At 42.4% G+C, this 72,089-nt stretch overlaps 1 protein-coding gene across 1 annotated transcript; it reads left to right on the top strand.

Moving 5' to 3' along the window:
* Positions 1 to 45,957: 45,957 nt before the first annotated feature.
* LOC308593618 (orofacial cleft 1 candidate gene 1 protein homolog) lies at positions 45,958 to 71,055 on the top strand (the record flags this gene model as incomplete). Its single annotated transcript, XM_081206068.1, has 6 exons — positions 45,958 to 45,969; positions 54,796 to 54,862; positions 55,179 to 55,355; positions 64,122 to 64,208; positions 68,430 to 68,513; positions 70,862 to 71,055. The coding sequence occupies 6 exons, from the start codon at positions 45,958 to 45,960 to the stop codon at positions 71,053 to 71,055; spliced, it is 621 nt and encodes a 206-aa protein (XP_081062194.1).
* Positions 71,056 to 72,089: the final 1,034 nt, after the last annotated feature.

The following is a 72,089-nucleotide window of genomic DNA, read 5'->3' as shown; positions in this document are numbered from 1 at the left end:
GTTGCTGCTAAGGGCAGCTGCAGACACTCAGTGCAGTGCAGCGTTTATTTATACTTAGACCTATTAAGCTCTGTATATAGTTTGTATAGTTGTAGATAGAATAAAGAAGATATTCTACAGAGCTGCTCTCCGAGTTGTTTATATACTCTGCTAGACTCTGCTGTGCGACGACTGTCTTTTGTTGGAGTGAATCCGGTGCTCGCAACTCTAAGCTGTGAGTCCACAGCACTTTGACCTGTTCCTGTGCAGAAGGTGGTCTCTGGAAGTGCTACCCAGCTCGCCTAGCCCAGTTGGGGCTGAAGTGGATGAGTCCAGTTGGTGGCACTGGCTCAAGGGCGATGCTGACAGAGGTCCCCTTACCTTTTTGTATGCCTACCAAGCATGGTGAAGGCAGATATCAGGCGATGGTAGCAATTCCTGAATGTATGCAATAGTAGTTCGCCATGGCAGGATACCTTGAACCCGCTCAGGGATTTTCAGGTTCATGCTGGTGCTGCTGGATCTTTGCCCTTTGGTTTTTATTTCAAGGGCTGCTGGTGTGCAAAGCTATGGCCTCAAGCCTGGTGTGGTGAGGCAATCATGTGACATAACTTTTCTTGAGTTTTCCCCATTGTAGTAGCAGTTCACGTGGCCCGAGGAGTTCAGTGACCATCGGATCTTCTTTTGGTCTGATAACCAGGTAGTGGTGAGCGTCTTGGCAAAACAGTCCTCATGCTGTAGCACAGTCTCTGCCCCTCCGCTCATGCTTTCGAGCTGCGCCACTTAAGGTTTAATATTGTGCTTTCTACTCTCCAAATTACGCTGACACTATCCGATTTTCAGATGAAGCGCTTCAGATCCTGGGCTCCAGACTCAGCTATTGCCAGACTTTTCCAGACCTGTGGCATTTTGACAACAATTAGTAATTTCAGAGAGCGGCAGCTTCCATTTCCCCTTCTGCTTTTACCTCTTATGGGAAGGCCTGGATGGATTTCTTAGCCTTAAGCTGGCAGTTCTCGGCCATTCAGAAGAATTGGCCCCCATCCTCTGAGCAGATCCTGCAGTATTTGGTCCACCTGCTGCAGATTGGGCATGCGGTTATAACTATCCGAATTCAGTCCGCTGCAATGTCTGTTACATTGAAGCTTTATTTTTCAGAGACCCTTGTATAAAGTTTGCAGTGCGCAGGGCCTTGGAAGGTTGGAATAGGCTCCAACCTCATAGGACAGTGGGCAGGAAGTCGGTCAATTTTTACCTATGCAGTATCTGCAACAAGTTAAAACTTGTCTGCGGGTTAAAGATCAAGGTGAGACTCCTTTCAGTAGTCCATTGCATTTTCGCACTGAGGGTTGGGGAAATGGTTGTTGGAGCCAGCACGGGGCTGAGAGTCTGGAGGCTTATTGCTTCAGGACTTTTCCTTATCCTTTGGAGCTTGTCATTAGAGTTGGTAACTCTAAAACAGACTTAGTGGGCAGGAGTGCCACAATCAGGCTTCCCACCACAGGTGAGGAGGGCCCTTGCCTTGTTATGGATAACAGAATATTTGGCTTTTTATTCCCTGGGGGCTGGCCCGCTCCTAGTGCATGAAAATGGGTTCCCGTTAGCCCGGCATCAATGTGCTTACATCGTGCACCAGTTATTACAGCCTGCGGCTTGCTTACCGCTGAACACTCCTCATTCCTTACGATTAGGTGCTGCTGCAAAGGCTGCACACTGGGGGCCTGTCAGTAGACAGGATTGTGAATATGGGTCATTGGAAGTCTGACGCTGACAAGGGTTATATCAGGAAGTGTCACAATGATGTCTGTGCTGATGCTTGTCTGTTATTTCCTTTTTTCATAGGAGCAGCTGTGCACATTTGAGCCACAGCATTGTACACTAGGCTGGCAAGCATGTTGACGAGTTTGGACTCGGGCGCCATCTCAGTCTTCCTGCCCATGTGAACATATACTGGATGTCCAGATGGGGAATGCTTTGGGAGGAGATCCTTCCTTTGGTGCGGTCGAGTGTGACCTGTGCAGGTCCTCCCGCAGTGCTGGTGGTACAGCTGGGCGAGAATGTTTGCTGTCTTCCTCCAGCATAAGTTTGCATTCCTGCATGCAAGAGGGCATGGATTAAGTTGATGGCAGCTCTCCCTGGACTCAAAATAATTTAAGGCATTGGTTCAAGGTGGTTTGGAGGGGGGGTTGGAGCACCTGTCCCCTCCAATGCGCAAAGATGTTCCATTAAGGGAATCCAAGGATTCGCCATGCTTTTGTCGACCCCTTTCGAGGGTTAGGGCCATGCCAGAGTCCCTGGGAGCATTTGGGGTGAGCTTGAGTCTGATCCTGGTTCATTGCTCCCCCATGCTGTTTACTGGAACTGGCGATATGGTGGGGCCCAGTCGTCAGTGCTGCCCTGCTGAGGTCAGGTGCAGCTAGTCGGGAACCAATGCCTAGACAAACTACCACCGAGCAGGCCAGAAAGCATGTTAATAAGGCGGTGGATAATAGAATAAAATAAATAAAGTAAATAAAGTAAATAAAGTAAATAAAATAACAAATAAAATAAAATAGGTCCTTGCTTTAGGTGGTTCTGTGATATTGCACCCTGCTATTTTCTTCAAGACTGTTCCCCTCTTTGGGGCAGATGGGGGGTGCATCTTTCCCCTATGGGGAACGACACCTGGCGGGATGCGATTGCCTTGGGATTCATTGCTCCCCCACAATGTTTGCTGGTACTGACGATATGGTGGGGCCCAGTCATCAGTGCTGCCCTGCTGAGGTCAGGTGCAGCTAGTTGGGAACCAATTCCTAGACAAACGTACCACCAAGAAGGCCGGAAAGCATGTTAATAAGGCAGTGGAAATAAAATACAGGTCGTTGGAAATCGAATGCATTCAAAGATTATGTTCGTTAACATTATTGGTGTCTTACAATTTTTGCTTGTTTTATCTTATTTATCAGGTTTAGCGGTGACCCGTGTTTGGATTGTGGGGCACAGTATCGTCCATTGGGCTGGCGTCGCAGCACGGCAATCTGGATTGGGTCCAGATTTCGGCTTTCCTCCACATATTCGCTTGTCTTGGCTGTCCAGACGTGGGATGCGCTGGTCGGAGTTCCTGCCAAGTATCCGGAGGCATTTGCTCTTGGAGGGGCCGCCAGCTGCTATTGTGGTGCAGCTTGGTGAGAACGACCTGGTGCCCATGGACTGTTTGTCACTACGTGCTGCAATTTTGGGTGACCTGGAGACGCTGCGTGCAATGGTGCCGACAGCGAAAAATTTTTGGTCAAAGCTTTTGCAACGCTGCGTTTGGAAGGGCAGTCGTTGCCCGGCTGCCACTGAAAGGGCCAGAAAACGCATCAATTCTGCTGTGGTCAGAAAAGTTTTGGAGCTGGGTGGCGATGCAATTTCCCACCCCGAGATTCTTTTTGAGAGGCCATCCTTTCAATGCTGCTGTTTCCAGAAGGATTGTGGAGTTGGGTGGAGAGGTGATTTTTCATCCCGAAATCACCTTTCAAGCGGCAGCCCTTTTTAGGGCTGATGGAGTGCACCTGTCGGCTTCTGGGAATGAGGCTTGGATAGGTGCGGTGGTGGCCAAGCGGAGGTCTTGGCTGGGGCTGTGAGTGGTTGGCGGGGAGCTGAGGGCTCCATGGCGGTTAGGCATTGGTTAAATGGTGCTTGGAGGGGTAAGTGCCTACCCCTCCAAATGATGCGAATGGGAATTCCGTTAAAGGAAATCCAGGGGCTTGCCATTCTTTCGTCCTTGTCCCCGGAGTCGGACTTGGGCCGGGCAAGCCCCACCGGAACATGAGGGTGAGAGGTGTTAGTCTGATTCCCAGCTTCATTCTCACCCAATACTTGTTTCCCACACTGGCTTCCGTTGGTGTCCGGAAGGCCAGCTCTGTCCCTGAGGGCAAGGACAGATAGTCATAACCAGTGCCTAAGCAACCACTCACGTATTTTGTATTTGAATAAAGTTGTGGCCAAAATTATGCCAAAAACCTTAAACAAAAATTGAAGTGTGAAGTGTGAGTTTTTTGGGGGGTGGCTTGTGGGACTCAACACGCAAAGCGTGTTCTCCCTAACAGAGAGCACGTGTTGCGGTTGGGGAAACAGGCCACCCTACAGTGACTCGGCAAATTGTTAGCAACCCAAGCACTAAAGGGTTAATTGGGTTGCTGGGGAGTTCTAATTTGGCAATTTGAAGGAGGGGCCAGAGGCTATAAATACAGGGGCCAGACGAGGGAACGTCCTCTTGGCCGTTTTGAACCGGATCACCCGCCCTCCCTCCCTTTTATCAGGGTGGTTTTGATTGCTTGACCTTGCTATGCCTGTCATGGGGTCGTTCGCCTTTGAGCGGGGGCCTGGTAGGAATTTTGCCATTTGGCTGATTGGCTGGTGCCATTTGGTTTTCGCCTACTGCGTAGCAAATCGTCACAACTTGTAAGGTTGGCGGTTAGGCATTGGTTAAATGGTGCTTGGAGGGGTAAGTGCCTACCCCTCCAAATGATGCGAATGGGAATTCCGTTAAAGGAAATCCAGGGGCTTGCCATTCTTTCGTCCTTGTCCCCGGAGTCGGACTTGGGCCGGGCAAGCCCCACCGGAACATGAGGGTGAGAGGTGTTAGTCTGATTCCCAGCTTCATTCTCACCCAATACTTGTTTCCCACACTGGCTTCCGTTGGTGTCCGGAAGGCCAGCTCTGTCCCTGAGGGCAAGGACAGATAGTCATAACCAGTGCCTAAGCAACCACTCACGTATTTTGTATTTGAATAAAGTTGTGGCCAAAATTATGCCAAAAACCTTAAACAAAAATTGAAGTGTGAAGTGTGAGTTTTTTGGGGGGTGGCTTGTGGGACTCAACACGCAATTCCCAGGATTCTTTGGGGGAAGTTGTTTAAGTGGTGGAGATGACCTGAAAGCTTTCTTGGACCCCTCATTATCTGGGGATAGACACAGCCAGTACAACCCTATTAATTCTCCTGGACATCCCAGTGGCTTTTCTTTTGATACTCTCAAACTATCCATCTAGCCTTCCTTGGCAGGATGAGAATCAGGGATGCTATTTAAAACAATGTTTCCTATTTACAGTGTGTATATTATCAAACAGATCCTTGCAAGCATGCCCCATTATTCCATGCTAGTCTCCATTTTCTGTTTTGTGAATTTTTTCTTCATTTTTTAACCTAGTGTACTTGAAGGAATGGGTTTCCCAAACCCAAAACTGACTGTACAGGCATTTTTAAACTGCACCAAAATCCCCATTTCTCCTTAGCTAAAATGCATAAACTTTAGCTGTTGAGCAAATGCAAAACAAGAACACAGCTCTCTCCTTATCAGTTTGACGGCAAGACTGGCCTTGACTTTACCAGTAGAACAGACACAGACATATCTTATGTTCTGACCACAAATGACGGGGAGACCCAAGTCTGGGACTAACGCCAGAGCATGTTCTCGGAAGTAGTGACCTTTTGCTCCAAGATAGGAGTAGGAACAGGAATATCCTTTTATGGTCAGGAGTGCAGGAAGGAAATCCCTTTTATGGTTGAGAGTACCAGAGCAGGAACATATGTGATGTCAACCTACGTATACAAGCTGACGTGGTTGGAAGGAGGGAGAGGGTGCCTGGAGGGTATATATATACTGCATGAAACTTGTCATTTCTTTGGACTTGCTGTGGACTCACCACGCAAGTGCCTTCTGCTATCCGGAGAGCAGAATAAACTCTTTCTTTGAACCAACTCGGTGTCATTTTGACTTCCTTCCTCCTGTCACGGAGCAACGCAGACCCAATCAGTGAACTCCAATAAGGCTACATACTGATAGTAATTTAATGTGTCTGAGCTGTGGAAAGCTGTTATGACAGTTTCACAGGCTATTGCATATTTTTTCTCTCCCCCATTTACAGATAAAAATGGAATAAAAATTGTTGATTGTAAGTGCAATGCCTTATTCTGCTATCACATCCCCAATGTCAATAAACAGATCCTGTATAATTCTCATTGACTAAATCATTATCCCTTTTAGATCTGCAATTGGAACTGATCTTCATTATTTTCCTTTCGTCTCCCTTGGAATCAAGAATTAAATTGGCTAATATTTCAAGTAGTTGAAGCATATGGTAGCAACGCTTGAGGTTTTAGATTTTAGTTATGTCAACTATGGTATAGTGAAAGAGGTTTCTCTAAGCTATTATTTAGAAAACATTTCAGACATTTGCTTACATATTAACCATCTCAGAATCTCCTAATCAGTGCAACTATTGATCCGTAATACTTACAGAGCATGCATAGATTGACATGCCTAGGAAATATCTGCATGATTATCAGTGAGGAAAATTAGATGCCTATGAATGTGTCATTGGGTCAGAGTTACTGAATATACCTATGGATGTGCCATTCATCTAGAGATATTTAAGGGGCAGTCTTACCTCTCGGAAGGAGAGAAGCACTAAGAGAAGAGGAAGAGCAGCCCTTGCTTCTGTTAACACTCATAGCCCAAAATATTTTGCTGTTTGAGGTAAAGGACAAGATGGCACCCTCCTCAATTCCATATACAGAAATGAATTGGACTGGCAGTTTAAACGCTGGTGACGGGATGTTGGCCTCCACTTTACCTGAGAAGAGCAAGCTACCCACTACTTCCTGGTCTCCAGCATCTGCCACCTGAGGCAGCTGTCTCAGTCTGCCTAATGGCAGGGCTGGACCTAGGGAGAATAATTGTTTAACCACGCTGGGAATTGTAGCTCTGTGAGGGGAATAGGGGTTTCTTAATAACTCCTAGCTCCCATAACGAGCTACAGTTCCCCAAATTCTTTGCGGGAAGCCATAACTGCTTAATATGGTATCATACTGCTTTAAATGTGTTGTATGAATGTGGTCTTAGCTGAATACCTTCCTTTGGCTGTGACCCTATGCCCTCTTACTCTGGAGCAGAGTCCATGGGAATCAGTGGGACTTACTTCTGAGTAGGCATGTACTGGATTGTTTTGTCGGGGTATTTTTTTTAACTGAACCCATATGAATATTGCCTCAGTTTGAAATGCAACAAATAATATGAAATGGAGTAAGAGTTGGGAGTCAATACCCTTTTGTATTTTAAATAGAATTGAGAGAGGCTATCGTTAAAGGAGTGGGAGCTCCCACAGATTGAATCTTATACCCCTAGAAAATAGAATCCGAGACCAGGGAGAAGAGTCGGTGAAAGAAGACTGGAAGAAATTTAAAGACTATTTAAAGAAATATTGTAAAATTAATGAGTGTTAGAAGGATGTTGGATAGAAACTAAGTGGTTTCCAGCTGTAATGCTTTAGGAGACATGAAAAAAAAGATTTACAAATGGGTAAAAGTTTAATGGTAAGGAGTTGCTGAACTAACAAACTGAATTGGAATACAGGGAGGGGAGGTGTGAGGAGGTCTGAGGAAATAAGTGTACGGAAGTTATGTTATTGAAAACTAATGTGTGTTTTTAATTGTTTTTTATTTTGTATGTTTATTTTTCATTTTTTGCTATATTTTAAAAACTTTCAATAAATATCTTTTAAAAAACAAAAAAACAAAACAAGAAAATAAGCAAAATGGCTGATTCGTCCTACTGCCTAAGATTATATAGTGGTAGAAGCATTACTTTATTACTTCAAATAGAAAGGGGCTTAATGTCGTCTTGCTGAACTGCTGGCTCAAAGCAAATAGTAACACAAAAGTAGAGATTAGATTGCGGCACCCAGAACAAAGTTTATTTTTCTCCTCATTAGTGAGATTCCTGTGAATTTTCACTGAAAAATCAAACAGACAGTTTTAGTTAAGCCGTATTAAACGTAACAGAGAAAAATAAGGAAATGGTGAGATGAGAATCCCACCCATTTCCTTTTCCCCTCCCCCCTTTCTTCATGTGTGCATGTCTGTTTTCAAATCTAGGTATGTTTTACGGCAGGCAAGGGACAAGTTGTTTTAAAGCTCCACCAATGAAGAAGTCTTCCTAGAGTCAAGCTCTCATTCCAAATGCAGAGGAAGCAATTTCCATGCATGTTATCAAAAATGTGTTAAATGAACTAACATTGATATAACTTAAAGCAATTAGGAGCATGCTAATAACAATAAGGAAGCTTCAGCTGTAAATAATTACACTTGCCTCAAGGCTATTCTTTAATTCTTGGGTTGCTGAATCTATAAGCAATAATCAAACTGCAAAGCCAGTTGCATCGTTGATTTTGGGAAAAGAGAGGGAGCAGGGAGGTTTGCTCATAATTTTATGAAATTTATAAATGCATGTTTCCACCCTGTGCTGACACTGATGGTAATTTTGACCTTCAGGAGCGGTGGCCTGGGAGGCTAGCAGCCAGCGTGTACTTCCATCGATCTGGCTTAGAGGCACCCAGCAGTTACAGAGCTGTGTTTTTTCATAAGCACAAAAGCTGCTCTCATCAGCGTGTGTGTGTGTGTGTGTGTGTGTGTGTGTGAGAGAGAGAGAGAGAGAGAGAGAGAGAGAGAGAGAGAGAGAGAGAGAGAGAATGTGATGTAATATAAGAAGGGGGTTGCTGCTGTGACTCAATAAACAGGGACATTAAGAGGAAATGCTATAATTGCTGCTACCCACAATCTTGTTAATGAGTAATGTACAGTTCGGCCCCCATGCAATTGTGGCTAAATTGTTTGTACAATTTATTCAAGTTGTCACGACTAACATTGAACAAAATGAAGTATTGTAATTGCAGCTATTACAGCCAGGATTAAGATTTCTTTAATTAGAATTAAGAAAATGGAGATAAGGGCCTTGGAATTGTTGGGTTGACAGCATTAGTGTGGACGAAGTTGGTGGGTGGGAATGAAAGCAGCTTTATTTGGTAAAAGGAAGAAGGGGTCTTGTTCTTCCCTTTGATGCTTTAGGGCAAAACCACACACCTTGCGGAAAACCAGGGTTCAAGTCCTCAGCCGGTCATGAAGCTCACTTGGGCTAACCTTGGGCCAGTTATTGCCTCTCGGTTTAACTTACCTCACAGGGTGGTTGTGAGGATAAAACGAGGAGGCGCAGAGAACCAGGAGTTCCTTGGACAAAAAAGTGGGATACAAATGCAACGAACAAACAAACAAAACCCCCACAGCTTTTCTTATTTACTTTTTAACAGGGTTTTCCCCACCCCTGCATTTGGTCTGAGCAGTGGTGCTGGGGTAGGAATTGTTTAGCCTTTTCCTCTGTGCCATCTCCCTGATCTAAATGACCCCTGAAGCTTTTATATTGGCTGACTCACCCCCACCACACCCTGCAGATACAGTGGTGCCTCGCAAGACGAAATTAATCCGTTCCGCGAGTTTTTTCGTCTAGCGAATTTTTCATCTTGCGAAGCACGGTGTCGGAAAAGTTTTGGAAAAGCTTCAAAAATCACCAAAAACCTCAAAAAAGGCTACCACACCGCATTCTATGAGTTGCTCCTCGAAGTCAAGTCGCAACTGTATTAACGGTGTTAAGAAAAAGGAACAAACTTGCAAGATGTTTTCGTCTTGCGAAGCAAGCCCATAGGGAAAATCGTCCTGCGAAGCAGCTCAAAAACCGCAAAACCCTTTCGTCTAGTGAGTTTTTCGTCTTGCGAGGCATTCGTCTTGCGGGGCACCACTGTATTAGGTCAACTTTGGGGAAACTATAGTTTAGATCACAACTCCCACCATCCCTAGCTAGCAGGGCCAGTGGTTGTGGACGATGGGAATTGTAGTCCAAAAACAGCTGGAGACCCAAATTTGGGAACCCCTGGCTTAGATGAAGAAGACGGTATACAGTGGTACCTCGAGTTATAAACACCTCGGGTTACAAATGCTTCGGGTTACAAACTCTGCTACTCCGGAAGTAGTACCTCAGGTTAAGAACTTTACCTCAGGATAAGAACAGAAATCGCGTGCTGGCAGTGCGGCAGCAGCAGGAGGCCCCATTAGCTAAAGTGGTACCTCAGGTTAAGTACGGTTTCAGGTTAAGAACGGACTTCCAGAACGAATTAAGTTCGTAACCAGAGGTACCACTGTAGTTGGGAAATAGTTAACATAATTCTGGGCATGTGTGCCAACTCCCTGGGTGCCCGAGCATCCACAATATTCCCCATGAATGGGCCAGGTACCCACAAATTTCAGTGCCAGCACCCGAGGCCAAGCTGGTACTCCTGATTCTGGGCCGTTTGACTGTTGTTATGCTATAAAAGGTAAAGGGACCCCTGACGGTTAGGTTCAGTCATGGATGACTCTGGGGTTGCGGTGCTCATCTCGCTTTATTGGCCGAGGGATCTGGCGTACAGCTTCTGGGTCATGTGGCCAGCATGACTAAGCCACTTCTGGCGAACCAGAGCAGTGCACAGAAACGCTGTCATGGGGATCTGAACTGTTATGTTGTGGGTGAACATATCAGATGACACACCGATTCTTCAAACAGCTCTTGTTTATTCACAGGCCAGAACAGAACTGAACTGAAGGGTTCAGCCAGCCTGCTTATATAGAGCTCCCTGCAACGCAACAGTAACCACTTTCTGTAACTATCCTATCACTGAATGTCACTTTCAATCCCTTATTTGCATATGTGGACCTGAGTGAAAACTATCTACAGTATCACCCTGCTGGCCCAGGGTGAGAACTTCAGTACATAACACGAACCGCCAGCCTTCTGATGGGCAATCCCTAGGGTCTGTGGTTTAGACCACAGCGCCACCTGCGTCCCCTTGTTGTTATGGTATATTTACATGCAAAAGCCAGGGAGATCCAATCATCCATGCCAGCAATTTTTTAGGAAAATCCACGCGTTAGGTAAAATTGTGCATAAAAATGAAAGTAACATATGAAAATGCCCTGGGATTCAGGAGGTGATGCTTTTAAAAAGAAAGAAAAAAGGTGGTTGCCACACTGCCCTCTGCCTGCTTTGTTTTTCATTTGTGTTTACATGACTGGCCTGAAAAATCTATTGCCTCTCTTCTGCTATCAGGCACATGTTATTGGAAAAGATATTGTTTTGCTGCTGTTAAGCAATTAATTTTGAAGCTGAATGAAAATTAGAAAGTCAGAGACACCAAAATTAACCCTCCTGAACTTTTTAAGCCCAAAGTTCAAAAGGGGGAGTTGGGAACCTATAGTCCTGCATCTTTTGTTGGACTCCAAGTCCCATTAGCCCCACCCTGCTTGGCTGATTAGGCACAATGGGAATTGTATTCCAGCAACATCTTGAGGGTCACAGGTTCCACACCCCTAACCATGCCTGCCTAATACATTCAACATTTCTGAGTGCAGGTGGAAATAGGGTAATGCTCCATACGAGCGGAGAAATATTTTAAACTGCGGCTCTCAGACAAGACTCACTTGCTAATCTAATTTGGAGCAGTTTCCTGCCAAATCAATACGTGCCTTCTGACAAATATTATTAAATATCTGTTTGATATACCTATTTACAACTAGGGATAATAATTTCACTGCTACGAGATTGTAAATGCACAAACCAAACAACACTGAGGGAGGGGGGAGCGTCTACTGATAGGTTCCTTCACTCCCGGCGTCTGTGTGCCAAAGTTGGAAGACTAAGATGAAGAACATAATTAAGGAAACATATGAAGGCTAGCACGGGGTTTGAGATTAATTAGCTGTGCGTCAATAATCTCATCAATATCCGATTAACAAATGACACATTGCCCAATGAAACATATTGATTCATTCACACTCCACACTGTTAATAAATTGAAGCTGCTTTGCTAAATGAGAGTGCTGACAAAATAATAACTTCCTAAAACTTTCCCTGTTATTTGTACTTAAAAATATAAAGTTAGCCTGAAGTAAACAGAATTTAGCAGCCCTGTCAATTAGTCTTTACAGCTCCTTAGTGGAAAGGAAGTGATTTTATCTTTTGGGCTAATATTATCAGCACAAATGTAACGAGTGGAAATGTCAAAATTATAATTTTGGGGATTCCTGGATTTCTGATCCTTGGTTATGTATTCTTTATGAGTGGATTAAACTTAGAAGAATGCAAAGCTATTTTTGTTTAAATTGATGCAATACACTTGTTAGGCAGACAGAGGCTTTTTAATGCAATCCACATAGTATAGGATAGAAGGAACCATTCCTTTAAAAAGTTAAGCCTTCTTGGTTAGGAATGGGAAGCCTCCAGCCCTAATTAGAACCATCAGGCCATTTTGGCCAAGCCATGTCCACCTGCCATTTGCCCGATGAGACTAAATCGGGTCTTGCTGCTGCGGCGAAGGCGGAGACCCTTCAAAAATCCCAGGCAGAGGAAGCCTGGGAACGTGGGATTCGGCTGACACCAAAAACGCCTCCCCTACTCGCGGGGAAACCCTTTTTCTGGGTCCTGAAGCGAAGTGGGGTGAGTGGCGCGGTGTTTTGAATCAACTGCTACTTTTACGGAGTGAAGCCGCACAGCCGTTGCCAGAGAGCGCTGACTTTTTCCTGTGGACAATTGAACTCTAAACAACTACCCGTGAGTAGAATGGAAAATTGGACTACGAAATATTTTAATTTGGCACCGAAGTGGGAAGGTTCTAAACAGGAAGTCCGCCTTCCGCTTTTGTAAATAGATTGAAGCAAAATTTTGCAAGCTAAAGTCTGGAAAGTCGTATACAAAGGACTAAATTTCCTTCAGTTAAAACTACCAAAACCCCTCTTGGAAGCAGGAGAAGAGGAGGGGGAATTTTAGACTGTTTAAGCCTGCAGGAGAGAGAGTAAAGAAAGATAAATTTCCACCGTCTCAAACCTGGGAACGGGGTGTCAGAGACAGACGTTTTGGGGAAGTTCATTGACTGTGAATGAAACGTCTTTAGACAGATAGTTAAAAAAGAGAAACATATTGATTCCAATGTTGCCTTTTGCATTTAAAAGAAACAAAATATCTGAAAAACGAAAGTAACTTTCTTTTCTTGGACCTGCTTTTAAAAGATGGATACAAATAGAAATTGTCTCCTCTAGAGGGAGCTTGTTAAACTGTTGCTGGAGTCGATCTGGGAAATTCCACAACTGTGGAGATTAAGGATCGTGAGACCAGACTTTGACCTTGGACAAGAATGTGCCTAGAAGAAGTTTTGGTGCTTGCTTTTTGCAAGACAAGCGCTTTGTTGGAGCAGCTGCATGAGAAGATGGATTTGATGACTCTTGCAGTCAGTAATTTTGGACAAACAGTGAATACGCATATAGAAACCATTCAGGAACCAACCCAAGAATCTGCTTTGACAGGGCAAATGCAGAAGATAATGGAGGAGGCTGTTGTTGAACCTCAACTAACACAAATGGAGAGACCCGAGGCCCTGCAGGAGCATAAGCTGCAGTCTTTGAAGACTGAACCTGGAGAGGGTCAGATTTGGAGAGATGGAGTACTGTTTGGTTTGGAGATGGGAAGTTGGATGGACCCCCCTATGCAGGGCCGTTTCGGCTCTCGGGATTTGGTTTTGGGCCGGGGGGGGGGTCTGGAGTTGTGGGGGCTCTTAACTTTGGAGGGACTTTGAAACATGCCTTCAAATACTTTTTGGATTACAGTGCTGACTGTGGAGAGTGGGCTGACCTGTCGAGGGGGGATGGAGATATTGCTGGGTTGGAGTCTCCCTGAGACCTACTCCTCAATGAGAAAGGAAAGAAATTAAGAAAAAGATCAAGAAAAGACAAAGTAAAGTGCAGGTATAAACAAGAAGAAGATCTGCAGAAGGGACATGGAAAAGACTTAAGAGCCTCGGACAGAAGATCACCAGGTTGATGGACTAGATGGAATGGATAGAAAGGACTGACATAACCCGAGACCAGGAAGAAGAGACGATGGATGAAGATTGGAAGAAAGTTTTTAAAAATTCATTTTGAGAAATAGTGTAAAATTAATGAGTGTTAGGAAAAATGTTGGAATGAAACTATTTGGCTTTAGTAGAAACAATATAAGGAGTTATGTATAGATAGGTATTAAGTTTTAAGTTTAAGTTTTAAGGCTTTTTATGGTAAGATAAGGTTAAAATAAATTAAGGTAATTTAATGACAGAATACAGTGAAAGATGGAAAGGATTTGCTGAGTTAATTAATAGGTTAGACCATTAAGATAAATTATAGAATAAAAATTGAGAAAGATAGAAAGAATTTGCTGAAACAATTAATTGAATTAGAATACAAAAAGGGAGGTGTGAGGAGGTCAGTGAAACAAGTAAATGAAAGATAAAGATATGGAATATGGATGTGTGTTTTAATGTTATTGTTCTTTTTTGCTGTATTGTTGTATTGTTTTTTATGTTTTCTTTTCTCTATGTATTGTAATGTATGTCCTGTTAAATTTGTTGTTGTTGTTGTTGTTGTTGTTGTTGTTGTTGTTGTTTTCCTTTCCCCTCCTTTTTTCTTTTATTTTTTCTGTAATTTTTAAACTTCTAATAAATATCATTTTTTTTAAAAAAAGAAAAAAATTCACAAAGGTTTTGAAAACCACATCTTCCGAAGATCACTGACAGAGGTGTGGGAGAGGTATAAAAACTTGTTGGAACCTAGACTCCCCCATTGGATTTCACCATTAGAAGTGATGAGTGTGAAAAAAATTAACATGAGGGGGAGGTGGATAACATATGGAGAATTGGTAACAAGAGAGGGGGGGAAATGGAAAATGAAAACTTATGAAGAGGTGAAAGAATTTGTTTACGAGTGGTTACACTACTTTCAGATTAATGAAATGTTTAAAAAAGATTGTAAAATGTGTGGGTATGAAGGTAAAGAATCAAAATTCCAAGTGGAGGTATTGAATAACGAGTATAAAAACCTGTCTAAAATGTATAAAGTGTTGCTGGAGTGGCATACAAAAGATGAAGAGGTAAAAGTAGTAATGATACACTGGGCAAGCGACTTTGGTTACAATATACAGTATGATGATTGGATGAAATTATGGAATGAAAGGCTAAAATTTATGGCATGTACTGCGTTGAAAGAAAATGTAATGAAAATGTTTTACAGATGGTATATAATGCCAGTTAAACTGGCCAAAATGTATAAAACATGCAATAAGTGTTGGAAATGTAAAGAAAAAGAAGGTACTTTCTATCATATGTGGTGGGAGTGTAAAAAGGTGAAAGACTTCTGGGAAATGATATATAATGAATTGAAAAATATGTTGAAATATACGTTCGTTAAAAAACCAGAAGCCTTTCTATTAGGAATGGTAGGAAACGAAATTAATAAGAGAGACTGTAAACTGTTTCAATATGCAGTGACTGCCGCAAGGATACTTCTGGCCCAAAGATGGAAACAGGAAGAAATTCCAACAGTGGAAGAATGGAGAAGGAAATTGACCGAATATGCAGAATTGGACAAATTGACTGGGAAGATTCGATACCAGAAAGACCAAAAGTTTATCGAGGACTGGGGGAAATTTACAGAATATCTGAAAAATATATGTGATGCACAGACAACGCTTGTTGGTTTTGAAGAGACTCTGTGAAATAGTAAGAAATACTGCAAAAAAGAGAGTAAGAGGAAAAGGAGTGGGGAAAGGCAATATCATGTTCAGAAATGCGTCAATAAATAGAAATTTTTCGAAAGATTGACAGAGAAACTGAGGGAAGTCAAAAATTGAAGCATGAGTGTAAAATAATTTGTTGACTGTATAAAACTTGTTTGGAAAATGAATAATAATATTTTTTTTATATAAAAAAAGAGATACAGTTGTTCACACTGTCCTGCCGATGGTGACCTGCTCCCTTTGGCAGACTGCTTTCTCCAGTGCTATTTGAAATGGAAGACTCAGCAGTTTGGTCCATCTGCATTTTGCATTTAACTAACTCTCATTAGCTTTTTAGGGTCCTGTGATATGCTGAATAACTGGGAACACCTAATGATTTTATTACCCGTCTTAATATTTAGAGTTCCCAGTAGAGTCATGTAGGGTTCTTAATGGAACCATTATTTACGGGATTAAAATCTCCTGGCAAATTCCTTTCCTTCCACCTCTGAACTCCAATTAGTACACATTCAAAACCCTCGCTTGGAAGAAAAAGAGCTTTATATACTGTTCAACATTTATTGATGCTTTATGTAACGTGGCTTTAAAAAGTGTGCAATAAAATAAAAATAACACCGTTTAGCACTTTCTACCCTGGCTGATTTTGCAAAAGCTCCACTCTTTCATCCAAGCAGCCTTCTATAGGATTAATGCTTTCTAATAATTATGTCAGGGACCAAAATAAGGGTAGGTACTGTCTCAACATTTGCTACTAATAAACTTCTGGCTGGTACTACTTGATCCGGGACAGCTGCACTGATGAAGCCTCGGCTTTTTCTTTTTCACATTTTTGGCTTAGCAAACGCATTTCTCAGCCAGAAGCCTTGGAAACCAGAAAGTTGCATTCAGGGGCAACATTAAACCATGGTTTAACATTGTAGGAATATGCCTAAGCCACGACATCGACCCAACACGCCTCCCTCCCACCTGTAATGGCTACGAGGAGATTGGAAGATTTCACTTCCATTTAAGATCAACAACAGTTCAGTGTGTCATCTGAACACTAAACTGTGTTTAATCTTAACTATGATTAGTGAAAGCTGGTAGACTACAATTCCCATCATCCATGACCACTGGTCCTGCTAGCTAGGGATCATGGGAGTTGTAGGCCAAAAACATCTGGAGGGCCGAGGTTGAGAAAGCCTGCCTTACCGCCAGCACTACCATTTTTAGTTTTCCTTCTAGCTACATACCCCCCCACATTTGTCCAGTGAAAATAGGGGTGTCCTATTCCATAATAATAAAAAAAATTAAAATATTTATACCCCACCCATCTGGGTTGCCCCAGCCACTCTGGGTGGCTTCCAACATATATAAAAACATTAAACATTTAAAAAACTTCACTCTACAGGGTTGCCTACAGATGTCTTCTAAAGTTACTTATCTTATTGGCTTGGGGGGTCACAAAGCTCCATACCCTTCAACATTTCTTCGATGGAAATAGGGACATCCTAAGGGAAAGCAGAACATTCCAGGATCAAATCAGGAACAGGGACTGCTTCTGTAAACCCCAAGATCTCCTGCAATGCTTTTGCAAAGTTTTTTGCAGATAAAGTCGCTCAGATTCAGAAGGAGGTAGACTCCACCGTGGGAGCAGGGCCAGGGTGGGAGAGTGCTAGAGTTCTGTCTAGTCCTGTTACATGGGATCAATTCCAATCTGTTACCTCCGAGGATGTGGACAGGCTGCTTGGACAAGTGAAACCGACCACCTGTCTCCTTGATCCTTGCCCATCCCGGCTGATAAAAGTGAGCCGGGAAGGGCTGGGCGATGGGCTCTGCGGGGTGGTGAATGCTTCCCTCTGTGAGGGAGCCTTCCCAGACCCGCTGAAAGAGGTGGTCATTAAACCGCTTCTTAAAAAAACATCCTTAGACCCAGCCAATTTGGCCAACTATCGCCCAGTCTCAAATCTGCCATTCTTGGGCAAGGTGATTGAGCGGGTGGTTGCTGAACAACTCCAGGCACGCCTGGAGGAAACGGACCATTTGGATCCCTTCCAATCGGGATTCAGGCTTCACCATGGGACTGAAACTGCCTTGGTCGCGCTGGTTGATGATCTCCGGCGGGCTAGGGACAATGGTGAGAGCTGTTTCCTAGTTCTGCTGGATCTCTCAGCGGCCTTTGACACCATCAACCATAACATCCTTCTGGACCGTCTAGAGGGGCTGGGAGCTGGGGGCACTGTTATACGGTGGTTCCGCTCCTTTCTCCTGGGCCGTGTCCAGAAAGTGGTGGTGGGGGATGAGTGTTCAGACCCCTGGGCTCTCACTTGTGGGGTGCCTCAGGGTTCCGTCCTCTCCCCCATGCTTTTTAATATCTATATTAAGCCGCTGGGAGAGGGGGTTTAGGCTGGGTGTTCATCAGTATGCAGATGACACCCAGCTCTACCTCTCCTTTAAATCAGAACCAGTGAAGGCGGTGAAGGTCCTGTGTGAGTGCCTGGAGGCGGTTGGAGGATGGATGGCGGCTAACAGATTGAGGTTGAATCCTGGCAAGACAGAAGTACTGTTTTGGGGGGACAGGGGGCGGGCGGGTGTGGGGGATTCCCTGGTCCTGAATGGGGTAACTGTGCCCCTGAAGGACCAGGTGTGCAGCCTGGGAGTCATTTTGGACTCACAGCTGTCCATGGAGGCACAGGTTAATTCTGTGTCCAGGGCAGCTGTCTACCAGCTCCATCTGGTATGCAGGCTAAGACCCTACCTGTCCGCGGACTGTCTTGCCAGAGTGGTGCATGCTCTAGTTATCTCCCGCTTGGACTACTGCAACGCGCTCTACATGGGGCTACCTTTGAAGGTGACCCGCCCGGAAATTGCAATTAATCCAGAATGCGGCAGCTAGACTGGTGACTGGGAGTGGCCGCCGGGACCACATAACAGCGGTTCTGAGAGATCTGCATTGGCTCCCAGTACGTTTCTGAGCACAATTCAAAGTGTTGGTGCTGAGCTTTAAAGCCCTAAACGGCCTCGGTCCAGTATACCTGAAGGAGCGTCTCCATCCCCATCATTCAGCCCGGACACTGAGATCCAGCGCCGAGGGCCTTCTGGCGGTTCCCTCATTGCGAGAAGGTTACAGGGAACCAGGCAGAGGGCCTTCTCGGTAGTGGCGCCTGCCCTGTGGAACGCCCTCCCAGCAGATGTCAAAGCAATAAACAGCTATTTTACTTTTAAAAGGCATCTGAAGGCAGCCCTCTTTAGGGAAGATTTTAATGTTTGATGCTGTACTGTTTTTAATATTCAGTTGGAAGCCGCCCAGAGTGGCTAGGGAAACACAGCCAGATGGGCGGGGTATAAATAATAAATTATTATTATTATTATTATTATTATTATTATTATTATTATTATTATTATTATTATTAAAACCCGGAACTGTCCCTGGAAAATGGGAACACTTGAAGGGTATGCAAATTGTAGAAAAGCAATGCTTCAGCAGCACTAAAGAGACCAACTGACGGATGCAACCGAATTTTCAGCCATTTGTTCTGGTTTGATAATGTCTGGCTCTATCAAACCACAGTACAAATCTCCTCAAAATCACCCTTGTGATGACTTTACTGTAATGTGAGAATTGACATTTCCCTTTGTGTATGGTTTTCACTTGTATTTATTTTGTTCATTTTGGGACTTTATTTGCCCTTGTTTTGAAGCATCGATGGCTAAATTTTCACACTCTCTATCCTACACGCTGGGTGTTATTTGCACCCCACAGCCTTTTGAGTGCTGTTAACTCATTCTCAGCCAAGATGGCTGACTTTGTGGGTGAGTGCCTGTCACAGTTCACCTAGGTGCAAATCCTTGGAGATTTCGAGTGCTAAATGCTGAATTGAAGTCATTAGGCACTTTGGGTGTTCCTCACCTGTAAGGTTTTGGCTTTTCACAACCTTTTGGCCAATTGCTGTTTAATCAGACCGGGAGACCTCAGAGGTTTTTGCTAGAGAGAACATATAACTGAAGTACACACTTCTGCAGGAACAGCTCAGTCAACAGCACAGTTACTGACATGAGTCGCAATATTTTGAAAGCAGTTAACAAGGGCAAGGACACACATTTGCCTTTAGGGAATTGTCCTCAGAAAACCAGCAGCAAGAAAACCTAATTAGAAATGTTGTGGGGCGGGGGAGAGAGAAAATACTGCTGTTATTAAAACTCCACACAGCAATTCCTGGAGAAAGAGAGAACTTTGTGAGCTTCAGCTGGTGAGCTGCATTTCCCATCAGTTACCCAATAAGATTCCCACAAATAACACCAGGGTAAGTATGGAGGCTTACAGGTAATTCACTCCATGGTGAATTGGGGTTTGCGAATCAGGCCCAAATCCTGAAATGTTCTGTGATTGGACATCCTGTATCGGATCAAAACACAGGAGCTCAGAATCCTTAGTCCAGACTCAAGCTGAAGCAAACACAGATCACTGAATACATAACAATACCCAACTCTACATCTCTTTGGAACGAGTGAAGGTGGTGAAGGTCCTGTGTGAGTGCCTGGAGGCAGTTGGAGGATGGATGGCAGCTAACTGATTGAGGTTGGATCCTGATAAGACAGAAGTACTGTTTTGGGGGGACAGAGGGTGGGTGGGTGTGGAGGACTCCCTGGTCCTGAATGGGGTAACTGTGCCCCTGAAGGACCAGGTGAATAGCCTGAAAGTCATTTTTGACTCACAGCTGTCCTTGGAGACACAGGTCAATTCTGTGTCCAGGGCAGCTGTCTACCAGCTCCATCTGGTACACAGATCCATTGCCACATAGCCAGTTTTCTTTTTTCATTTATTTTTGACCCATGTTTATTATGCCTCCACTTGGTTCATATGCAGCAGTAATGAGGGGCCAGTTCAGACAACCCCTGTGCTCATGGCCAAGTGCCCAGATTACCCTACAGTTGAGGAGCACAGGTCTTCCGAATTCATTGCAATGTCAACCGTTGGTCAATTCACATTGGACAGAATTGTGGTAGCATGATCTATTTTGCCCCACATATGGTGCAATGTGGACTAGAAACACCTCACCACAGCAATGCAATTGTCATGTGAATTCCCCCTAGCCAAACTCAGTAGAAATGGACTGATATGGCACAGAGGTGACCTCCAGGTCCTGCTTTCAGGTTTTCCATAGCTACAGTGGTACCTCGGGTTACAGACGCTTCAGGTTACAGACTCCGCTAACCCAGAAATATTACCTCGGGTTAAGAACTTTGCTTCAGGATGAGAACAGAAATCGTGAGGAGGCAGCAGGAGGCCCCATTAGCTAAAGTGGTACCTCAGGTTAAGAACGGCTTCCGGTTAAGAACGGACCTCCAGAATGAATTAAGTTCTTAACCCGAGGTACCACTGTATTTGATCGGCCAATGTGAGAACAGGTGGGTGGATGAGATAGGCCAATAGCTGAATCTAGTAGGCTCTTCTAATGTGATTAGAGGGCAAAGTTTGATATGGGAAGCCTTCCTAATCAGGGCATAAGAATTGCCTTGGTAGGCCAGATCAGTCGAATACAGCAACCTGCATACAGGACATGATAGTTGTGACGATCTGGTAGTCAAGAGGTATACTGCCTGTATTCATGTGTATTCCGTTGAACTGCCTATATTGCTTTCAGGTCTTCTAGTGTTCCCCAAATTGCACCAACCCCACAGAAGAAGCAGGTTTCAGCAGAACCAAGGTACTTCTGATGTTTGCAGAAGTACAAAAAAATAATAATATCTGGTGTGGTGGTGGTTTGGAAACTCGGCACAGAAATCCTCACAAATAGTTCAAGGAGGACTGAGCATGCTAAATGGATCCAAAATGCTGACTGATTCTGGAACATAGGAGCCAACCCTTCGCCGCCCCTAATAAAATATTTGAGGATACCCCCTCTCAACGTTGATGGGCATTGCCATTCAAATGGTGCATTTGTGCTGCATCGTATGATTGATTGTGCAGGATGGGGCTTACCTATCCCCCCAATATTATATTCAATTTAGCACCCCTGTTCTGGAAGAGGGTGGCAGAGATGGAAGGCCAGTAGGGAATGGAAATGCAATAGAGTATCATCAGTGGGAGAGCTCCACACAATCTGGGTTCTACTTGTCAAGGCAAACATCCATAGACCGGCCCAACTGGAATTTCTCTATTCTTTTTTCAGATCATATAGTCTAAAAGTGGCTCCCCCTTCTCCCATTTAGGTTTATTCCATGCATATCATTGCAGTTGCTCCCCCCCCCCTTTGTTGAGCACATGCAAAGGGAGAGCAAACATTTTGTTGTGGTTGTTGTCAGAACGCCTTCCACCATCTGTCACTGTTGTTTCTGGGTGTGTAACTGATGTGTCTCCCCCTAATCCCTTTTTCGAGTACAGTATGTTCTGTGTTATAAAAACTCCGGTAAATAATTCATGTAAAAAAACCAACAACACCTCTGTAAATATTGTCAAACTGCAGAATAAATGATTTACTAAAAGGTCTCTTGGCTGAGCACAACAGCTTTATTATTATTACTTGTTCTGCAAAGCAATCCCTATCCCCCCTTCCACCCTTCTTTCCCCCCCACAAAATGTCTCAGTTGGGTAAATGCAATTGTTAAAAACCACTTAGGTATATTTGAATCGACATAAATAATGAAAGAATCCTTTACAATATTACTAATTAAGCCATCTGGATGCTAGATTAAGAGTTGAGCCAAAGGTGCAATCGTTCTCCTCCCTTGAACTGAAAGGCCAAATCCTCTTGGGATGTAAAATAGTCATGTTTTGATGTTTTCAGTGGGGTTTTACAGAGGTTTGAGGACTGGGACCTTTGCTTAGAGTAAAAAGCACAATTAAAGCTAAATATAAGACTAAAAGGCACAATCCAACATCCAGATCATGTTGATAGGAGTGCTGTAGGATTTGATGTAGTCCACTCACCACCTAGATGATGCCACCAGGTTGCAATGCATTGTTGGCTCATCCAACCTCGCGTGCTCTGGGGCTGCAGTCAGGGTCTGCAACAGGCCTTTGGGGCCAGCACTCTTCCTCACAGTCACAGGTTCTCATGCACACCCACCCCCCATCCTGGTGTACATGTGTGTCCCTAGGGGATGAAATAAAAGTCCAGTGCTGTCTCTACAATTCCTATGGGTTTGCCACCCTTACCTGTAGGCCATATAGATATATTATTGTTTGTATTTCAACCTAGCCTTTCTCCCTACCTCTAAAATTCAATGCAGTTGCTTTTTCCAGGCTTCCCACTGTGACTGTTAGTGCATGCTGCCTTTTCCTTCTCTAGTATAGAAAAGGAACGAAAGGCTGGCTTTTCTACTCTCTGGCTTGTGTGGTGACACTTGGAATGTTCTTAGACTGAACTATGCTGATGGAGCGGGTTGGGGTTCAGTGGATGATGCCATCCACTGGTTTTCACCAGCCTTTGCTGCTATCACAGAAAATACTCTACATTAGTGGCCATGGGAGCCATATCTTAGGGGCCATGGGGGTTTTGTGTTAGATTTCTGTAATGCCACTGTGCAGTTTTTGGAGGCACAAGACTCTGTTGACACTCCAGACTGTTGGAAGTCTCACGGGAGACGGATGTTGATGTTACTAGTTTCCTGTTTCATTGTCCTGTTGTTCTCTGTCTCTCACAGAGAGCAGATGCATATTCTTTTCTGTCCTGCATAGTTAGAAATAAATGTAGCAATGTAGCACATATTTCTGGCTCTTCTGCTGCTGTTTGGATACTCTGCGTAATGGGAGCGTGCCTGAAGCCTCATTAAAGGCTTAGGTAATTAATCACCATTGGAGCAGAGGTCAATGGATTCTGAACATACGATGAGGAGGAGAGCCATTACAGCTCGGTCGTATGGAAGCTCTGACACTTTGGCCCCCACAATAAAATATTTGAGGGGGCTGGGTCCCCACAAAGCTGATGGGCATTCCCATTCAGATAGTGTGTGTGCATTGTGTCATGTGATCAATTTTGTGGGGTGGGGCTTACCTGGGTCCCCACATTATTTTATTCAAGTTGGCTCCTTGTGAGTCGCTGTGTTCTCACCAACAACCACCAGAGCAGAGCCTCGAAAAATGGTGTTACCTAAGGTAGAGCAGGGATAGCCATTACACACTGAGCAGGCTGAGTCCCTAATCTGGAGTTGATGTAGAAAAATGTAGTGGGTGGAGGGACCTATTCCCTTTCTACCTTGGTTGGCATGAGATGGCAGGGCTTCCGATGCTGCAGTTGCTTTGCCACTCACCACCTTCCCAGCTCCTGGTAGGACTGCTCTGCCCTTTTCTGATGCAGGAAAATGTTAAGTAGGTGGATTTTCCAAGTGAGAGGCAGCAGAAATGCTACCCTATGATTTGCCTGATGCAACCAGACAATGCAATGATCAAGTGCATGAAGCAATGTCACAGTATTGAGTTTGCAAACATTATGATTTATGTGGAAATATATTACTCTGTGTTAAATAACTTATTAACATGCATATTTCAAAAGCTCATAGTCTGTTGTTGGATAGGTTGCAAGAAGAATGATTTGTTGTGTTGGTTAGCCTTAGGGTTGGTCATGTGTCAGAGCAGAAATTATGGTTTTGTCATGGTAAAAAAAAAAGAGCATAAAATTTTATGAAGTCATAAGAGTCATAATTTTTGTTCCAAAGAGTTATGGCTCTGTTAAAATTACTGCCTTCAGAAATTTAGTATATATTAGCTAAACAAGTACTTTATAATAACATACCACGAATCACAACTGTATTCACACTTACAGCTTATTCCTAAACAAGGAAACTACCATACTTGTTGTGTGAACATATCTACTCATTGACAATCCACAGCAGTTTTTACATTCCTATAGCATCCTGGACTGTACCACAGCAGGTAGGATATACACACCTTTTTATTTTTTAAAAAACACAATAAGCCCTCAACTTAGGTACCTTTAACTTGCACATTTTCAGCTTGTCAATAAATAAAAAAATAAAAATGAGGCGGAAAGGGGGCAGCAGTCTAGGAAAAATGACTTTGGCATTTCCGTCCACCATTGTGCCCAATTCTATACACAATTCTGGCTTAAGGTGCAATCCCTTGAACATAACCCCTGCATAGGTTGTGGGCTTAGTGTACCCTTAGCGCACAGATAAACCAAGTATGGCAAAATGAATGGGTAAGCCTGTTCCTCCCTGCAGGGGTGGCCCATCCTGTTTCGCTACCTGAGGCAAAATGGCAAGGTGCTGCCCTCATTCCTGACCCCCCACCAAAGTCTTCCTTTACTGGAATTCCCAATGAAAGCTGCCACTGCCGCTGCTGCTTCTTCTCCTAGTGCAGGCTTCCTCAAACTTGGCCCTCCAGATGTTTTGAAGCTACACTTCCCATCATCCCTGACCACTGGTCCTGCTAGCTAGGGATCATGGGAGTTGTAGGCCAAAAACATCTGGAGGACCGAGTTTGAGGAAGCCTGTCTTAGCATCTCTGGCAGTGGCAGGTGGTTCCCACAGGGGCACCACCCCATGGGATTCCACCATCCAAAGTGGTTGCTTCAGTCTGCTTCATGGGCACTGCACTTTTCTATATGCAGGGAACACATTTCAAGTAACAGCTTTTAAATATTCAACCCTCCCACATAAATAAAAATAGAGTGGCAGTTGATCTGCAGACACTCTTGGAGGAAACTGATTATCTTGACCCATTTCATGTCTAGACCTGGTTTTTGAATGGAATTGGCCTTGCTCACACCTTCAGAAAAGGGATATGGGGGAGTACAACCCTATTGCGTGATCTCCCAACAGCTTTTGATACCATAGACCACAGTGTCCTCCTGGATTGTCTGTTAGTTGAGTGCTGGTGGCGCTGTGTTGCAGTGGTTCTGCTCCTACCTGTTCACAGAAGAGCACTGGTTATGTGTCTGCCACCAGGCATCTGTGGCATGCTGGAGGGCACCATTTTATCCCCAGTGCTGCTCAATGTCTATGTGAAGCCTCTGGGAACAGTCTTCAGGACATCTGCATGCTGACGACACCCAGCTTGATTGCTCCATAACATCTTAGTCAGGAGAGGCTGTGACTGTTTTGATCTGGTGCTTGGATGCAGAGGTGGGCTGGACGAGGGCCAACAAACTTGAGATTGCATCCTGGTATGACAAACTCTGTGGGTGAGCAGTTCATCCCTTGATGACAGCAGCTTCAAGTGAGGATCTGTGCACATGTGAGCAGGCTATCACAGTGATTACATTGACGACAGAACTTCAAGTCTTCTCACATCGTCACAAACTACTTTTCAGTGGAGTCTGTTCACACACTACACAGCTCCCGATGTTGCTGAACTACAATCCCAGCAGCCTCAGCAAGCATGGCCAATGGCCGGGGATGCTGGGAGTTGTAGTTCACATCTAGAGGGCTACTTGGTGTACAGTTGTGGAATGATAACAGTTCTCAGGCCTCATCAGCACCCAACCATACTGGGGTCTGCAGTAGGAGAGATATACAAAGAGATAGCAGGGCCTTCAGTTTGCTCTGTTTTGTAATTTACCCTTTTCGTGATAACTCTTCTTAAAAAACAAGTGGGTACATCTCCAGCTGACACATCCTCTAGAGGTTAGATGGATTTTTTTAAAAAAACAACAACAACCCCCAAAACATTCTCATTGGTGGCATCCTGTCTGTGCATTGCCCTCCCTAGAGATGTTTGCCTGACACCTTCATTGTTTTATTCAATTTATTAGGGGTGTGCACCAGCCACAAGAACTGGTGGCGGGACAGGGGCAGAAGTGGGTTGGGCAAGACTTTTCTGGATCCCAAGATTCCAGAGAAGGGTCCAAGTTGGTCCTCTGATGCAGCAAAAAATGTGGATTTCACTGCTCACCATCTTCTACCTTGTGTGAGTGGCAGAGCTTCTAATACAGCAATGACTCTACCATTCCTTTTCTAAAAAAATAATTTTCATTAATTTTCCATTTAAACATATACTGTATAATCACATCATTATTATCCACTTTAGTTCTTTGGCTCTTTAGGGCCTGTCAGCTTCCTTCCCTCCCACCTCTTGGCTTACAAAAGTAACCTTTATATCGCAGCATTTTCTTTATTTTCCAATTCTAATATGACTCATTACAAAATACCTCAAAATTTAAATAAATGTAGAAAGGTAAAAATTTCTCATTACAAGTCTTCAGATAACCCTACTAGTGTTGTTAATTGCTTACAATGGTCTTTCAAATATTGTGTAAATTTACTCCAGTCTTTTTGGAACACTTGATCGAGCTGGTTTCAGATTTTTCCCATCAGCTTCGCCAGTTCCACAAAGTCAATCATTTTCATCCGCCACTCTTCTTTGGTTGCTACTTCTTGTTTCCATTTTTGGGCTAAAAGGGTTCTTGCCACTGTTGTTGCATACATGAACAGTCTTTTATCTTTTTTTGGTATCTCTTAGCCTACTATACCCAGGAAAAAGGCTTCTGTTTTTTTAACAAAAGTGTTTTTAAACATTTTCTTTAACTCATTATATATCATTTCCCATAAAGCCTTTACCTCTTTACAAGTCCACCATATATGGTAAAAGATACCTAATGACTCTACTATTCCATTCTGCCATGTTGCCATAATTATTAGTGCTATATAAATGTGCACACATACTGTATACAAGTATGTGTAGTCATGTCTGTGTATTGGGGTACAAAAAAAAAGTGTGAGAAATGGCCCTCAGGGATTAGTTATATAACCACCAACATAATTTCTCACCTAGGTGGAATTTCAATCCACTTTCGGGGAATTCCCCACATGACCTTGTCAAGTACCTAAATTGCACCCGTATCACACCACATGCTATAGCCATAAGTGATATAATTTAGAATGGCCCATGCCAGGTCCCTTTCATCCCATGTCACACTTAACATTAAATTGCCATTTTTGTTTGTTATCACCTCCCTGGTTTCTAAAGAAGCAACAAAATATGATTTTAGTATTGCTGGGTTTAGTTTTGTAAAGGACGCAGCTGGGGAAGATTTTCAGCACACACACACACACACACACACACACACACACACACACAAAAATCCTGTCATCGTAAGTTGAAGTTTGACCTTTCTCTTTGGAATTTTCTTGATGAGGCAACAGTGGCAACAATGTTCTTCCCTGAGGTAAATTTCCCACTTCAGCATAGAGCATTAGAGAGGTATGTGTAGAATAAAGTAATGTGTGTGGGTCTGAGCGCTGTGCCAAAGTTATTGCTGCATTTGGTTACTGCTGTTGTGTAATTAACTCTCTGACTCAGATAAATCTTTCCCCATGAGAGAAAGTCATATAGGGCAACTCCCGTAGTCAGTGTGACTGCAAAGGTGTGTCTCCCATATTGCACACCTGCTACTCATCAGTTAACAGCTGATAAAATCTGCCCTGTTCTCTCCGCACCAGAGTGAAGTGGTGAAGCATCCTTCTGTCACCGCATGTTCATCATACCAGGTCGATGGATGCTGGGGGGGGGGGGATGGTTTATCAGCTTGGTTATCAGCTGCCTTTAGCATATTGTGCAAGTGTCTTCCTGGGGAGAAAGAATATATATATATATATGAGAGCCCCACAAGACAATAGCTTTATAACTAACTTAACCTGTTGGTCTTGACCCAGTTATATTTGGAAGGCATTTTTTAAAAATGGTGGCTAGTTTCCACCCCTCAAAGAAGAACAGGAGAGTGCTGTTGCACTCACATTCCACTTGTGGGCTTCCTATAGATATTTGGCTGACCACTGGGAGAATCACATGCTTGGTCCGTGGTATGAATGCAGCAGGTCTCTTCCTTTTACACACTCTTTGGCCTATGGAAGGGACTTTGTGTGGCAGAAAAGTGAATAATGGAGATTCCATATGCCCTGACTTGCTACACAACTATCTTAATCCTGACCGCTTCTTAAACTTAGTTTGTTTTAAATATTTCCTGACCTCTCATCTATTATACTTCCAGCATAGGTTAGAATACTGACCTTCACTATCTCAGCTGGTATATAGCCTTTGTTTTAGTACAGTTTTCATATGCTGTCAGAGTTTTAGAGCATAGGCTACGAACTGGAAGACTAGGGTTCAAATTTCAGCACCTGAGTGATTTGAGACAAGCTTCAATTGCTTAGGCTCAGAATCAGTTCTGCAATATAATAAGATCACAGGTTCTTTCTTTCTAAGATTTCAGGACCAAAAACAAATGCATAAAAACAGTTCATGCAACATATAGAGATACACTATATTTCAACAAGCAACAAAACAAAAAGCAGGCTAAAAACAGAGAGCTAAAGAACAAAAATAGCTCTGGCTAAAATCTCACCTAAAATGCATGGTCAAATAGTCTTAACCTGGTGTCAAAACAACTGTTAACTTGAGAGCTTTTCTTTCTATTCATTTTAATGTGGATGTTTTATTTGTAAGCGTTATTTGAACTCAAACCGATCTGGTGGCATAGGAATGCTTTAATAAATAGATACATTTTGTAAGGTTTACTGGCCTAAGAATTTATTTAATTTTTCAGTTTCCTGGAGATGTGTATACCTCCAAATGCTCCCTCAGTCGATCTGTCTCCCGGACTCCTAATTTTAATCACCTCTCAAAAGTGAGTACATCTCAGAACATATTTGGGGGCTTGTCTGTGATGAAGTCTCCTCTTTCTCCCTGATCAACAGAGGTTTGTTGCTTCAGGGAACATGCACTCTGCCTCACAGCAAATGAACAATGGCCACAATGCCTCTCAGTTTATAAGCAGAACTGGCTTCTCTTCAGTGGTCTGCTGCTTTTTAAGTGACAAGGGCTTGCCCATCTATTCATATGGTTTTAGCCATGAAACTAGTTTACTTCTGAAGAAATGTTGTTGTGAGCTACTAGGCTAAATTGAAACCTGAGACAAATGAGACTTCTCATAGTGACAGAGGTTACTCTCAGCTACGGCAGACGCCAAAGATGTCCTGAAAGTAACTTCCACGTCACGATTGCTATAGAGACCAGAACAGGGATAAAGTTTCAAAAAGGAGTCAGTAGCCGCGGCTCAGGTAAGGTCTTCTATTGATTCTTTAAAAGCATTAAAAACTGGGTTATGTATGCTAGACCTTAAAAAAGCAAACAAACAAAAAACAAAACCCTGGATGTTGCTTTCAGTGAATATGATACTTTTAATTTATTTTACGTGCAAAAACCAATATGTGAACTTGCTGGAACTGAATATTTCAAATGCAGGTTGAAAGCTTTTCTATATCGGTACACTCAATTAACTGAGGAAGAGTGTCTGTCATAAAACTGTTTCACATCCTCCTTTCAGTTCAGCAAAGGTTTTCTAATGCAACAGAGGTGATAATTGACTGACAGAATGAATTGTGACTTCTTAGTCAAATGTTGTGGTTTCTTAAAGGATGGTTCTGTATTGATCACCGTGTTTTGCAGAAAGGCCATCGTTGGTACTGTTTAGAAAACAAAATTGACAGACCTCAGTCAGCATGATCCATGCCTCTACATAAAACAAGTTTCCCTTCCCTTGACTTATCCTCAAATCCTCAAATGGAATGGAAATAAATGCTAAAGGTTTTCCTTTGCTACAGTTGTTTTCATGAATTTGCAAAGGGGGGAAAATAGATAAATTGATTATTAAGTGTTTCTCAGCTATTGCTCAAGGGGACATTAAGCTTGATAAAAGCCCTTGGTTTCTGTTCCTCAGCTGGGCTCGATGTTCATCTGGGTATAGTTGGAAGTGTCAGGACTGCCTTGCAGCTCTTGGGCCTAAGGCTAGAATTGCACACCTGCCAACTGCTTTGAACAATCAGCAACCGATTTTACATATGCTTAAAAAAAAGCAAAGGGGAAAGGAAGAGGAAAGTTGTAGCAGAGATGAGTTTTCATCAGAATCTTACTGACAGAGGGCCATCTAAACTAGAAGGAAATCAGTTGGCGTGAAAGGATTGCCAAAGCTTAAAGAGTAGAGGGCATTACATATCTGAGGTCAGAGCCTCCGTAGAATCTCGGGATTCTTCATTTTATGGTTAAACTACAAGTTATGAGCAGTTCCTTGATTCTGCTGAGTATCTCAGTTGTATAATGTAGCTACGGAGGTTGCAGTTTCAAGTGGAGGAGTTATATGGGTGGGGGAGCAGACCTTCCAAGTGTCTCTATTTTCCAGGGATGTCCCTGGTTTAGAGAAGGCATGCCCCCGTTTCTGATTTCACCCCGGCTTGTCCCACTTTTTCTTAGGATGTCCTTATTTTCATTGGAGAAATATTGGAGGGTATGGAGTTATCTGACCCCGAAGCCTTCTGAAGCCATCTGTATAGGGAAGTTTTTTTTAATGTTTAATGTTTTGTTATGTTTTCATCTATGTTGGAAGCCGCCCAGAGTGGCTGGGGCAACCCAGTAAGATGTGTGGGGTATAAATAGTAAAATTATTATTATGGACTGGGACGTCCCTATTTTCATTGGAGAAATGTTGGAGGGTATGGGGGAGAGGGGATTATTCACTCTTTCCTCTTACCCTTGTTTCCTACTGAAAATTGCCCTCAAGCTGTCTCTCACCTATTTGGGATATTAGGGAGGTGGGGATGTGGCCAGAGCGTTTTCAACCATGGCACCTGCCCTCTCGATCTTTTTCCCCAGCATCCCCACTTTCGTAAATACATTTAAAAAATGTGAAATTGTGGGAGACATGCGTAAGCTTTTCTTCCCAGGCTGAAGTCTACTGTGAGTTGATATGCATTTTTTGTACTGCTGAATTGGTTTTATGACATTGCATTTTTAGTCTATCTGGTTCCAAGGGTTTTGCATCACTTTTGAAAAATCTGTGATAAAATGTTTAAAGCAAATGTTTTTAATGCAACTTGTGGCCAATGTAACACAGTGCGAAGTTAGGCACAGGAAGTATTACAGTAGCTCTTCTATACCTTGCTATAACTCATTATACTCCTGTGTGATTCCCCCACCCCCAGTGTATGAATATTCTGTTAATTACTGCAAAAGCTGTTGTGGTTAACACAGTTCTGAAGTGGGGTGTGTCATGTGTGTCATGTGTGTCATTTGCTGTGGTTGTTATACATGATAATAAAGGGTGACTTAAAACTATAGATTTGCATAGGAAGTGATTGCTTATCAGATTGTACCTGGTGAGTCTGACATTAATGCACCCACCCATACTTTAGTCACCTTCCTTGTGAACTGTGCACTCTCCATTATCCTAAAGTTCATCTTTGTGACTATGACAGTTTAGCTGGCTCGCTTCCAGGAATGATTCATCACCTGTTAACTCTTAGGACTGTATCCGTGGTGGTATATTTGTTCATAATAATTTCCTGTTCTCCCTACTCAGATGGCATGGGAATGATTAGATGTTGGAGCAGACAAATTTGCAATCCACCTATCTTGTTTCTGATCTTAGCATCTGAACTGCAGAAAATCTCCAGGGGTAAAGATGGTGTGAAACAAGGAAGCATAAATGTTTTCATCTCTTAAAAAAACCCATGTTGCTATTACAGGTTTTCAGACTTTGTTTTTTGTGTAATGCAGGGATGGGGAATCTGCGGCTTTACAAATGCTGGACTCTCATCAGCCACCATGGCCAACGATCAGGGGTGATGGAAGTTGTAGTCTATCTCAGATTCCCCATCTCTGATGGAGAATATTAGAATTCCTATGTCCAATGTGTAGTGTCAAGTATCTTTCAGCTATGGATGGACAAATTCATCCATCTTGGTTTCTCTCAGTATTTCATTTCCCCTAGTCTTGAATTCCCTGCTGTAGGCCACCAGCCACCAAGTGGCACGAGCAGCAATTGTGTGAAGCCCACCTGCTTATGCCACTAAGTCAGGACAGAACTCCCTCCTGCCTCTGCCTTGCATTATTGTGGACTGTTCTCCATCTCAGTAGATTAGAGGCAAAACCAGACCAAGACAGGTGGAGTAGGAAGAACTTTGCTGCAGTACTACATTGTACCTTGGACATAACGTGGCACAGTTGCTGTAAAGGTTGGCCTCTAGTGCCATGGACATTATATACATAAAAACCAAGCGATTGGGAAAACTGAGAAGTGGGAGTTTGTGTGAACTACACAGTGATAAAACTATATTGCTGAAACTCTTATGAACTGAAACTACTTTGTTTCATAGTCTCATGTAGGGTTCATACCCATAGGCGAGTCATATCCTGCCTTACAGCACCTGTGGTCTCTGGAAAACTGCATCATGACTGCATCATGATGGTGAAATACACTGTTAAATTTAGGTCAGTGATTATGTATTGTCCAGTACAATATTATTGCCCACCCACCACAGAAATATTTTTTTATGTTGGGGTAGTAGTTAAGAGAGAAGTCAAAATGATCGTGAATAAAACTCACAATTCACTTGTCATTCGTAAAATTTCGCTTTTGGGTTCTATTTTTTTAAAAAAAATCTAACATGGACAAATAGGAATGTGATGTAATTGCATTTCCACAATTACAAATTCATCTACAGAGTAGAATATACTGGGTCTTAAATGTAGCAGCCGTCTGAGAGTGTTTCCTTAGCACAAGTATGGGCAAAAAGACCCACCATATAGATTGTGTTATGCTGACCAGAACACTTTCATTGGTCTACATATATACTGAGGCTACAGTCCTACATATACTTACCAGTAAGTGTGAATGCAGGAACTTGCTTTCTTCATGCACAGAACTAGGCTGTGTGTGATTTGAACTAGTTTGAAAGTGTCATAACTGTTACAATTCCTACTGAGGACTGTAATTATATGGAGATTCTGCAAATGGCCTGTTAGGAATCTCTCTCTATTAAGGAACTAAAATAGCCCGGGCTCTTTGGTGGCAGGGCAGCAGAGTTATGACAATTAAATCACTTTAAATTTATTGTATAGATAAGCTTTAAGATTCCTGAGTTATGCAGCTTCCATTTCTTCAAAGCAACTGAGCAGCTTTTGTGTAAGGCTTTGAAAATATGGCCGTGTCTCTTAACCGAGACTTAATTCTCCTTTGTGCCCACTTTCAAGTGTCCTTGTGGTGTCTTCAGACATCTAGTAATGTTCTGCCCCTGTAGTTCTGCTGTCTTGGGGGCAGGGAGGTAGGTTTCCCCCTCCCCCCTCTGACTGGCATGTTAAGTGTGCCCCAGAGCTGCGTGCCTGGAAGTGTGAAAGGAAAGAAGTGCTTTTAACAGGCACAATCTGATTTGTCTCCGTCAAGCTCTGGAGAATAAGCAGCAGGTGAACATAGGCAGTTCTTCCAAACCATGATATTTAACCCACCTGCCTCTATTGTCTCGGAGTGCAAAAAGAGCTGTTTGTTATATGGGCGAATAAGGCACGGAATGTAAATCTCTCACACATGTGACACGTGTTTTCCCCATGTCTTGTCTTGGACCTTTATATTAGTGAACCTTTGCATTTTAGTCAGTAATCTTTATTTAAAAATATTACTTTATAGATGATGTTTCTGGAGTTACACGCTTTTGCAGTAAAGAAATAAACAGCAAAAGGCCAAATTTTGATATATCAGAACAGTTAAAATATTTTGATTTGTTTTGAATTAAACACTAACATTACTTGTCCTATAAATGCTAGATTAAAAAGGGTTGTATGTATTTGAAAAAAATTCACAGGCGCTTCAGAAGGTACCCTACACCAAATCAAACTGTTGCTTCATTTATCTCAATTGGATGAGTAGCATTTCCCAGGGTTTGAGACAGCCTTTCTTGACCCCACCAGGAGATGCTGAGGATTGAACCTGAGATCACAAACACATGCTTTACATTGAGCTATAGCTTTTCCCTTATGAGAGAGTTGCATGACACAAATAGTCTACACCACATCTCGAGAAACCTGAATTATATCCAAATAGTACCTACATTACAGTAATGTAAGTTTTCAACCATATGCAAAAGTAAAAATAGCAATAAATGCCACAACAGTAACACCAGGGCTTTTCCCCCCGGGGGAACTCACAGGAACTCAGTTCTGGCATCTCTCAGTTGGGCGCCATTGCCATTCTAAGAGAACAAGGGAGGTGTTCATAGTGAGTTCTGGCACATCTTTTTCTAGAAAAAGTAAAACACCCATCTCAGATAATCTTTTTCAGATTTCTGTAGATGAAAGGTAAAAACCTTGTTCACATGATGAGGTTTCCATGCCCCGTCCACCTGGCCAGTAGCAAGCAGACTGCTGAATCAGTGCAGCACTGCCAGTTTAAGGTCATTGCAGAGGCATTTTGTATCGTAGGCTGGAACTATGGAGAACCTGCAACATCGGCAGCAGTGAAGGAAACTATGCTGTGACTTCATAAGCCAAGGTTTGAATGAGGGTCTGTGAGAAGACTTGGTTTTAACCATGGTTTACAAACTCTGGTTAACATGAACTCTGGTTAACGGTAACTATGGCTTGGTGCTACATGCAAACAAGATTAAACTCTAATGCTTGGGGCGGGAAAAAGAGTTTATCAGATTCTAGCTTGGAGATTTGCTGCGAACTTAAATTAGTATGATACAGTACATGTACTATTGGATGTAATTTGGGTCTCTGTATTAGTGGTGCTTTAGGGAATGGGGCAGGCAAAGTTAAGCTCTTAATGTCTACTAGTTTCAATAGATAATACTCATACATTTCTATCCAAAGCAATGGTTTTTAAAAGGGATTCACTTTGGCTGGATCGTGCCCAAACTCTTTGCAATACATTTTCTGAGGATCACATTGCTATGTTATTTAACATGTGGCACATGTTATATGCAAGTATTCTTTTACTTACCACAGTGTAATATGTTTTTTTGCAGGCTGGAGGGAAATGTGCCATCTTGGGTCAGGACAGGAATACTATCCCCCCCCCCCGCAATTTCTTCCCTTCTCTCACCAAGCCTGTATAACTTGTAAAAATAAAAGTTTTCCACAGCCTTTTATGTGTTATACAGAGCAAGAGAAGGGTGCAGGCCCCCATTGTCTTTCTCGGTTTTCAGGTCACCTTTAAGGGAAATCAAATTTTTAAGAAAGTGACTAACCTAAGCTTTCAGCTAAACCTAGAGGCAAATCAGTAACTTGATATGGAAATGTCATTCTGTTGCGTGTTCAGGAGAGTGAAGTGAGAGAATTAATCCACCCACCCTCAGTCAGGCATCCATCTGGAATGCAATATTCCAATTGCTATCCATTAAGATTTTGCTAAGGAAGACTACATCAGTGGGACGGGAACTTCAAGGGCATTTTAAGCTACATGCACAACATTATACTTTTCTTGGGGCTACACTGCAAGAAAATATATGAGAAAGGGGCTAAAGGTATCGGGGATTTCACTAAGACCTATTAAGATAATTGCATGTAATCGGTTTTAACAAAACTTTCCTGAATGACAAAAATTCAGGGCTGACAACTAGTAAGACTTTTGAAGCACGGGGAAAGTATTTTACAACAAGATAGAGACAACTTTTTTAAAAAATGTACGTACATATATTTATCCTGAATTTGGATCAGTACAGTGACAGTAAACATCAATACCTTTCCCTTGTGCTGGTATTGCTTGGCATGTTTTACATCAGGTTTCTTGACAGGTTTGCAGAGTACACAATAAATGCACAGGAAGAGTGAGATCACTTCTTTGAGAGTCCTGACCCCCAGCCTCCATGTCTTCACTGATACTGGGACTATGCATATATAGGTTGGCCCTGCATAGGCCCTCTCTGTGCAGTTGGGAATCCTGCATGTTACAGTACCTTCAGAGTCTGTGCGCTCACAGTTTGTGTGGCTGTAGGCTCTGGGCACACAGAGCAAAGAAGCACTATGGGGTGGGACAGCATGTGCAACCCCACATTCCCTTTCCTGAGTTCATTGTGCAGTGCCTTTTAAACACATGAAAAGGGATGCAAAACATCCCAACGATCTTATGTAAGGAGATCAGCAGTAGTGGCTGGTGAGGCAGTCCGGGGGGGGGGGGCAGGCTTTGTTATTCTCCCAGGTCCCAACACAGCAAGTTGTGTGCTTTACCAAGAGGGTGATGGGTGGGATGAAGGGTGGGGAATTTGGCGTGCAGCATGGCAACAGGGGTGATGCGGGTGGCGCTGTGGGTAAAACCTCAGCGCCTAGGACTTGCTGATTGCATGGTCGGCGGTTCGAATCCCCGCAGTGGGGTGAGCTCCTGTCGTTCGGTCACAGCTCCTGCCCACCTAGCAGTTCGAAAGCACCCTTAAGTGCAAGTAGATAAATAGGTACCGCTTTATAGCGGGAGGGTAAATGGCGTTTCCGTGTGCTGCTCTGGTGCCGGTTCGCGGTGTCTGTGGACAGCGCTGGCTCCCGGCCTCTAGAGTGAGATGAGCGCACAACCCTAGAGTCTGTCAAGACTGGCCCGTACGGGCAGGGGTACCTTTACCTTTACCTTATGGCAACAGGAGTGTCAGATTTCCTCTGCTGCCATGTGCTACGCTGCTCTGAGCTCCCTGTACCTCATCCCTCTTCTCTCCCTTGTGGTAACTCTGTGACCTGCTGTGTTAGGAAGTAGGGAGACCAAAGGAACCCCAGCCACACTACCTTACTGGCCATTACTGGAGACAGGAAGATATGATGGCGAAATGGCAAGCACATAGTCTACTGTTCTGCTAAAATTTAATTGAGGTGTGGAGTTGTGAAAATAGATGGTTTGAAAGCAGACTTTTAAGTGCTTCCCCCATCACTTAGATTTTAATTAGATATGCTCTCAAAATCCAGAAGTAACTGGATTCCTCTTGTAGACTCTTGGATCCAGCCTTGCAAATCTGGGCAAGACTTCTAAGGGCAGTCTAGCTAAGGTCTGGTGTAATGACACACTGATGTAGTAATACACATGCTGGGACCTTGGACCAGAAATAATCTGGACCTAGAAGATTTGTTCTGGACCAGAATTGAATTATTTTGCTAATCGTGACGCATTTGTATTATGTTGTATTCAACATTTGTTGAATGTTCTCATGCCTCTTGTACCATTTTATTCTGCTAGACATCTGATGTCTGTCACTGGAACTGAAAGCAAAAGGTGGATGCAGTACTCACAAACAATTTGAACTCTGTAGTGAGTGGGGCAGTGGGTGCCTTTTATGGTCAGCAAGAGTGGCCTGGTGAGTGACTGCATGAAACCTGTTTTCCTTCTATTTTGGCCTTGTTACTTACCGTACTCAAGTTCTTTGCTTCCATCCATCCATCCACGGCGTGGGGTAGGGAGGAAGAACAAGCCTTATTCAGTCTGGAATGAAGACTGATACACACACGTGTGTGTGTGTGTGTGTGTGTGTGTGTGTGTGTGTGTGTGTGTATACAGTATTTTTTCTCTATAAGACTCACTTTTTCCCTCCTAAAAAGTAAGGGGAAATGTGTGTGCGTCTTATGGAGCGAATGCAGGCTGCGCAGCTATCCCAGAAGCCAGAACAGCAAGAGGGATTGCTGCTTTCACTGCGTAACTATCCCTCTTGCTGTTCTGGCTTCTGAGATTCAGAATTTTTTTCTTCTTGTTTTCCTTCTCCAAAAACTAGGTGCGTCTTGTGGTCTGGTGCGTCTTATAGAGCGAAAAATATGGTAACCTATTGTCAGTGCATTCCTCATTTGGAGACAGGCTGCTGAATTTATGAACTGCTTCCATTTTAGAGCTTTGGGTCTGGTGATACGAAAATTCTGCATTTGACTTTTGCTGGCTATTTTGCATGCATAGCTCATCACCACTAGCTCTATACTCAGGTTCTTTTTATTGCTGGACAGAGTTTCCAGAACATTCTACACCAGAATCAAAGGATTGTATTCTTTATTTATAGCGTACATAAGCACATGTTATGTGTGCAAAAACTTGCGCAAATGTTTTTGGACTATAAGTCCTATCATCCCTGACCACTGGCCCAGCTCGCTGGGGCTGATGGGAGTTGTAGGCTAAAACATCTGGTAGGCAAAAGTTGCCTGAATTTTCTTCTTTCAAGGAACTGTTCCAACATCTTTTTTTCCTGCTGACAATTTTCTCCTTGGACATTGCAAGGGATTTTTCAGCCTGTTCCAGGGCACACAGTCAGTTTTTGTGAAGTACTGTTCCAAAACCTGTTGAACCTCACTGTTTCCATTACTGAGAGGATACCTAGAAGACATATAGTCAGTGATTTTCTCTCTCTAGAAAAATAGGTGCCCGGTACTCATGATGAGGGACGCGGGTAGCGCTGTGGGTTAAACCACAGAGCCTAGGGCTTGCCAATCAGAAGGTCGGCGGTTCAAATCCCCACAACGGGGTGAGCTCCCGTTGTTTGGTCCCTGCTCCTGCCAACCTAGCAGTTCAAAAGCATGTCAAAGTGCAAGGAGATAAATAGGTACGGCTCCGGCGGGAAGGTAAACGGCGTTTCCGTGTGCTGCTCTGGTTCGCCAGAAGCGGCTTAGTCATGCTGGTCACATGACTCGGAAGCTGTACGCCGGCTCCCTCGGCCAATAAAGCGAGATGAGCGCCGCAACCCCAGAGTCATCCGTGACTGGACCTAATGGTCAAGGGTCCCTTTACCTTTACTCATGATGAACATGTTACAGTAAATGTCACACTTTTTAACCAAAAAAGAGAGGTGCCGTACTCACCATGAAGTTGCTACAGAAAGTCCCTTGATTACTCCCTGCAAAAAGCACTACATATAACACTCCCCTATGGCGGCCATTGTAACAGTAGGGGAGCTTTCAATCAGGGGAACTTGTCTCCTGATCCTCTTATTGAGGAACCCCCAATAAGTTTCAGGGGAACCCTGGAATTCCATGGAACACCATTTGAAAATAGCTTATCTTTATTAAATGAGGAAGAGAGAGAGAAAGAACTAATCAGACTGAAAGTCTTATTTTAATGTTAGTGACAAAAGTTGGTATTGTGGTTTTGAGTGGCCTGTAGATCTGCTTTAAGAGAGGCGGAAAGAAAATTAAGATGAGAACCACATCAAGTATTCTTTTTGTCTCCCTTGGATCAAACCCCATAATATTGCAGACTTCAACTTATCCCATAAACATTCCACAAAGCTGAATAAAATCAATAATCCCCTTCTTCCTTTTATTAACAGTATATCAAATTCCTTCCCATTTTATTTCACCAAACCCACCTGCCAGTTCCATTTTCATTTCTCCTAAAGATGCTTCTTTCATATTGCGTAGAGTTATGAATTCTTTGTGTAGAAAAGTCTACCCAACTGATTTGGATTTATGGCAGTGTCCCCTTATCTTTAGGCATATTTTGTATTGCAAAAGTTGATTAATGCAGCAGACCAGTCATGCCTTTACAATGGGTCCAGTCTACACAGAAACTTTCATATTGGATTAGGCTACTTTATGCATCCACAGGAGTATTTAACCCCCTGGGATTTCTCTTGTGGGTAACTTTCTGTCTGAGCCTACATAATTGATCAGTAGATTAAACTTCCTTATTTTCAGCCATTTCCCATTATTTTTGATGTCTTGGGATTTCAAAGAAGTGACTGGCAATAGGCTCTTCCAGATTAGTCCCATTATCACAGAACTTTATCATGCTGTCTAAATTTTGAAAAACAAAACTAAATCCTATTACTTAAGTTGTGTTACCTCTGAGTAAACAGCATGCTTTGCACTTAGAGGATTTCATGCCTTTTTTTGTAAAAGAAGAAATTGCTTGTTGTGTAAATGAAGAGATGCCTAAATTGCAGCAGACTGTGGGTGAAATTATGCAACAGGAACATCACATAGTTTAGGATGTTAAAACCGAATAGCAGATTCTTGAGGATTCTGTGGGTTAAGTTAGTCTGATCAGCCTTGTTCACTGTAAACACCAGGATTGATTTGATGAAAACGATGACAAATTTTGCCTTCGTTTGGCTCCCGACACAAAGCTCATCTTGTGCAGCTGAATGACAAATGCTTAAAAGCAAAGAGCAGAATGCCAGTACATTATAAAAAAAACCAACCCAAAAAACTAGCTCAGGCAAGACTCTGCCCCATGAAAGAGCACTGGTGGAATAATAAAGAAGTTGAGCTATAGGCAGCTGTTGATGGGAAGGATATGAAGTCATCCATTTGCAGGAGTGGAGGTGTGGACTGGCGTTAATTTATCCAAGGCAATAGGGCACAAGAGGAGCATGAGGTGTAGCAGTGACACACATACATTATCTGTGAATATTCAAATGAAAATGTTAATACAGAGACAGATATCTAGAAATAAAGTTGTGGTTTTTTAAAGAAATCCAGTAATAAGAAAATCTGAGGTTGTGTAACCCTCCAAATAGTCACACAAGAGAGTAGTCATAGTCTTCTTTCCCACATCAAAATGAAGCCCCTTTCCTCCCATGCACAAATGTGCACAGAGCAATTTTGCTCAGAGACTTTTAACCCTGTGGTTGCTCTACACTAGGCATAGGCAAACTCGGCCCTCCAGATGTTTTGGGACTACAATTCCGATAATCCCTGACCGCTGGTCCTGTTAGCTAGGGATGATGGGAGTTGTAGTCCCAAAACATCTGGAGGGCCGAGTTTGCCTATGCCTGCACTACACATAGCAAGTACAGGAGCTACTGGTGTGGACTGCAAACATGGCACATAAAAACATTGCCTTTGATTTACTCTCCCAGTTTCTTCACTGAATTGTCTACCTGCAGAAGAAATACAGGAAGCTGCCTTATATTAAGTCAATCTACCTTAGTCTTATCTACACCATGTTGCTGGACTACAGCTCCCATCATCCCTGACCATTTGTCCTGCTAGCTGGGGCTGATGGGAGCTGGAGACCAACATTTGAAAGGTGCCATGTTGGCTGCTCCTGGTCTGCAGCAACAGGCAAATGCTCTTGAGGGTTTCAGAGATAAGGCGTTCCCTGCCTTACCTGGAGATTCCAGGGGTTGAAATGTGACCTTTTGCATACATACCTCTGTCATTATACCTCTCCCCAAATACTATGGTATTAAAAGTGCTCCTCAGACAGCATAGTTTAGAGCAGTGATCTCCTGATGTTGGCATTTTTCCAGAAATGTAATTTTCGGCTGGAGGTTTGAGAGGGCAACCATCTTATGATATATTGCTTTGCTGGAGCAGGTTTTTGTAGCCAACATCCTGAAGAATAGAGTTTCATATACTTGTATACCAATAGGCAAATTGGCCAGTTTAGGTTTCTCACAGTTTCTCCTTTTCCCAGCCTTAAATTCAATTCTCCACATTTCCACGAGTCTGCATTAAAAAAAACCTTATCCTGAAAATTCATAAGCATTTTAGTATAAATTTCCTCCTTTTTTGCCTAATTTTTTTTGCCTAATTTACATTTTTGGCCAGAAACAATTTACTTTTGTATGTATGTTTATGCACATTTTACCTGAGTTTTTTCCCCTTGTACCCATTACTTGACTAGAGAACTACTTTGCAAAATTCAGAGAAATGCAAATGCGGAAGGCTGGCTTTTGGTGGTTGTATTGTTTCAGAAAGGGCAAATTAGGTTGGTCCATCTTTAAATATCTCTCCCATCCTTAATCAAGGTTATATATCAACATTTCCACAAGGCTTATGGGCAAGTGGCATGTATTGCTCCGGATTTCAGTGGGAATTCTGAATTCTGACTCAAGTGGGGGACCCCTGTCTTTTCAGTTGCAGTTTGTCATAACGGGAGAAAGCAGCATCTAGCAAATTGCTGCTACCCACAGGAGGCACTTGGCTAATTTCAATTATGCCCCAGATGACTGTAATGTTTTATGTTTCCTTCCAGTGAGAATGGATGGAAATAATTGCAGTATAAGATGTTTCAGTTATATGTATCCAGGCTTTCTCAATTAATTAAACATTATAATGTAAAGTGGACTTTTCCCCCTGCTAACAGTAACTGTGTATGAAATTGCCAGATGCCTTTTATGGTTCTAATTAGTGCCATGCAAAAACTGCCACAGCAGCATGTGGACAGCGCCATTAGGAAACCCAGTTTACTTGTGGGCTTCCGGTGCTTATGGCAGGACCCCAGCTATTTCCCTCCCCTGGCCATTCAGTGCGTGCAACAGCCAAATGCAAACTAGTCATTGCAATGTGTGTGTATTGATATATACAGTCAATGTCAACTAGGATATAGAGTAAAATAACTGGGAGTAATGAGAATGTATAAACAAATAGTCTATGTTGTTTCATACTGACACATATATGACACTAATCCAGGAGCCAATGCCAGAGGCAAGGGGAGTATGTTATGAACTACTTGAGGTATTCCTTCTGGGACTGCTCATATGGTATGATTTCTGTCTCATTGCTTTCAGACAGACTGATCTATTACCAACAGTAGCTGTGTTTGTGGAGGTAGATGTGGAAAGAGGAGACCAGTGCAGAAGATTAAGCTTCTTCCATCAGGATTTCTCCCCCTCCTCTTCAGATTTGTTTAATCAAAGGCCATTATGAAATAGGAGAATAAAGTACTGGTGTGTTGCACAAAATTTGGTAACCCAGAGAGAGATCGAGAGATCTCAATTGCTCTTTTAAAAATATAACGTCCAGGAGCAATGTGATTTTAATGCCCTCATCCTAAACTTTCGGTTGTGTATTGTAAAATGCATGATTTCAGACTTCTACCCATACTTAGAAATTGATGCTTAATAACATTATGATAATTATATTTGATTTCAAGTCTGTTTGGACAGGATCTAGTTAATTTTCCATAGGAAACTTTATTTTTTAAACAACAACAAATAATTTAATGCATACAATAATATATGAATACCATGTTACAAGATGTGAAATTCTAATTACTGCATATGTGCATGGGAAATCCATGTTGTTGTTTTTTAACAGTTCCTTTTCCTCCTGGATTTTTATAGTTCTGGATTATATTCATGGTGTGTTCCAGTTTTAGATGTGAGCTTGACTTTATGTTCCAGATATGGAGCAGACTCACTGGTAGCCTTAGGCAAGTCACCATTTCTCAGAGTTGGTTCCTCATCTTTTAAATTGCATTGAGAATGATCTGAAAGGATGAAGGAGAAAAAGACTGAAAACTTTGTGCAGTAATAATAATAAAGAAGTTATATTTACACTTTTGCTATTAATAGCAGTAGAAAACTACTCTCAATTCCTTTGCTAGTTCCATTTGCAATTTCACCAACATATGAATTCTAAGTAGGAAATCCATGACTGAGACTGCAGCCATACAAATGAATTATCTGAACATTGCATCCCCCCCCCCTGAAATCTGAGGGAAACATTTGAACTGCTGAGAGAATGAGAAATGGGGAGAGTGGGAGCCAAGGTATGATTCCAGTGCACTTGTTCATTGTACCCATTGTTTGCACAATGTGCTCATTTTGTCCAGTTTTTTTATTCTAGCACAGCCTTTCCCCAACCTGGGTACACTCCAGATATTCTGAACCACTACTCCCATCATCACTAGCCAGCCTGGCTAGTGGTCAGGGATGCCGGAGTTGTAGCCTAACAATTTCTGAGAAACCTGGATTGAGGAAGGGTGCTCTAGTACATAGTTTAGACATTCCGGTTTACCAAATTGGCAGTGGCGAAGATACTGAAGGATGTATCAGGAAGTGCCCAGTTTAAACCTTCCGTCTGCCATGAACTCACAACTTAAGCTCTTTCTGCCTCAGTCCTCCTTCCCCACATCTGCAGCATGGGGGAATAATATTGCCTTACCTAACAGGGCTGTTGTAATATATCAAATGAATGCATGTGAACACTTGTAAGTGCCATATAGATGCTTGCTATTATTGTGCTATCCAGCTGTCATACTTGGAGCAGACTTACTGAAATCCATGAACATAGGAACTATACCAATTAGTTGCATATCTACTACTACTACTACTACTACTACTACTACTACTACTACTAACCAATATAATATAGAGCCCAAAAATCACCATTCTCCTAATGATTTGCAGTGTCATATTGAAGTTAGCACTTCTGAGAAGCTTTGCAATTGCTGTCCATGTGGCACAGCCTCTATGTTGTTTAATTTTCAAACAGCCACCAATTGATTAGTGTGCATCATGCACCAGTCTTGGGTTTCATCAGGAGTGTAGCAAGGGCACCTTCAGACAGTCTGTTTATTGAACATTCATTCTGATTTATTTGCACATACCTGCTGTTCCTTGAACATCCATCCTGATCTGTTTGTGCAGAGATTATGGCTTCTTGTCAATCATTACCCTACACTTTCTAACACATTCCCCATCACTTTCCTTACTGCAAACAGTCTACATTTTGGGAGGAAATAGTTTTGTTGTGCAAGAACTCTAGAATGCTTTAATCCACCTTAATCATGCAAACCTTAATTTGCCGGAGGAATGTCGTGGATCGCTGTCCCAAAGTTGTTTCCCACTCAAAATCAAAATTTTGCTGTCTTGGTGTTTTGATAGTCATTCATCCACATGCATGTTATATTCACAGTCATAGCACTGTGTGGGACAGCAGTGCAGGAGGTATGGAGCAGGCATAGGCAAACTCGGCCCTCCAGATGTTTTGGGACTACAACTCCCATCATCCCTGACCATTGGTCCTGTTAGCTAGGGATGATGGGAGTTGTAATCCCAAAACATCTGGAGGGTCGAGTTTGCCTATGCCTGGTATAGAGAGTAGTGTGGGCGTTTGGGGGCGGGGTGGGGTGGAATCCAAGAGCCAAAGCAGCAGGGCAACTTTGAGTCTTAACTAAGAATGCACAATGACCAGGCCTAAATTATGGCTACCATTGCATGTGCATCTGCTCTGGGGATTTTTACTCTTCTCTCCACCCTCAAAAAGAAAAAAAGGGGCGGGGGGAGGCATGCTACTTCTTATGGCAAATCATAAATACTTTTTCTTTAAGTCCCCTAAGTTTTACTATATTTTATTCTGTTTTTTTTTCTGAAATGCTATTGGCCTGTGACAATTGGCCAAGTTACAGGGAACCAGGCAGAGGGCCTTCTAGGTAGAAGACATCTAAAGGCAGCCCTTTTTAGGGAAGCTTTTAATGTTTGATGTATTACAGTATTTTAATATTTTTTTGGAAGCCGCCCAGAGTGGCTGGGGAAGCCCAGCCAGATGGGAGGGGTAAAAATAATTTATTGTTATTATTATTATTATTATTAATAATAATAATAACAAATCAATTCAATGATGGAATAGCTTTCCAAGGAAGACAAGCCCAAAGCACCATTGCATGTGCAGAACTAGTTGGGAAGCACTTTGCCTCTTGGTTTCTGTGTTTCCAGAACATCCAGTGCACACCATATGCTGAAAATCCACTTTCTAATGGTAATGCAAGTGGATGCCACTTGCTGTGCCTGTCACTGTTGCCACATATTCCTTGGTCTTCCCTATCGTGCCAACTTTCACTCTTGCTTAACTATTTCCCTCCTGATGAGATTGTGCCCCCACCCCAAGAACCAAGAAATGGCACTATCTCAGCTACGGCTTTGTTAGGACTGCTTGGAAGAAAGACACCCTCCCCCCCATCCCTAGTATTGTTGCTGCCTTTGGCGATATCTTTCTGAAGTATTCTCTGCAAACAGAACTGCTTAACTTAAATTAGGACGAGGTCAAATGTGTGCAAGCTGAATGATCATTTATTTATCTAGGCTTTTTTGGTGTATGTTTTCTCTTGCAGGCAGAAGGACTTCTTTGTTTCTGTTTGTACATCTCTGAGCAGGAGGAAAAGCCATGGATAAGGAGGTAAGTGATTTCATTTCGGGGGGATATTTAAGATAATGTTGCTCCGTAATATTTTTTTGCTTCATAACATTATTCATAAGAGTGACAGAGAGGAAGCAGGGAGGCAGGCAGTTCCCCTTTTTCTGTTACTGACAAGTGAAGGGGATGATTAACGAGAGTTGTAGACAATGTACTAGTAATAGAGAGAGGGGGGCCCATAGAAGTTAAACAAAAGTGCCTTCAAGAATTTAGAGTATTCCCAGGGATCTATAGTAGAACCTCATTGTGCCTGTCTACTGTTTCTATTTTTGATTAGATTTATAAACACAGCACCACATATTTTCATGTGGCTTTGTAGCCCAGGGGCAGAACGAGATTGACTGCACTGAAACTGTGAGGCTTGTGAATTTCGGGCAAGGGACGGAGTGAAATAAGTAGTGTAATTGTTTTTGTGGAGTGACCGTGGGACCTCCTCTGTTCTGAATTACACATGGTTCAACCCTTTGACCTAACCAACCTCGGCAGAGCCTGGTAGATCTCCTAAAGCTGTGCTGAAAGGTCCTATCAGTGACATGTTGGAACATTATCTGTCATGCGAGATGTGTGCCAACAACCATATTAAACTACATTAATTACTACCGAGGCCCACATTTGTGACAGTCTCAACTTCGCTTACCCCCATTGTCATGTTGCTTATTGTTCAAAAAGGACGTACAAATGGGCTGTTTGTTGAATCGGAATACGGCGACAGCGTTTTATTTTAAATTGCACTTTTGGAGAACATTCATATTGGTTGTGCCCTTGTTCTTTTACACCAGTGATCATTTTTGTGATGGGGTGGGGGAGGGGGAAGAAAAATGTCAGTAATAGGTTAAAGAACTCTCAGGACAAGAACAGCAGTAGCATAGAAAGAGTTACACATTCTGTTGCCTGCATTTTTTGTGCATTAGAAGTTTGGGGGTTTTTTTAAAGTGAGAAAATGGCATAGTTTTACAATGAACATGCTAATTCATTATGACTGTTTCTTTAAAAGTTTTTTTTTATTCCAGTTTCCTTAGAACACAGTGTCAGGAACTCAGTTTAATTACTTAGAATATTCATTGAGTCTGATAATTTATATATGTGTGTGAATGTGTGTACCCACATCCTAGCAGGGCAATACATTAAAGATTTCCAGTGTAAGTATATAAGGTGAAAGCCTTAGCTTGAAATAGGTTTAATTTGAACAAGTAATTTTATGATGAAGCTTAATTGTTTAACACTACACTGTATATAGGAATGTAAAGGTCAGCTAAATCTAGGCATATATGTATTATATTCTGTGCAACGGGCCACCAACAATTTTTTAAAAAGGATTTAGCCGTAGCTCTTTTGTCATATAAACTTTTTTTAAAAAAACAACAACAACTGATGTTGCCTTTTATTTGAGATGGTGCTAGCAAGTCAGCTACAAAAAAGAAAACAGCAAAACTACATTTGACCCCACCAAGTGTCATTCTCATTAGCAGTAAACCGTTTGCTCTTCTTAAAGCAGGCAGGTGCAAATTGCAAGCTGTTTCACTCTGGCTGTTATTCCTTAAATAGATGGAGTAATAAGGCGAGGATTGGCAGGTGGCTGGTTCTGTCCCCACCTGCATAAAGGAAAGTCTTAATACTGTTGGACCAGGAAACTGCAGGAATTAAATACAGCAGTTGATGTACCGATACAATTGAGCTGGTTTAACAGAAGGGATATGCGCAGTGTTGTAAGATATTGTCCATATTTATCTAGGGTGAGTTCTGGAAGCAGAGCTCTGTTTTATGTTTAAAGGTGAATGCTCTCACTGAAGTGAATGAAAACAGAAGCCAACATACCTGTTCCTGTTTACCATCATTACACTCCTTAGAGCATTTCAGGCATTATTAAGTTCCTGGAATCCTACCAGATTGACAATATATTTTCCAGCAACCACAACTCTTTTGGCTGTATTCAGACAAGATCCCAAAGGCGAGGAAGACTGTGGGGCCGGGGGAGGAGGGAGTCCACGGATGAATCTGCTGAGCTAGTTTGCTGATGCTTCAAACAGTTGTTCATTTTAAGGACACCTCATTTAATTTCATGGAAGAGACGTAGCATGCCAGCCTGTGTCTCAATCTAAGGTATGCATTTCCTAAAAGGAACTAAAACTCTGTCATTCCAAAGGCACTCTTCTTTTTGACTCCCAGCCTGCATAGGGACTGCTGTCTGGAAGTGGTAACTTTAATTTTAACTCTAAGCCTGCTGATGAGGTCTGTCTGTATGATCTTCGCCAAGCAGATAAGGGTAGGGAGACAGCTCAGAGCACAGCTTGTTTACAGCGGGACAGGAGAAAACAGCAAGACACAAATGTGGGCTGACGTTTTCATGAAGCACAATGGGTTGATCACAGATTCAATCTGACTGCCCTGAACTGAGCGATGATCCGTACAGTATGCAAAATTCACTTTCTGGCTGGTCTGTGCCCACCAGCTTCGCAGCAGCTTTTGCAGAACCCCTGAGCCATGGCTTTGAGTGGAACCAGAACTGAATACGGCTTTGTTGTACCCAATTCCTTCTGACAACAATCACATTCTTTTAAAAACTTCATAGGTTTTAGTTGTCACTGGTTATAAATGAGGATTGTTGTTGTTGTTGTTGTTGCTGCTGCTGCTGCAGTACTGGCTGTGTTCGCACATAGACATTATTGCCGTGTTCCAGAATCAGTTTTATGAAAGCATTCCATTTGTTTCAGTGACACAAGATCCCCAACAGAAATGACATTGGGTTGCTTTCTTTGCTGATTAAACTGTGCAGAGACGGCCTCGTCCTTCGAAAGGATTTCTCTCTCCTTTTTAAAAAAACAATTTCTAAGTCATCATCACATTCAACTTATGAGTATTTAACACAGTGAGTGGGAAAGATGCCAGAGTGTCCCCTTAAAAATATGCGCTGTTAATTTAAGGAAGGAGAAAATGGAAATCATCATTACATTAAAAAGAAGAAGACTTGAAAAGCTGCATTAGACCTATAAGACCCAGAGAAATGGGTCACTGAGTCAACATCCTCTCTGCAGCAACCACATGCGCGTGTTTTTGTGTGTGCTTTTTTAAAGGATAATTTTTTTAATTGTTGAATCAAATTGCTGGGAGGGGGCAAGAGTAACATCAAGCCCTCTGCTTCTCCTGCCACCATATTTCTCTTCCTTCTTCCCACCAGATGTAAAATCCACAGTATACTACAAGCAAAGAGCAGAAGAAAGCAAAAGTGTTCCACACCAAACAAATAGTTTCAGGTGATTCAGTCAGCAGTGCAAATTTTAAAAAAGGAAAGCGTGGGAAGATTTCACCAAATATTCTTGAAGGTGGCATGAAATTCTGAAATAGAACTCCCTGCGACTTTAATTTAGATTTCTTCAACATGAACACTGCCACCAATTCCCTTAGAATGCCATTAAATCTTCCTAGTAGCTTAGGTTTGAGATTGACACGAACACCGAGGATCAAACCAACTGTTAACTAAGATTGTTTGTTAAGGGGATATTTTGTACATAAGGAAATGCTGATATGTATATTGGGGTCTTAGAAAGATAGATAGATAGATAGATAGATGATAGACAGATAGATAGATAATTTATTACGGTCAAAGACCAGCTCACATTGGGATCTTAAGTGTGCTTGATTAGTTCTTCCAAAGACTCAAGAGATACTGCTGCAGACACCAGGTTCCAAGTGGCTTTTGCCACAGGCTGTATCCCAAATTCACTCATTACCTAGTCCAGCCATTGGAGACATTCTGCCTCTGCCACACAAGCTCAACTGGTTATATTTCTAGATGCTTGGATAGTTCAGCTGATTTTTAAAACCTGCTTATCAAACCTCCTTCTGGTAAGACCTTTGCATACAATCACTGGCTCTTTTTTTCCGAGCTTCACCAGCTAAGTACTGCTTTTTTTAAAAAAAAAAAAAATTTATTGTTACAAAATTGTACACACATAAATGATAAAATATGACATGACTAACAAAAAATGGGTCACTAGGGTTGTAGAAAAGTACTAAACATATTATTTTATAGTACATAACGCTGAGGCGGTTACAGTAAACCAGTAAAATGAATTCTTCAATAAATCAACTTGGAAAACAGCAATAAGAGAGAGCTAATGAGTAGCGTCTGCTTATCTACACCACATTGCAATATTTGTTGTATTTCTCATCCATGTGTTGTTACATTTGTATATTTAATAAAAACACACCATACAGTGTAAAAAAATTCTTTTTTCCCCTTTTCCCTTGCCATCTGCAATTTTTGCTACAGCTTTCCCCTTATGGCTGTTTACCAGAATATATTATACCAGTGATCCATATTCATTAATCACAAGGTTTTCCCAAGCTCTGGCCATTACCATTCTAGCTGCTGTTGATAAATATGTTATTAATTCCTTACTTCTTAATTGGTCCATATCTGAAGTATATAAATTAAGTATGGCTAACGCCAGAGTTTTGGGGATTATCTGAGCTGTAATCTGAGATGCCGCTTTAAAAACTCCCTTCCAAAATTGTTCAACTTGAAGACATTCCCACCACATATGTTGGTATGTACCTATAATTTGGCATCCTCTCCAACATAACGGAGAGCTATTGGGTTTTCTATAAGCACCTTGGTGCTAAATACCACCCATGCACAATTTTTAGTGAACATTTCCTAGTAGCTGCTCGCAGAGATTTACATGGTGCTTTTGTCCATACATTGCTCCATTTATCCTCTTCAATGTTTACATCCCAATTTAATTCCCACCAGCTTTTTATATGACAGTCTGGGAGCTAAAACCTTTGCCTATTCCCCCCCCCCATGTTCTAGTGCCCCACCAAGCTCATTCTGCCCTCGGCAGCCCCCACCTGCCTCCCTTCTTACTTATATCCAGTCAAAAGGATGGCATTGGCTGCCAGCAAATGGAGCCAAGCTAGTTGGCTCTGCCTTTCATTTGTTGTAGTGCCATCTACTGCTGGTCTTCCAGCCTTCTTCCCTACCAGTCACAATCAGCACCAGCCCCTGTTAATCCTGCTCCTTCAGTACCAGAGGCCTATTCCATTGCCCCAGCAGCAGCAGCTATTAATTCCTTTTAAAACAACAACTACCCAAATACCTTATTTATGTGTCTCCTACATGGCACTGAATTTGTCTCTTCCTGGTTGCTTCACCTCTGGAGAACTTCTCAGCCTTTGAGGAAGCTCAAATGCCAATGATATTTAAAAGTCTCATGCTGTAAATCTAGGCTAATGTTCAGTGTGATATGTAAGGCATTAAGAATGCAAGTCAAGTATCAGTATTAGTTAATTGTATTTGAATAGGTTCTTTATGACAGATCATAACTGTGAAATGCAATGAAACAGGGTCTATTTGTATAAAAATTAGCAGTATCCTGAACTTTTATTTTTTTAAAGCAGGGATTTAAAGCCATGTAAACAAAATTTGGCAACTGAAGCTGATTTAAGACATTAAATGCCACAAGGTTAATGACACCCCCAAAGCATTTGGAAATATTAATCTTTCTTTTTCTTTCTTTCTTTCTTTTTTGGAATGACTAAAATAATCAGAGAAGCCAGCTATTTTTCTCTGTCTCTTATTTGCTTTATTGAATACTTATTTAGTGTTCATTAAAGAAAATGTATGTCTTAACCTGCCTGTACTATAATTTACTATCACTTGGATTATAGTTTAATTATTTTGACAGAGTATTATTTGTGACTATGACATACATCATTTTATGCTTTTTCTCTCTACCATTCAGAGAGAAAGACAGAAAATGATAAATGATAATAAATATTTTAATTGTTCCATTCATGGCGGCAATTTTGAGGATGCATAGGATGTCGTTTTGTCACAATCTGGCATTGAAAAATAAGCACTGCACTGAAAAGTATAATAGCCCTAGCAGTTTGTGAGTTAAACTTTTCTATTTAGTTACAAACATCATATAATTTATTCTGGAGTGAACTCATGAAATTTGTAATGTGTCTGTGGAGTGGACAGTTTGCAAAGCCTGTCTACATAAAATAGATCCTTGGTGGGGAGATGGAGGGGAAGGGTCTGTTGGCAGCTCTTGGGTAAGAAAACCTCCATGGATCCTCTTTCCTGCATGTGCCACCCTCTACCTTACTGCTGTTGATGCTGCCCATTTGTTTTCTCTCATCCTCTTGTCCCAAGCTGCCCAGAAAATGAGGGCAGGGAGTTCTTAGCTGCTGCTTGACAGGGGCAGGAGTCAGGAGCATGTCAACAATAAATCACAAGAGTAAGTGAACTTAACTCTTTATTAGAAGAAACAAGGACTGCTCAGGAGTACCAGACCTAATGGGCATAGCAACTCTTCTCAGTTGATCTTGCTTCTATGAGCCAGTTGTGGAGACTAAATGTTCCTTTCTTCTCACAGCTGCCCAAGTCTCCTCCCCCAGGTACTTCCTAAGCAATCCGAGACTTGACCAGTGCACCTATGTTCCTCCCTCTTCATACTGCTTCTGGTTCTGGGAGACCAGTAGGAAGGGGAGCTTGTCACAGCAGGAGGGGGAGATGCCCTGGCTTCTTCATCAGCTTGACACATCTCTGCCTCTTGCCCCCCCCCCCGCTTCCACATCTGATTCTGATTCTGGACTTCTCTCTGCCACGGAATCTCCCTGCTCACCAAACCCTGTTATCTCTTTAACTTCCAACACTTCCTTCTCAGTCTTCTCTCTCTTCTGCCTCTGACCACCCATTGCCGCCCCACCGCCAGTCCCTGGGCTCTGAGCCTTCTTCCCTTGGGTGTTGCCCAGCTGAAGTCTCCCACCCTCACCCCCCGTGTCCAACCAGTCCATGACATTGCCCCTCCATCTCCTTGCTCCCATCTAGCAGAGATGGCAGGGAAGCAAGCAACATCAACAAGGAGCAGGAAGAAGACCAGAGAGCTCATTGGGCTGACAGTGGACTCTCTGTTGAGACATGGGTCTTGGCAGGTGCCTGAAGCTGCCCACCCCTGATGCTGGCCTTTAGTTTTTGTGGATAAATATGAAATTTCCACCTTCTACCATCTATGATTGCCACCTTTAAGCTAGTAAGTTATCCATGCAGCTCAGTGGATAAAGATAAGGAGGCCCTATGGAATCCCTTTGCACCTTCCTTCTTTCCTTATAAGGTACTAGCAGCTTTGTACTCAGTATTGCTCAAGAAGTCTAAGAAACAAACAAACAAAAAGAGAATAAGTGCAGTTTTGAAAGGCTCATTCCACCATCGAAATGATTCGAAATGGGGATGATGGGGCTTGTATTGTGGCCAACATATTTTCCAGCTGATGGAGAAGTTTGAGATGACTCCTGACAGAATCTCTCAGCTCCCACCTTGGGGAGAGGAAGATGGCATAGAAGAGGACTGGGCGAGCAAAGATTCAAGACACCTCACTCCTGCTTTCAGCTCACCACTAGTTGGAACGCACATTCTCTGCTCACTACACAAATGCTTTAAAATGCAGTGAATGCGTGTCCAAACCACTTCCAGTGCTCTGTAGAATTGATGACGATTTTTGCTCTGAGTGTTGACCTGCTAATGCCATTCTGAACACCTATAAAGCCCTTCAGAATGTTCAAAATGAATCACATACATTATCCCAGCAATCTATAAGGTAGGCCAGTAACATTATCCCTATATTTTCAGGTTGAGACATGGTGGCTGGCTGAAAGTTCTCAAGTGAATTCTTTGGTTCAGGACTATTCTTCAGGACTTTTGGTTCAGGACTATTCTTCAGGACTCAGATACTTATTACTGAGAAAGTTTTGCACACATAAGTTTGCCCCAGCTTTTGAAACTTTGTCCTGAAACAATTTAAGTGTGTGTATTTAATGCATGATTTAAGATGAAGCTAGCTTTTGGGCTCCAAGTACTAGTGATGACAGCAAGCCCATTTGCTTAAACTCAGATTTTTCCCCAGTCATATATTAAGCAGAGGTGGGGCTACACTCTTGAGAGCAAAAATGATGCAGAGGTGAATGCTCCTGCGCCCTCTGCCCTTGGGATTGCATGTATGTATTGAATAGTTCCTAGACAGATGGGTGACCATAAATGATGAAAGCCAAACAAACTCATCCATCCTCACAGCTTCTCTCTAAGACACTTTTCTTCCAGCTGGGCTCACTTTTGATAGTGGAGAGCAGCAGGGCTGGTGGTCGAGAAAGAGAAATGGAATTAAGGGATACACTGTGCAGAAGTCAGCCATGAGCAGGGGAAGGATTGCCCAGTCTCATCTGCACACTTTCATATTCCATAGGAGCTGCTTCTAAGTACAGTTTGAGCATTTGTGATAAATCTGGTCCTCTAGATAAGTCTTGTCCTCTGGTTTTTCATGGTTTAGCGTAAAATGACCAAAAAAACAGCATGTTGCTTTTTCTTTTGCTAATTTTTACAAACACTGTGAGGACACAAGTGATAACCTTCTTTGGCACTGGCAACAGGAATCTGAAGAAATAAAAATGCGTTTACCATTATAAACAACATTTGATGCTGTTTTCCCCCTATACCCGGTTCAGTTCACTGAATCCAAGGTCAAGTTTTCCTTTGATGAAGAGTCTTTGTCTTAATTATAATACAAAATAATACAAAAGGAAGTATTTTAATGTGACCTTCATTTGGCATTTGTCTTAACTTTCCTTCTCCTGTTTTTATTTAATTCTTCCACTCTGTTGTTCAATTAGTGTTTGACCCCTTAGCGGAGATGTAAATTAAATGACATTTCAATGCCATCCCATATTTAAAATACTGTGTTAGTTGTGGATCATAAAGGGTAATCTTCGTTCTTAAGCTAATTTATTCATTTAACAATTTCCCTCCAGAAGTTCCAGCAGAAGGCTCTGAAACAAACTAAGCAGAAGAAATCCAAGTCGGCTGAATTTCTGATGGGTGAGCCTTGCTTGATGAGTTATTGCTCATAATTTGTGTAAGGATTAATTAACTAATTACAGACAAATGGCTGTGGGCAAAATTTTGCTCTTGCTTGTCAGGGTGCAATTTGTAATTATTTTAATCATTTATTCTCTCCCCCCTCTCCTTTTTATATAAAGAGTTAATTTTAACCTAATTCTGTTTTGGTGCCGTTTGATGCTGATAACTTTCAAGTCTTTCAGTAAAAGGAATTATTAGAAGGAATTTTCTGCTTGTCCCTGTTTCGGGCTCTCCTCTGACCTTGCTGCTTCTCCCCTCCCCTGCTTCCCAATAGGAAAAGACGGGAGAGTTGCAGCAGAAGGCATTGCAAATCCAGCTTTTAACATCAGCAGCACAGATCTTTCAGCATATCAGGCTTCAGAGGAGGAAGTTATTAGACGTGACAAGCCGGGTAGCACCCTTGCAGCTCACCAACAAAAACTCAGGCTGCAAGCCCAAGCTGAACCAAGAGGTGAGCTTTCACTCTTGATCACCATCAGATTGAGTGACAGTGGTTATGCTCTTGATCTAACCTGTGCATTCCATGGTGTGTTCGAGACATTCCATCCTGATGCGTTCCAATAGAAACCTGGGATGCTAAAACTGGGAGGGCAAAATGATTGCTGAAAACATCTGACATATACACGTTTGAAGATCTTTCTTCCCTCTCCTCCTTTTATATTCACATCCTGTTCATAATTATTAGGGAAATGCATGGTGACCAGTGCCAGAATAAGCTTCATTGAAAAGTGCCCCCTTCTGTCTTGCCTTAATATTTATGTTGCATTAAAACTAAGATAGCACCGAATTCAAGAGTGCTGGCTCCAAGATTAGAGGGAATGCTTTTTCATTAGGCAACAACCACGTATAATCCTTTCCCATCTATCACCTGAATGCTGTCTGTCAACCAATATTTCCCCCTTAATTTATTCTGTTTTTTTTACCTGTGTTTCTACCTGTCATCTAATATAGTAATAGAAAGCCAACAATCTTTTTTTCAATTACAGTCATACCTCATGTTACGTTTGCTTCATGTTGTGGCTTTTCAGGTTACGAACATGGCAAAGCTGGAAGGGTTTACTTCCGGGTTTGCCGTGCGCGTGCATGCAGAAGCAATCTGCGCACTATGCGCAGAAGCACTCTATCGTGCTTTGCACATGTGCAGTAGCGGCACTCTACTTATGGACTTTTTGGGGTGCAAACGGCACCCCAGAACAGATCACGTTCATAAGTAGAGGTACCACTGTACCACAGAGGTACCACTGTGTAGGTTTCTCCCCAAAAAGCTCAACACTTTGGGTTTTTTTCCTAAAAAAACCCTCAACAACTTTGCGGGTGTCAGGAATTTTACTTTTTGAAATAAGGCAACCCTACTGTAATTGCCATATTGTTTGCTTGTTCATTTCTTTAGTCTTCTTTAGTCTTACCTTTCTTCTGTTAAGGAACAGCTTGCATAGGGTTCACAGGTGGTCTCCATCCTGGTACTGATCAAACCCAGACCCACTTAGCAGCAGCACAGTGGCTGGGTCACCTGCCCTTAGGCCAAGGGTGGGAAACCTGTGGCCGCCCAGGTGTTGCTGGACTTCATTTCCCATCATCCCTAGTCAGCAGGCCATCTGTCAAAGCTGATGAGAGTCCAGCCAGACCCAGAGGGCTATGAGTTCCCCCCATCTCTGCTTCTAGCCATGCTCTGAATTTCAGCATGCCCGATGAGATTTGTGCATTAATATGTCCATTTCATAGGGAGAACCACCTGGAAAAAGTTGCATAATAGCTTTGAATTGACAGGTACTATATTCCACTCCACCTCCCGCACGTTTCCTGATTTGACTTGCATTCTAAGAATTAATTTGTTTTGAAATGATGTATTTTTAAAACTAGAAAAATTCCCACGGGGAAGCAGAGCACTAGAAAATGAAGGTGCTAGACAAGTGGACCCAATGCAATTTTTGCTTCCGGGGGGAGCAGTGACTGAGTGAGAGTGGAGGTGAGGCACCAAGTCACAGCTGTCAAGCGTCCCTTATTTGGCGGGACAGTCCCTTATCCCAGCACTGTGTCCCGCTGCTGTCCCTTATTGATGATGTCCCTTAAATTTCCCGGGTTTCAAAGGAAGCAGCTCCTCTCCCTCCCACCCTGCCAGCCAGGGAGGAGGGAGGCTCCAACTGTGTTGCATGGCTGTGTTGCTCACCCAATAAGGAGTCTAAGAATGACTGGGGGTGGAGCTTGCATGCCTTGTGCCATCAAATCGGCCGTGTTGCCTGGGGACTCGCCTTTGCTTAGCGCTTCCCAGCGGAGAGGTGACAGTGGTTTTCCTTGCTGCATCCCCTTTGCTGGGTTGCTACGCTATGGGAACCACCACTTGAGGCTTCATTTGGCTGCTGGTTGACCAAAATCCCTTATTTTGGCTGCTGATCCCTTATTTTCGAGGCTGCCGGTCCCTTATTTTCAAATCTGTAAGTTGACAGCTTTGCACCAAGTGCATTGCTGGCACCAAACAAATTGCTCTGCTTTCCTTTGAACCACATCAGCGAGGAAGAGAGGGGAGGATCTTGTTGTCTGGGCAGCCCAGGACCTCCATACACATTGCCCAGGCTTGGGGCCCGGGCAGGTCACTTTGGTGCCGTTAATGCAGCAGTTTGTCTTCAGCCCTGGAGGTGCAATCCATTGTCTCTCAAGACAGATGGATGCCAGCAACAATTCCTGGGGAAGCCTATGTTCAGTTGTAGTCTTAGCCATTGCACCTCTATCATCATCTCTGCTGAGTGAGAGAAGCCATCCCAGTTTCTGATTCGCTCCCGGAATGTCCCACTTTTCCTTAGGACATCCCTATTTTCATTGGAGAAATGTTGGAGGATATGGTGTTATCCGACCTCCGAGCCATCTGAAGGCAATCCTGTGTAGGGAAGGTTTTTTAAAAATGTTTTTTTTATATGTTGGAAGCTGCCCAGAGTGGCTGGAGCAACCCAGTAAGATGTGTGGGGTATAAATAGTAAAATTTCGAATCCCCACAACGGGGAGCTCCCGTTGCTCGCTCCCTGCTCCTGCCAACCTAGCAATTCAAAAGCACATCAAAGTGCAAGTAGATAAATAGGTACCGCTCTGGCGGGAAGGTAAAAGGCGTTTCCGTGTGCTGCTCTGGTTCGCCAGAAGCGGCTTAGTCATGCTGGTCACATGACTCGGAAGCTGTACGCCGGCTCCCTCGGCCAATAAAGCGAGATGAGCTCCACAACCCCAGAGTCGGCCCCGACTGGACCTAATGGTCAGGGGTCCCTTTATCTTTACCTATGACATCCACACACACCCATCAATATGATACTGTGTTACAGTCAGCCCCCCCCCCGTCCCCAGTTCTGGCACCTCTCAGGTTGGTGCCATTGCCATTTTAAGAGAACAAGGACGGTGTTAATGGTGAGTTCTGGAACCTCTTTCTCTAGAAAAAAAGCACTGTACAGGGATTCCTTGCCCTTAGGCATGTCTCAGGTTCTGTCTGGTTCCTTATGGATTGAAATTCCAATAGTTAAAATGGCTGAATCAAAACCGCATTATTGAATGGTGCTTATTAACAGGCTCAGTTCACACCAGCAAGTGTTTTCTGAGCCATTCAACACACAGCATTTCCCCAGGAAAGCCAGCAGGTCTCACACTGGCACAATGCCCTCTGCTGCCTGCAGTAAAAAAGAATTGCCAACAAAACGACACTGCGTGCAGCATCACATGTGCAAACAGGAGCAGATGCCGTCAGTTTTCCAAGGAGAGGAAAGGGAGGGGAGAAGCATGGATAGGGAAGGAACGTTCAAACCATCCTAGACAGGCGGGAATTGAATCTGCTTAATGCTCATGAACATTATCCGGGATCTGTCAGCAGTGACAGTTTCAAAGCAGAGCTAAATGTGGAGATAGGCACATAGCACTGAGACAGTACCACTCCCAGTTGCATCTGGGGAATAACCTGTCTAAAAGCTGCCTCACACCAGAATCTGCCTGCATCTGGAAAACCAGCAGGCCAGGTAAAAGGTGAGGTGCAAAGTCTTCTTCTGTCTGATACACAAGTCTTCCAAGCAGAGGAATGATGAGGCATTAGGTGCATTCGACAAAGTTATTTTCTTCCTTGCACAAATTCATTGCTCTATTCCCAGGTTATATAAGGGAAGTCAGTTAGCCTTTGTATACCTTCAAGCACTGGATGTTGGTGCATAAGCCCTCTCAAATGTTATGGCCATGCATGGATGTCCAATGGGACAGGCATGCCTAGTGGGCAAGGGGAGCCAACGTGGTGTGGTGCTTATAGGGTTGGGCTTGGGAGACCAGAGTTCAAATCTCCACTTGGCCATGAAGGTCACCAGGTGACTTTGGGTCAGTCACTGTCTCTCAGCCTAACCTACCTTGCAGGGTTGTTGTGATGATTAAATAAGGAGGGCCAGAACCATATACATCACCTTGAGCTCCTTGGAGAGAAAGGGGGATGTAAATACAATAAATAAGCAAATAAATAAATTGGATCAATTGGTATCTGGATTGGAATGTGGTTATTGTTTTGCTTCTCCCAACACAATGGAATGGTTTTATTGAGCTGCTGCTTCCTTCTTCTTCTTCTTCTTCTTCTTCTTCTTCTTCTTCTTCTTCTTCTTCTTCTTCTTCCTTTTGGTACACTAGATTTTTAAATGAGATAAAAACCAGAATCTGGTTAACTCTTGCACAAATCAGAACTTAAATCTTATATGCTTAAAACTTGATGAATCTCCATATCTCCATGCACCTACTCCACTATGGAAGGAGGATCTTTGCCAGATCAGTGTGTGAACTGATTGGAATAACTACAGTAAGGCAGCAATCCTGACCCCACTTACCTGGAGTAAGCCCTATTGAATTAGGGCTTGCTGGAAGATGGAAAGCCTGTAAGATGGAAAGCCGTCTTGAAAATATTATTGATGAAAGCAACTCCTACCTTTCATGGAAATTGTCTTAAGAAGTTTTCACAGTCTTTCTCAACAGCTTGCTCCATGCAAACCGAAAAGCTTAGCTTGTTGATCCTTAGACCTTGTCAAGTAACACCAGAGAAAACTAGCCCTGTTCCATGTATTCAGCCATCATGTGAGAGGAGATACCATATCCAAGAAGAAGCAGTTTATATAATTTTTCCTAATAAATCAACTCAGAAGACCATTATAAAACTTTTAAGTTTCTTCTCAATCACAAAGGGTTTTTAACAGAACCCAGAACAAAACTGCTTGGTTTTTTTTTAGCACATTTTAAGTCGAGGCTCTGGTTTTCTTTCTTCCGAGCCAACGAGAAGTACAGGAAACGCCAAATAGCTCAGGTCTAAATCAAAGAAAATGTTTTCAAGTGTTCCTAAAGCTGCTTCTGTGTAATGTTAATGCTGTATTAGCATTTAGCTTAACTGCCTGATTGTATGTGTTGTGTAAAGAAGCAGAACACAAATTTCTCAGTGGACCTCTTCATTTGCATGTTATATGCTTTCACATATTTCCAAAAGCAAGTGAGTAATTAGTTCCCAATCTATTCATGAATTCACATAATTAGCAAAATGCTTTTGGTGCTTGCTTAATAGAGATGTTAGTGTATTTAAAAATTTTAAGTAAACAAACAACAAATCAAAATGGCTTCATTTGCTGAGCCATTTCTTGGGTTCCATAGCATTTCCTCAAAAAAAGTAGACCTTTGGCAATCAACATATAATCAATAGTTGTTTGTTTGCTTTTTTAATGTAGGTGTTGAAGCCAAGCCTTTCTAGGTCTGGTCTGAAAGCTGTCCTCAACCCAAATGCATATGGTTATCTTATGGTTACTCAGTACGAAGGCAAAGGTGCTTTGCACATGCTCAGAGAGTTTTTCCCCCTCCACATGTTGGAGGAGAAAAAGAGGTTCTGGAGCTGAGCAACTGCTCTAATAAAATCATCTGACAAACAGTTTAAAGCTTCCCTAAAATGTGTGGTGTCCAGGAGTATTCTCAGTCCCTGCCTGAAACACAATCCTAAGTCATATACCTAAATAAAAATTTTTTCTTCCAGTAGCACCTTAAAGACCAACTAAGTTAGTTCTTGGTATGAGCTTTCGTGTGCATGCACACTTCTTCAGATACATGTGTATCTGAAGAAGTGTGCATGCACACGAAAGCTCATACCAAGAACTAACTTAGTTGGTCTTTAAGGTGCTACTGGAAGAAAATTTTTTTATTTTGACTATGGCAGACCAACACGGCTATCTATCTGTATCATATACCTAAGTCATACCTGTGAGGTATGAGTGTCACCAAAAATGGCTTTCTCCATTATCAAGGCTCCAAGTTTCAATTGATATAAGCAAGCACTGCTTCCTAGTTCAATGGCTACTTCCCAAGTCAACACCCTCCTGTTCCCCCTTAACACAGTGTTGCTGGCCTTGATATAACTATCCCAAACATAAACTCAATCAATAAACGCTGGGTAATGCATGCTAAAATGTATTCTGCTTTACTTTATTTCATTTATCCCCTTATACCAAAAGTCTCATGGTGACTTACAAGAAAACAAACACTACAAATCAAATGCAACAAATGTTTTTAAAATATATATTATGTCAACAGTAGCTAAAACACTCCAATGATCATATAATAATTCTCAATATATTAATCAAATCTATGTCTGGCTAGCTACCAGAATAAACAGAAACTGACATAGAAAGCTGCCTTACTCTGAGTGAGACCCATTGGTTCATCTACCTCAGAATTGTCCACAATGACTGACAGTGGCTTTCCAGGGAGGGAGAGACAGGGAGTCTCTCTTAACCCTTCTTTGAGATGTTGGGGATTGAACTTGCGACCTTCTGTATCAGTGGCGTAACGTGGGGGGTGCAGGGGGGGGGCGGCCGCACCGGACGCAACATCTGGGGGTTAGGGTTAGGGGGCGCAAATCCACGGGTTAGGGGGCGCAAATCCACGGGTTAGGGGGCGTAAATTACTTTCCTTGCCCCGGCTGCTGACAACCCACACTACGCCACTGTTCTGTATGCCAAGCGGGTGTTCCGTCACTGAGCCCATGGCTCAGTAGAATAATGCAAGAAGAGTGATGAAGACTTTCTTTGAGTTTCAGTGAGGCAAGACACGAGGGTTTGTCTAATTTTGCATTGCATCTAATATCTTGTGAGAAAGCACATACCGTAACTGATGTTGAGTATGGATTCTGCTGCCCATTGCATTCCAGTACAACCAGTGAAATGCTCTAGAAGCCCTTGAATGTATAAATAGACATCCTGCACATGGATCTGGTGAGATGTGCTCAGGAGCAATTTTCCAGATGAACATGTGGTGCTGGATAAGGAAGAGGAAGTGCAAAAGAATGGTGCTCACATGGTTCTTGTTGCTGAACAAAGAAACCCAATGCTATTGCCTATATTCCATTTTAATTCAGATTGTTACTTTTTTTAAAAAAAACCTCACTATAGGTTAAAAAGCATACTATAGTTCAACATGATTGGCTGAGGATGGATCCTAGGTCTGTTTCTTATGCAGCATTTGCAAGTCCATGTATTGGGATGGAGAACTCGCCCATAGATATGCATTCACTATTTTCTCTTTTAGCACCCAAGTGAATTATTCTGCCAACCTCTGAAAAAGAGCATGTTCTCACAGTGCTTTGTGCTAGAGGAAAACAATTACACCGAATAAGGTAGACTAGCTCTGTTATTGCGGTACATAAGACTTTGATTACATACTGTCAAGATTCATACCAGCCTAGTAGTTGTTGACAGATAAAGTAACAAAAATGAAACTCATTTATTTTTTCTTTATTGAGACCTCAAGGTAAAGCAAATTTTCAGGTCTTGTACTTACTGCATGGAAAGAACAGAGCCTGACAGTCAAAGTGTGCTGGTCCAGAAATCTAAATTAAACCTAGTTTCATATCAGAGTTTCATTTAGTCTCTGAAAAGGAGCTGCTGCCTGGATTCCTTTTTTATAAAAAAAGATCTAAAACAAATATACTGTGGATTGCTGCAGTATGCCTTGGATATGTTATCCCTGTCACATGTTTGATTCTGGGAATCCCCCACCCCCTTAATAATATGGTGTATTTTTGGGGGTGTTTTCTGCAAAGCAATGCATGTATTTGTGACAACAACACACAAAAATGCGGTATTTTAGAGGAAATTGCTTTGCATAAATATTTATTAGGCAAATTTGCTTTACAAACCATGTGCATATAAGGAAATATACACACTAAACTCTTCCATGAGGATTCATTTATTTACTTAAAGATTGCAAACCGATGTGGAAATGTGGAGAACTGAATTTAAGATTGGAAAAATTAGAAATGGAGGGCAACTGACACCAGATTTGACCATCCCTGTTCCACACGAATGGGGGTTTCTGCATGGATGTCAGCACTGGAAGCTGCTAGGAGTTTAGTACAAATATGACCTGTCACAATCCCTTCTTAATGGCCAGTATCCCTGTGTACCAGTGGTGGCCCATCTCCGTGACTGGATCAGGTGCTGCTCTCCACTTGCGTCGCTAAAAACCCCTCTGGGCACAAGGAGCCCTCTTGCAGGACTAGAGTATGGAAGCCCATAAAGAGAATATTGTGTGCCAGCAGCTGTATTTCCTTTTATCAATTTCATTAGTTCCTGCAGCACTTTGTATGGCTAGCTATGGAAATTGAAACTGCTAAATGAGTACTTTTATTTCATCAAAATCATTCTGCGGATGCTGAGCCCAAGTTAATACAATTGCTGTTCAGATTAATGAGGCAGCGTTTGCAACATCTCCTCTGTAATTAAACACTTCCATGGCTGGCAATAGCATTAAGGATGCACCAGATGTTGAAAGCTCAGTGGTGAAACTTAAAACTGTTAAAATTGAAGGGGGTCACCTGTGAAACACAATCTCCTTAACAGTCACTTTCAGAGCCCATCTCAAGAATAATTTTGGTTTAGGATTAGGTTTTAGGTAGCTTGCTTGTTTCTTTCTTTCTTTTTATCAACCTATCATCTACATTTGAGAATTTTCTCATTAGGTTCTGAGCAAAAGTAACATAAACTGAACTTGTTTCCAAAATTACCTTTTCTGACCTTTCCCTAGATGATAATTATGAAACCAGTCAGCTTCGAAGACTTGTTTTTAAAGAAATCTTATAAAGTAGTAGCAGAAATGTCCCTCTTGTGTGCCGGTGTCAAATTTCAAAATTAACATTTTGGTTCATGTGCTTCTAATAATCACTGACCCTTACTTCATGTACTTTCCACAGGAAATGAATGCAGCAGAAATTACTTTGACCCTCTGATGGATGAGGAAATAAACCCAAGGCAGTGTGGGATGGAGGTCAGCAAAGAAGGTGAGGTGGAATTAAGTATGTAATTTTTGTGTCAGAATATTCTATCCCATTCATGGAAATGAGGTGACAAAGATCACAAATTCGGTTCCATTTAAATATCCAGCTTACAATTTAAATTATAAGTATTAGCCGCTCTAAATGTGATGGAAAGCCTTGGTAGTCTTTGATGAAGGACAGTGTGTTAGCGGGCAGATACAAGCAACTCGGTGTGGCCTGGCATTCTGCTTACAGGTTGTGTTTAAAACTGAGTTTCATGAGTGCAGGTATAGAGTGGAAAAACACCCACCTAAGCATATGAGTTAATTAAAAAATGTTTAAAATACCCGGTCAAGACTAGCATAGCAAATTGTATAATTTCTGCAGGCCTGGCTTTGAATAACACTACTGCAGAACTAACTTATTTTGACTGTGTGGGTTCACAATCAGGATTTTGTTGAGAAAAGACAACAATCAAGTATTTTCCTAGATTTTAAATCTCGCGATGGGGGATGTTATGTAGAACAGGTAGAATAAGTGTCTTAATTTTTCTCGTTTGGAAATTTCCTTTTGTAATCCAGGTTTGGTTAGAGACATTAAATAAAAATGTTGCCCTTTAAAAAAAGACAACAGTGTGAATGAGAGACAAATATGATCACACAGGGGAAGTACAGGAAAGACACCTAGTAAGCAAGCACAACTTACATCATCTTAAATTAAACTGGCATAAAATACGCCAAATCCGAACTTCATTCGGACAGCAGGGATGTTGTTGTTGTTTAGTCGTTTAGTCGTGTCCGACTCTTCGTGACCCCATGGACCAGAGCACGCCAGGCACTTCTGTCTTCCACTGTCTCCCGCAGTTTGGTCAGACTCATGTTTGTAGCTTCGAGAACACTGTCCAACCATCTCATCCTCTGTTGTCCCCTTCTTCTTGTGCCCTCCATCTTTCCCAACATCAAGGTCTTTTCCAGGGAGTCTTCTCTCCTCACGAGGTGGCCAAAGTATTGGAGCCTCAGCTTCGCGATCTGTCCTTCCAGTGAGCACTCAGGGCTGATTTCCTTCAGAATGGATGCGTTTGATCTTCTTGCAGTCCATGGGACTCTCAAGAGGGATACTGTCGGTTAAAATGACCTAAACCTGCCAGAGGGAAAACAAGCCTTTATCACCCTTTTGCCAGTGTAATTTCAGCTAGGTTGCCAGGTCACTTGACTCAGCGGAATGGAGTTAGGATCCAGCATAAGTCCTGCCCCGACCAATCACTCCCCAAGAATGCCCATTTTCCAGTGTGTGTTCTGCCATTCCTGGTTCAGCTGGCTTTCCCCAGCTCAGCTGGGATAAGGTAGTTATGCTGAGCTGGTTTTGAGGGCTTATACTGGTGTAGCCTGGTTGACCTAGGAAACTGCTGGTTGAGCCAGAGATCTGCCACATCCTAACTTGTTCATTCTGGAGGATCTAGGGTTGGATTGTACCACTAGATTGAATTGCTACCTATATTGAGGAAAGCTGAAAGAAAATCTTCCCATTCCAAACTCAATAACTCGCTTCTACGGTCAACCAAATGACACACAATTAAGATGGATAATGCAAAAAGTGGGTGTGAAACATATGGACTTCCATCATTGACTGTCTTGTTGGAGGCCCACCCTTGTTATAGAGGTACTACTTCTTGATTTCTACCAGTTGCTGCCCTTATACAATAATTTGCAGCAAGAGATCCTTCCTTCAGCACACCCCAAACTTCCCTGTAGCCAGTCTTCAAATCCATCAGTCAAGGATGTGCCTGTTAACTTATATGCAGACACACAAGCACACAGTATTTCCATTCCTTGGGCATATAATAAAGGGTGATGTGAAACAGAAGGAACAAAATGGCCAGTGTTTTCAAGTTGACATGCAGAGGCTTAGGCCAATTTGTTCTTGTGAACAGGTTCCACGTGACCTTTCCTTGCTATTCAAGACACAATTCAATTATCAATTTAAACCCAGCTGAACCATATCTCTACCAGCTTAACAGAGAGCAAGAAATGCCACCCTAAAGATGTTCAGAACTTGCCTTTATAAACCTCCAAGGGCGGTAATTTCCCTTGTTGTGGTATAACTCAAGGCTGCCACTGTATGTGCCCTTGATATCTGAATGTGACAGATGGACCTTTGAAAGCCATGATCTTCCCTCACAGTGAAGCAAGCCATATGGTTCAAAGGTCTGTCAGTCTATCTTGCCATAAAATGTGCAAATACACAGAGACTTAATACAATAAACACCCTAAATCTTCCAGGAATGTTATCAAAGACCCATTCAAATATTATCAACTCGGTGTCCGCAGCCTGTTGGAATGGGAGAGTGAACAATGTAAGATGAATATTAAACATTCCCTTGGGTTGTTATGTGGAACAGACAAAAGCCCCTAGAAAAGTCCGTCCAATTTGTTCCTTTTGTTTGACTTAATATATTAGGTCTCCCTGTGTCTCGGGGAGCCATATCTAAATGGCTGTCTTTTTGAATTTCTCTTACCATGTCTCTGGCACAACTGTCACTTGAAAGCCATGTGAAAGTCCAATTTACTAAGGGTATGTCAGCCACTACAGGCAGCCCCAGGTTGGTTAAGATCTACAGAACCACAGCACATGACTGAGCTTTTCTTTATTCCAGACATAATTACTTTGATCAGCATGAGGCCACAGATTGGAAAAGAGAGCTTTGCATAAGACGTGTCCGGAAGACACAGTTTTATTTTTGAAAAGCCCAGTTTATGATACATGTTTCCTCCTTCCATCACCCCTGCTTCTCTTCTCACTCTCCCTCTCCTTCTTTCTCTTCTCTCCCTCTGGAAGTTTAAACATGTGAAAAGATATGGAAGGGGTAGTTTAGCCTTTTTAACCTTGGATCTTTCTTTTTAAAATGTATCCTTTGCTCATAACCCATTTATATATTGCACTGCTTCTGGGATGTAGCCATCAAAAAGCCAAATGGGAATCCCCCAGGGAGTCAAGTCTATAGCAGATCTTACTCTCAGAGGTGGAGAGGTGAGCCTACGTATCTCCAACCAGTTCTGCCCAAGAAAGGAAATGGCAAGGTGACCAGATGAAGAAGCCCCTCATATCAGGGGAAGCCAATCTGGAGCTATCCGGATGCTGTTCCACTGGATGGCATTAAACCCTGTTGGCACGGCCAATAATCGAAGATGATGGTTGCCCAGCAACATTGGGAGAGCACCACATTGGCTACCCTTACCTTATACCTAACATTTATAAAACTCCCACATCTGGTTTGCTTATGGGTCTGATCAACTAGTAAACCTGACCCTGTCACCTCCACCTTACTCCCAGCTGTGCAGGAGCTTGGTCTAATGATCATGATGATGATAATAATAAGAATTTTATTATTTATACCCCGCCCATCTGGTTGGGTTGCCTAAGCCACTCTGGGTGGCTTCCAACACAAATAAAAACATAATGAAAGGTCAAACATTAAAAACTTCCTGATACAAGGCTGCCTTCAGATGTTTTCTAAAGGTTGGGTAGCTTTTAATCTCCTTGACATCTGATGGGAGGGCATTCCACAGGAAGGGTGCAACTACTGAGAAGGCCCTCTACCTGGTTCCCTGTAACTTCTTCTCGCATTGAGGGAACTGCGAGAAGGCCCTCAGAGCTGGATCTCAGTGTCCGGGCTGAACAATGGGGGTGGAGATGCTCCTTCGGGTATACAGGCTGTTTAGGGCTTTAAAGGTCAGCACCAAAACTTGAATTGTACTGGGACCCAGTGTAGATCCTCTAGGACTGGTGTTATATGGTCCCAGCGGCCACTTCAAGTCACCAGTTTAGTTGCTGCATTCTGGATTAGCTGTAGTTTCTGAGTCAACTTCAAAAGTAGCCCCACATAGAGTGCATTGCAGTAGTCCAAGCTGGTGCTCTGCTTCTTAAGGGGATTACTGATTCCTGCCCTACTCCATCTCCCAGCAATAGACTGTTATTGAGAGTTGGCCATTCTGTCTCACTTCCAATATTGCTGTTGCCCTTCCCAGCCATGTGGAAGTTGCTGGTATCCAAGAGAGTTGTTAAAGGTGTAACTGTAGCTACACTTACAAGGGAACAAGCTCCACTGAACACAGTGAGACTTAAATCTCAGAAACCATGCATAAGCTTGCACTCTAAATGCTTATTACGTGTCATGTTATATATGCACTTAAAGAATTTTTGAAATTATCCAGACTTTTCTGACCTCCACTACTTCTCTTGTTTTAGTGCCTGTGAAGTTGGATGAGAAACTCCTCTATGACAAACTGATGACTCTTCTAGATGAAGAGAATAGAATTCTGGTGTCACATGGTAAACGTCTTTCATTCACATATTTGAACTGTGTTTGCTTTTTGGCTCATTCATGTATAATAAAGGACTAAGAGTTGGTTCACAACTTCCCAACCATCATTTAGTTTCTCTTGCTGATGTAGGAAGAAGTTATGGTCCTACAGATGTTGCAGACCTTTAACTCCCATTAGTCCTGCCTGTTGACCATGGTGGCTGGAGCTGAAGGGAGCTAAAGTCCAAAAAGATCTGGAGGGCCACAGGCTCCCCATCTTTGCTCTGTCCAACTACTCTGCATTTGATACCTGAGAGGTGAAGTGTGAATGGTCCCTGCCAAAAAGAACTGTGTGCTTGAGATGCCCCCAAAATTTGGTCTGTGGTGGTCCATCTTCAACAGCAAATAATGTCTTGCTGTTGTAGTCAACAAGAAATGAACATATGTGTGTGAGACCAAGCCCTATGACTAGATGAATTTTCATGATTTCTACATAGAAATCATTAATGATAGATAGGTCACAAAATAATTGCAAGCAGGCACATGAATCCATATTTACAAGCTATCCAACAAATGTATCAGGCCCCTAAACCACACTGAAAACTAAGACAATGTAATGCTGCGTTAAAGCCAAAGGCCAAGCAATTTTGTGTGTGTTTTGCTTTTTTTGCCAGCCTCTTAATTTTGCACTCTCAAACAATTCCGTGTTTTAAAAAATCATAAAATGGTAGTCGTTGCTGCCACCACTCAAAATTATCACTTAATACTGAATATTTAATATTTTATTTCTGCCCTCTAGGCATCTGTCCTATATTACCAATATATCCATTTACCAATCGTGTACAGTACAGTACCAAATAATGTTCAAAGTACAAGCCTATACATGCGTAATCAAAAGTAAATTTCACTGAGTTCAGTGGAAATTACTTCCAGGTAAGGGGCTACAGGACAACAGTATTAAGTGCGTAGGCAGTTACAGAGTGTATACATTTGGAGGAAAATTAGTGCAGCAGACAAAACTGGTTTATTCACGAGAAATCAGAACACTTGGAATTCAAAATATATCAGATTAAAAATCTCCATTTCCCTTGGTGGTAGGGTTTCAGCGCAGCTTTGGTACTCAGAAATCACTGAACAATGTTAACCGGGCAAAAGTTAAAATGTATATAAGATGTAGATATTGGAGTCAGTTCTGTGTCTGAACGTGTGGAAGGCAAAAAACTTAGATGTGACGTTTTCCCACAAAGTGGGGGGGAGGGGGGGAGGGAGTAGACAAATCTAAAAACATGGATTTCTCTTCATGTAACCCAGATGAAGTGAGATGTGAACAAACTGGTTGCTGTCATCTTTTAGTGATCCTAATATGGGAAAATGAGCAAAAGAATCCTATTGATTATTTGTGACTTAAACTTCTGTAAGTATCAGAACAAAAGTCATGGTATGATTTGCAGAAGAGTATGTAGTGTTGTAATCCAAAAGTCCTGCAAAATGCAAGCATATGCTTGTAACAGTGAGAAGAATCAATATATATTAATGCTGGGATGAAACAAGACTATTTTGTTTCATTTCTACTTTTGCTATTGCCCAAAAGGACTTCAATTTTTGCCTATTGTTTTGGTCCAAGCACAGGACTTTAATGACCTTGCAGACAAGAATTTTGCATCTGCCTGCATTTAAAGGTGAACCACGCAATATGTGCAAACAAAGAAATACCAGGGTAAAGTGTGCATATAAAGTTATCTATTGGTGAAAACAGTGCTTTTTTCCTAACAAAATGTTTAGAGGTACTCTCATTATCCTACTCATATTGAAATACTGCCCCTCAATGAGGCCAAACTTAGATTCACAAAATGTTTATGGGTATGTATACCCCTGCGTGCGTCCCCCCCCCCCCGGAAAAAAAGCACTGGGTGAAAATAACATACAGAAATGAATTCTTTTAGGGGAAATTGTATACAGAAATGTGTATGTTGATGTGGAATGTGGAGAGTCAAATTTAAGATTGGGAAAAAAGAGAAACAGAGAGAAACTGAAATTGACAGATTCACTCATCCATCGCTGAAAGGCATGCTGAAACTTCATTGTTCCACCCCACATGTTTATGTGCCCTTTCCTTGTCTTTGCTGGTCGCTTGGAAGTCTGAGTCAAATGACTGTGCCAGACATGATACTAATGAGTCAACGCGGCAAGGCGTTACCATTCTTTTTGCTGCACCACTGTATACATCCATAACATTCGTACAGCGGCATTTTAGAATCAAACTTGTTTTGTCGTGTATTGCAGCTTGTTGGATCTGAGCAGTATCTCAGAATTATAATTTCCAAGAGAGAGAATTTCTCCCGGTAAAAAGAATCTGCTGCATTCTTTCTTTTTCTAGAAAAACCAGATGAAGACGCTTTAGATTCTGTGTGGCCTGCTGGCTTTACCAAGACAAGTGGACTTTGCGAGGAAGGCGACGAGGAAGAGACTCACCCTTACATTGAGCAGTTTGAGAAGAGTGTTCAGGGTGAGATGATTCTCCTTGACAACTTTCCACGGAAACAGGTGAGCGTCAAGTACCAACACCCTTAGGGAGAGTACACCCAACGGGCTCTTAAACATGCTCTGTGGCAATGGAAAAATCAGCATCTTTTGGCAGAGAACCAAGGAGGATGGGCTGGATGAGAGCCAATAAACTGAAACAGACAGAAAAGACAGAGATGCTGTTTGCAGGGGTTCCTCCCCTTGAAGAATCAGGTTGGGATCATGGAACTGCTCTGGACAGGAAAAGCATGGAGGAATGGGGCACCCAGTTATGGTGGTCATGGCTAGGGGAAAGTCTGACAAAGATGGGTCATGTAGCAGAGGGAGAAGGGGAGAGGTGAGGTCATAGCAACGAAGCCAACTCACCACTCCCATTGCTGTGTCCTCTCTGCTGCCTCACTCCTCTCCCTCTTGGTTACTGGCAGTGGCGTCCCCATGTCGAAGCCAGTTAAGCAACACTGTTCCATTCTTCTCTTGCCCTACCAGCTGCTACTGAGAGGGGCTGCTTTATCGATGAACAAGGGCTCTGTGAGTTATACAATTCTGAGCTCCAAGAGAGGTTTGGTTATTAAGGGTTTAGGTGACTGCAATGTTTAACTGATGCATTTAAAATTTTTACACTGTAATATTGCATGTTTTAAAGATGTTTATATCGTTTTATCGCTTGATGCTTGCCATCCTGCGCTCCTTTAGGAGGAAAGGAGAGAGGAAAATTTAATAATAAGTAAAATAAAATAAACAAATGTCCATAATTGTGAGTTGCCTGGGGGACCTTGTATAGGCATCACATAAAATCATATAACAACAACAGAACAACAATATAATAATAATGTTGTGAAGATAAAATTCTGTCCCTTAAATATATCACTAAAAGTCTTTAAACTTTTCAAGAGCATCATCATGTTATGAAAAATAATAATTCTGATACTGCGGTACACAGTCTAACAAATACATAGAAGCAATAAATTCTCCGTCTAATGCCTTTTTATGTCATGAGATATATGCAGGTTTGATTTAAAAATTAAAAAAAATGCAGCCATCAGTAAAAGCTAATTTTTACCACAAAGTCCCATGCCGTAGCC

The sequence above is a fragment of the Podarcis bocagei genome (assembly GCF_964188305.1).
Source record: "Podarcis bocagei genome assembly, chromosome: 8".
Classification (NCBI taxonomy): Eukaryota; Metazoa; Chordata; class Lepidosauria; order Squamata; family Lacertidae; genus Podarcis; species Podarcis bocagei.
This window is presented reverse-complemented; position numbering and strand designations above follow the sequence as displayed.